Source organism: Drosophila montana, unplaced genomic scaffold (genome assembly GCF_035044405.1).
Source record: "Drosophila montana isolate Dmon_TW-CO22-7 unplaced genomic scaffold, ASM3504440v1 contig_2084_1, whole genome shotgun sequence".
Classification (NCBI taxonomy): domain Eukaryota; kingdom Metazoa; phylum Arthropoda; class Insecta; order Diptera; family Drosophilidae; genus Drosophila; species Drosophila montana.
In genome coordinates, this window is record NW_026996994.1 from 292,124 (window position 1) to 348,851 (window position 56,728).

The 56,728-nt window shown below is 38.2% G+C and overlaps 2 protein-coding genes across 4 annotated transcripts; both read left to right on the plus strand.

Annotated features, from left to right (window-relative positions):
• Positions 1-12,589: 12,589 nt before the first annotated feature.
• Positions 12,590-14,178, plus strand: LOC135426863 (zinc finger protein 436). Its single transcript, XM_064680190.1, has 2 exons — positions 12,590-12,800; positions 12,863-14,178. Exon 2 carries the CDS (start codon positions 12,912-12,914, stop codon positions 14,061-14,063), a length of 1,152 nt encoding a protein of 383 aa, XP_064536260.1. The 5' UTR covers positions 12,590-12,800; positions 12,863-12,911; the 3' UTR covers positions 14,064-14,178.
• Positions 14,179-22,390: 8,212 nt separating this feature from the next.
• MAN1 lies at positions 22,391-38,496 on the plus strand. Of its 3 annotated transcripts, none has more exons than XM_064680189.1 (3): positions 22,391-22,520; positions 36,206-36,258; positions 36,496-38,496. In XM_064680189.1, exon 3 carries the CDS (start codon positions 36,502-36,504, stop codon positions 38,425-38,427), a length of 1,926 nt encoding a protein of 641 aa, XP_064536259.1. In that variant the 5' UTR covers positions 22,391-22,520; positions 36,206-36,258; positions 36,496-36,501; the 3' UTR covers positions 38,428-38,496. The 3 variants fall into 3 exon arrangements, with proteins under 3 accessions (XP_064536259.1, XP_064536256.1, XP_064536258.1); XM_064680186.1 differs by having other exon boundaries at positions 22,392-22,520; positions 36,206-36,328; XM_064680188.1 differs by lacking the exon at positions 22,391-22,520 and adding an exon at positions 32,246-32,477 and having other exon boundaries at positions 36,206-36,328.
• Positions 38,497-56,728: the final 18,232 nt, after the last annotated feature.

The following is a 56,728-nucleotide window of genomic DNA, read 5'->3' on the forward strand; positions in this document are numbered from 1 at the left end:
TTCCCAGACCTCATCTCCACCTTCATCCGGCTGCTCCAGGGTCTGTCACTCTCCTTGATTTTGGCTATTTGCAGCACATTGTCTACATCGGCCAACACGATCACCTGCTTTGCCGGTGACAACGGATACTGCCTGTTTTTCACGGGTTCTGTTCATGTTGCAACAGGTGAGTCTTCTCTAGGCCATCCTTTTCGAATTGCAGAAATCCGCGCTTCATGTCGTCCAACTGACTCTTCTGTTCGTCTTCCAGGTCCCACATTTCCGGGTCAGTTACGCCGTTGTCGTCGTCGTCGTCTCGGTAATTGGCCACCTCTGGGTTGGTTACTGTCAGCTTAATGTCTCCGGACACTTTGGGAACTTGCTGAATGGAACGAGCAATTCTGGAGCGAAAGCTCGCCAGAATTCGATATCCAGGTATAGTTCTTGCTTCAGGACGGGGCAGGTATTTTACAAATAAAACGACGCGGCCTAAATTAAACGCTTGGCATCTGCCGCTGTCCTTACCATTGAAGCGTATGGCTACGATGTCCATCCCAATTCCTCCTCTAATTATCGGAATACTTGTCTCAGCAAACTGCCAGACGCTCCAGTGTGCAACAGCCTCTTAAGATTTTTCCTCTAGTTATCTCCATAACCTTATTCGTATCCTTATCGTTATCCTTATTGTTAGCCTTGGTCATTATCTTAATATTCTTGCCTTCTATTTGCTTTGACAGGTACTTCTCTCCTGCCTCTTCCAAACGCGCCTGTCCCACCATCATCACTCCCTCTGGAGTTTCCCGGACAGTTTTCTCACTGTGTGCGTAAAGTCCTCCTAAAGTCCTCCGCACTCTGGACAGGCAGACTCAAGAAACGTGATCGAAATGTCTATAATTCCAGCAGACTAGCCGTGATTGGGTCCTGCCTCTTACAAACACCTCCTCCAGGTTTCTTGGCGAGGTTTTCGCACTATGCGTTGGCATCTCAACCTCATGAACCATCGGCTTCGCTCCTTCTGGATAGTGCGACGGCTACGCATACCCCGATCGGCCTCTGCGACCCATGTTTCGCTCCACATCTCAGCTAACCTCACTTCAGCTCATCTACGGTAAGTGCATCCACCCCATACACATACTTCGCCATGCTCTTCTTCAAGCCCAGCTTTATTATTTTTAGCAGTTCCCGCTCTCTCCCCTCTCCGGTAATCTGCACGGAAGTTGCGATTATTGGGATGCACCAGTTCCTCGCCTGAGTACCTGCCATGAAGACTGGGATGCTAGACGATTACTCTACTCCACGCGCACCTTGCCTCTGCGATTTCGGCAGCACCAGCGCAATGACGCCTGTTCTCGGGTCCGGCACCCATCGCCTCGGTGGCACCGTCACAGTGTTGGGCTTTCTAGCATGGCTCCCTGGCGGCCTGAGCACATCGATGATCCCCTTCATCAACTCCATGTCCGAATGTCGATGTGTCTGATGGGCTAGTGCAATCGCCGCGTTTGCTGCCGAATTGATCACCGAGTTTTCTTTCAGCGTTTTTGGGAACTCTAGGCAGAGGCCTATCTTGTTCCGCGAATTGTTTCTCTAGTTCCACCAGATGGCCCTCCGTCAGGATCTATCACTCCGGTAATCCTCGGAAATTTATCGGCGTTCCCACTAGCTTCATCAGAAAGCCAGTCAGACACCTATTCGTCAGCCATAAGTAACCTCTCCAAATGGAGCCAGTCTAACTTCTACTACTGCCCACAAATCTTAATACCTATCGACAAATTATACTAACAACTGGCAAATAAATAAAAAAATATGCACAACATTAACTCACAAAATATAAAAAAATACAAAAATGGATTTTTAGCAAAACTTTATAAGTACAATCCTGGGGGGAAAGAAAATAAATCCTAACACGGGCCAACTACAATTACCTACGTACAACCTGGGCAGTGAACAAGCACTTAAGCATCTGTCAAATATGATAAACAGTTGCAAACGCATCACCAAAATGCGAACGCGTCGTACTGCCATCAACCACGATAAGAAAAGTCCCCATGCTGATGGATGCTACGGCGAGGTCTGCCCCCATCGCGCTACACGCTGCGCGAATACTCCCTACTCCTGCCACATACGACATCAGATGAGTTAATCTAAAGCCAAGAGAAAACTTTTATGTAACCGCATGTATGGTTTATTTTTTATTCGAATTCAACGCCGAATTCAACGAAGCCTTGTGCTTCTTCTTACTGGGCGCTGTATTTTTAATTTTTTGCTAAGCATAATAAATTTTAAAGTTGCCTATTAATGATTTGAGACTGTTAATTTTGTTTAGTTATAACTTTTTTTGCGTACAACACGCCCTCCGTTGACCGCTTCCAAAGTTAAGCTCCTCGCTCGCTGATCATCTTCCCAGCAATGTAATCAGTGCCGAATTCCGGAACACGTATACCGATAACATTACCGAATAACCATTGAGCATTGAGCATTGAGCATTGAGCATTGAGTAATAAAGAGACAGAGGAGGCTTTTGGATCAAAAGCTCTTTTTCGAAACACTTCATGAGAGATAGCAAGGTTGCAAACACAATTGAGTATAACTCATTGACAAATTGCAAGCACAACACCAGGCTGTCTACAGCCACTTCTGCCGTTGCCCAAAAATCAAAGACAACTTCAGAACATTTCCCATATGAACCAACAACAACCATAATCAAAACAAACGACTCGACAATGAAAAAAGCACACCCCAAATTCTGTCCCTGCTATCCCTTTTTGGTTTGAAGCTACAGCCTATGATCTAAGCTTCTACACTCTTCTAACTCATTGTTGTGGTTTCTAAGCACTGCCATTGAGTAATAAAGAGACAGAGGAGGCTTTTGGATCAAAAGCTCTTTTTCGAAACACTTCATGAGAGATAGCAAGGTTGCAAACACAATTGAGTATAACTCATTGACAAATTGCAAGCACAACACCAGGCTGTCTACAGCCACTTCTGCCGTTGCCCAAAAATCAAAGACAACTTCAGAACATTTCCCATATGAACCAACAACAACCATAATCAAAACAAACGACTCGACAATGAAAAAAGCACACCCCAAATTCTGTCCCTGCTATCCCTTTTTGGTTTGAAGCTACAGCCTATGATCTAAGCTTCTACACTCTTCTAACTCATTGTTGTGGTTTCTAAGCACTGCTATGCCTTTAATTCGCAAAGTCATGTATTCTTCTTCTCCACTCGCTTTCAACTTGCAAGCAGCCCGGCAGATTTTATAATTTTTCATTTTTCGATCAGCAAGGCACCCTTTCTCAAATAGGGTATTTTAACTATTCATAAGCTCTGTACCCAAATACCACTAACCTTCTCATATACACATTGTTATCTAATGTCTGAGAAAAATATAATTTCGTATTTAGTGTGCAACTATTAGTACAATCAATAATAATTGTTTTCTTTAAACATTCTATACCATTTCTATAAATAAGGGTATCAATGCCTCGACACGCCAAATAGTTGTTGGCATGTGTGTCTCATCTCACACACATTGGCAAAAAATATGCATGTATGTGTTTTCCAAGCCAAGGGAAAAAAAGGAATTTGAGAAGATTGCAACATTCTGTTGCGCATGTGACGTCACATGCTAGGGCTTTTTGTATGCGACCGTTGCGTACAATAAAGTAATACATTATTTAATACATCCATTATTATAAAATACCCTATTAATATATTACTTTAATGTACGTAATAAAGATAGAAATATATTCTAAGCATCACAAGATATGAAATTCTTTAAAACGTGACGTCATAGCATATGATGTTGACGCGCCGTATGCGTAACCCTTTGATTTAAATGGCATGGCCTGCTCGCATTCGATTTTTCTACCTACTTGCGACGAGACTCGGCTATGCAACAACAACATTAGAGCCCTAATAGTGTTGTTGTTGTTTCTACGCGCCGCCTTGTTAGAACGAAAGAGAAACCAGCAACAAACACAGTGGCATTATTTGTCCCTTTTCTTTGCACTGAGTTTCCTATGTCCTCATCATCGCGCAGAAACTTTTGATCAAGACGGACGACGATAAAAACAAATGCGCACTGTTGTTGTTTTGCGAGTGATTTGTTGTTGCTTCCTATAGTAAATGAGCTTTATATTTGAGTTGGATTTTGCGTTTGCGGACCATCCCGATCTACCTCTCGGGATTTTCAAAACGGTAAAAAAAGCTCGGAGCAAGCCTTCAGCTCTGTCTCTTTATTACTCAATGAAGCACTGCTATGCCTTTAATTCGCAAAGTCATGTATTCTTCTTCTCCACTCGCTTTCAACTTGCAAGCAGCCCGGCAGATTTTATAATTTTTCATTTTTCGATCAGCAAGGCACCCTTTCTCAAATAGGGTATTTTAACTATTCATAAGCTCTGTACCCAAATACCACTAACCTTCTCATATACACATTGTTATCTAATGTCTGAGAAAAATATAATTTCGTATTTAGTGTGCAACTATTAGTACAATCAATAATAATTGTTTTCTTTAAACATTCTATACCATTTCTATAAATAAGGGTATCAATGCCTCGACACGCCAAATAGTTGTTGGCATGTGTGTCTCATCTCACACACATTGGCAAAAAATATGCATGTATGTGTTTTCCAAGCCAAGGGAAAAAAAGGAATTTGAGAAGATTGCAACATTCTGTTGCGCATGTGACGTCACATGCTAGGGCTTTTTGTATGCGACCGTTGCGTACAATAAAGTAATACATTATTTAATACATCCATTATTATAAAATACCCTATTAATATATTACTTTAATGTACGTAATAAAGATAGAAATATATTCTAAGCATCACAAGATATGAAATTCTTTAAAACGTGACGTCATAGCATATGATGTTGACGCGCCGTATGCGTAACCCTTTGATTTAAATGGCATGGCCTGCTCGCATTCGATTTTTCTACCTACTTGCGCCGAGACTCGGCTATGCAACAACAACATTAGAGCCCTAATAGTGTTGTTGTTGTTTCTACGCGCCGCCTTGTTAGAACGAAAGAGAAACCAGCAACAAACACAGTGGCATTATTTGTCCCTTTTCTTTGCACTGAGTTTCCTATGTCCTCATCATCGCGCAGAAACTTTTGATCAAGACGGACGACGAAAAAAACAAATGCGCATTGTTGTTGTTTTGCGAGTGATTTGTTGTTGCTTCCTATAGTAAATGAGCTTTATTTTTGAGTTGGATTTTGCGTTTGCGGACCATCCCGATCTACCTCTCATGATTTTCAAAACGGTAAAAAAAGCTCGGAGCAAGCCTTCAGCTCTGTCTCTTTATTACTCAATGGGAAACTCCTTTGGCTTACTCTCTTCCATATGATTTGTGCGATAGAACGGCATCGCTGTTTTTTATCTCGCTCCCACTACAGGAAACTGCTTTGGCTTACTCTCTTCCATATGATTTGTGCGATAGAACGGCATCGCTGTTTATTTTTATCTCGCTCGCACTTACTCTCAGTGCTCTCAATGGTCTCTTTATGACCATTGAGTAATAAAGAGACAGAGCTGAAGGCTTGCTCCGAGCTTTTTTTACCGTTTTGAAAATCCCGAGAGGTAGATCGGGATGGTCCGCAAACGCAAAATCCAACTCAAATATAAAGCTCATTTACTATAGGAAGCAACAACAAATCACTCGCAAAACAACAACAGTGCGCATTTGTTTTTATCGTCGTCCGTCTTGATCAAAAGTTTCTGCGCGATGATGAGGACATAGGAAACTCAGTGCAAAGAAAAGGGACAAATAATGCCACTGTGTTTGTTGCTGGTTTCTCTTTCGTTCTAACAAGGCGGCGCGTAGAAACAACAACAACACTATTAGGGCTCTAATGTTGTTGTTGCATAGCCGAGTCTCGTCGCAAGTAGGTAGAAAATCGAATGCGAGCAGGCCATGCCATTTAAATCAAAGGGTTACGCATACGGCGCGTCAACATCATATGCTATGACGTCACGTTTTAAAGAATTTCATATCTTGTGATGCTTAGAATATATTTCTATCTTTATTACGTACATTAAAGTAATATATTAATAGGGTATTTTATAATAATGGATGTATTAAATAATGTATTACTTTATTGTACGCAACGGTCGCATACAAAAAGCCCTAGCATGTGACGTCACATGCGCAACAGAATGTTGCAATCTTCTCAAATTCCTTTTTTTCCCTTGGCTTGGAAAACACATACATGCATATTTTTTGCCAATGTGTGTGAGATGAGACACACATGCCAACAACTATTTGGCGTGTCGAGGCATTGATACCCTTATTTATAGAAATGGTATAGAATGTTTAAAGAAAACAATTATTATTGATTGTACTAATAGTTGCACACTAAATACGAAATTATATTTTTCTCAGACATTAGATAACAATGTGTATATGAGAAGGTTAGTGGTATTTGGGTACAGAGCTTATGAATAGTTAAAATACCCTATTTGAGAAAGGGTGCCTTGCTGATCGAAAAATGAAAAATTATAAAATCTGCCGGGCTGCTTGCAAGTTGAAAGCGAGTGGAGAAGAAGAATACATGACTTTGCGAATTAAAGGCATAGCAGTGCTTCATTGAGTAATAAAGAGACAGAGCTGAAGGCTTGCTCCGAGCTTTTTTTACCGTTTTGAAAATCCCGAGAGGTAGATCGGGATGGTCCGCAAACGCAAAATCCAACTCAAATATAAAGCTCATTTACTATAGGAAGCAACAACAAATCACTCGCAAAACAACAACAGTGCGCATTTGTTTTTATCGTCGTCCGTCTTGATCAAAAGTTTCTGCGCGATGATGAGGACATAGGAAACTCAGTGCAAAGAAAAGGGACAAATAATGCCACTGTGTTTGTTGCTGGTTTCTCTTTCGTTCTAACAAGGCGGCGCGTAGAAACAACAACAACACTATTAGGGCTCTAATGTTGTTGTTGCATAGCCGAGTCTCGTCGCAAGTAGGTAGAAAAATCGAATGCGAGCAGGCCATGCCATTTAAATCAAAGGGTTACGCATACGGCGCGTCAACATCATATGCTATGACGTCACGTTTTAAAGAATTTCATATCTTGTGATGCTTAGAATATATTTCTATCTTTATTACGTACATTAAAGTAATATATTAATAGGGTATTTTATAATAATGGATGTATTAAATAATGTATTACTTTATTGTACGCAACGGTCGCATACAAAAAGCCCTAGCATGTGACGTCACATGCGCAACAGAATGTTGCAATCTTCTCAAATTCCTTTTTTTCCCTTGGCTTGGAAAACACATACATGCATATTTTTTGCCAATGTGTGTGAGATGAGACACACATGCCAACAACTATTTGGCGTGTCGAGGCATTGATACCCTTATTTATAGAAATGGTATAGAATGTTTAAAGAAAACAATTATTATTGATTGTACTAATAGTTGCACACTAAATACGAAATTATATTTTTCTCAGACATTAGATAACAATGTGTATATGAGAAGGTTAGTGGTATTTGGGTACAGAGCTTATGAATAGTTAAAATACCCTATTTGAGAAAGGGTGCCTTGCTGATCGAAAAATGAAAAATTATAAAATCTGCCGGGCTGCTTGCAAGTTGAAAGCGAGTGGAGAAGAAGAATACATGACTTTGCGAATTAAAGGCATAGCAGTGCTTAGAAACCACAACAATGAGTTAGAAGAGTGTAGAAGCTTAGATCATAGGCTGTAGCTTCAAACCAAAAAGGGATAGCAGGGACAGAATTTGGGGTGTGCTTTTTTCATTGTCGAGTCGTTTGTTTTGATTATGGTTGTTGTTGGTTCATATGGGAAATGTTCTGAAGTTGTCTTTGATTTTTGGGCAACGGCAGAAGTGGCTGTAGACAGCCTGGTGTTGTGCTTGCAATTTGTCAATGAGTTATACTCAATTGTGTTTGCAACCTTGCTATCTCTCATGAAGTGTTTCGAAAAAGAGCTTTTGATCCAAAAGCCTCCTCTGTCTCTTTATTACTCAATGAGCTCTGTCTCTTTATTACTCAATGCCAAAAAGGGATAGCAGGGACAGAATTTGGGGTGTGCTTTTTTCATTGTCGAGTCGTTTGTTTTGATTATGGTTGTTGTTGGTTCATATGGGAAATGTTCTGAAGTTGTCTTTGATTTTTGGGCAACGGCAGAAGTGGCTGTAGACAGCCTGGTGTTGTGCTTGCAATTTGTCAATGAGTTATACTCAATTGTGTTTGCAACCTTGCTATCTCTCATGAAGTGTTTCGAAAAAGAGCTTTTGATCCAAAAGCCTCCTCTGTCTCTTTATTACTCAATGACTCAATGCCAAATAACAAACAAATATCGACGCTGCCGATAGTACAAAATGCTCTATAAATATATATATATTTTAACTTATAGTAGTGCAAACAATCGAGTTGAAGATATTGTTGTTGCATGAATACATCCCGGTAGTAAAACGCCTATTTAATTTGGCATTGAATCTACATAAAATATTATGCATATTTCAATTTCCTGAATCCATTAAAAATGGGTAGAAGAGGTAAAATGTATGTATTTGTGCAAATGTGTGTAACAGGCATTCCTTCTGCCTCTCTGCATCTCCGTCCCCATAAAGTATATATATATATATATATATTCTTCACTAGCATCACAGCCCCAGTCGATCTAGCCATGTCCGTCCATCCGTATGTATGAACGCAGGAATATCAGAACCTATAAGAGCTAGAGACTTGATATGTGGAATGTAGGTCCTCCTAGTGCCCGCGCAGTACGAATTTGTTTCTGATGATCGATAACCCCCGTTTCTAAGTAATCGATAAAAATCTATCATCTGTCATGCTTATCATTTTTGTGGCAGTGCATTCAAACCGAATCAAACATTTTTAAAGTGCACTTTATTTGAAAGAAACAGACTTAATATTTTTCATTGAAACTAGAATTACTTAGCATAAATTAAAATTATTGGCAGTTATAATAAATATGCACTTAATTATTGAAGCAGTTAAGGACATTATACAGTAGTTTGCATTATTTTTTCGGCCCGCTCAATGCTGCATAAAATTGTTCAACACTGAATTCAAACAGTGGTTCAGTTCCCGTGGCCACTAGTATTTCGATACAATTTTGCAAAGAAAAACATAAGTTTCGTGGGTCAGGTTAGCATCGATCACATAGTGTCGAATTTTGGAACTTGGTTCCGGAGCCGGAATCACTCACTTTAATGCATATAGTTATGTTCATCAGCACAAAACCAATTGTTTTTTAATACACATTTGCTAAAAACGATATTATATAGGTTTTTCATTTAAAGCTATGGTGTGTTGGTAGGGGGTGACGATATCTATAAAATAAATGATTTTCAATATATATGTTCAAGAAGCTACATGTCAAATGAGCCAACTTTTGCTCTTAAAACCTCTTAAAACCTTAACAGATTTTTGATATCGATTTCCATCGATGGCTGGTACCGGGAGAAGCTATCGATTGCCGGAAACTAACTCGTACTGCGCGGGCACTAGGAGGACCAACGTCTTAATTCTAGCTCCTGTAGATTCTGAGATCCTTGTGTTCATACACACGAACGGACGGACGGAAAGAGAGACTGACATGGCTATCCCAATCGTACATTATTTGAGCTAAAGCAGGTGGCACAAAATCTGGTTATAAGTGTCATTAAAGGCAGTCTATTGCACTTAGGTATTAATGTTTTCGATATACCCTGAACCCAACGAAAATGGATAAAAAGGGTATAATGCATTTATGCAAATGTATGTAAAAGGCAGAAGGAAGCATCTCCGACCCCATAAAGTCTATATGTATATTCTTGATCAGCATCAATAGCCGAATCGATCTAGCCATGTCCGTCTGTCTGTACGTCCGTGCGTCCGTCCGTATGTGTGAACGCAAGGATCTCAAAACCTATAAGAGCTAGACTTGAAATTTAGCTGTAGGTCCTCCTAGTGCCCGCACAGATCGAGTTTGTTTCCGATATTCGATAACGTGTCTGGTTTGCAAGTAATCGATAATAATCGATATCGAAATTCTTTTTTTTTTATTTTAGCAATTTTGGTAAATAATAAGAGCTAGAGTCACCAAACTTGACATGTAGCTTCTAGAATAGTATATATATATAAAGTATCTTTCATTTTATACCTATTGCCACTTCTCCGCTACCTCCACAAAGCTATAAATCAAGTTAATAATCTAACTTGTATAGACCTTTAATTTAAGCCACAATATTTTTATTCAATTAACTTTTTGAGAATACACAAATATTCTATGGCACAATAAGATGTACTGTCGAAAATCGGTTAAGAAACACAATGGTTATTTGGGCACGTGTAACCAGCAGCTAACGCAAATTCCAAGAATTTCTGTATACATGTACACACACATTATCATGCGCTTCTGCTTTGAATTCTATCAACAGCATTGCAATTGCGATTGTTTTTTATTCTGTGCTGCTATTTAAATTTGTTTTTTTCTCACTAAGACTCAATAATTGGAGCGGCTGTTGGGTTCTGCTGCGAGCTCGAGACCTACCAAAGAAATTTTTTTTTTTTGGCTGGTGTGGCTGTTGTGTACAGGCGGCGGCATGTAGTGCGGTTAGTTGCGACTTCGCCAAGAAACGTTTTTTTTTTTAATATATCTTTATTACTACTACAGCAAGCGAGCGAGTAGCGCGAGCTGCATTTGGTGTTGGAAGGAGAGGGTTCAGGGTATCCTCTAGCCGGGAGCTCCAGACTTGAACCTCTTACTTGTTTTATTATAACATTATATTATAAGTGCAGAATATATATATTCGTTGATAGTTGTTAAGTTTAACATATAATAAACACACATAAACATAACTATTTAATAAAAAAGTGGGTTTAAAATCACAAAAACAGCATATTATTAAAGAGGATTTTGCTTATCTCTTCAAAAAACAAAATATGTTTGAACATATATACATATCTCGCTTTTACACTTATTGATCTCGTCATACGACAACAACAAGAACTCTTCGCTTTTTCTTCTTTCGTTGTGCTCTTCGACAGCGTGTATTGCTCAACTAGACTCACAAAACTTAATAAAAGTTTTTGACGAAGTAAAGTGCCTGACGAAGCCAGAAACCGAATCTGCTTCGTGTTTCTTATGATTTTTTTGTGGGCAGATCGCTTTGAAAATATAATATGTGCGACCTCTTATTATAATATACCCAAATTTAGAGATTTATTTCAAGTTATTATCTATAACCACTCAGCATTCAACATATATAGGACTGCCAGAACAAAAAAAAAGGTTGCCACGTTGTTCAAGTTCAATCCTTTTTCATGCGCTCAGAGAGCGAGAGACTAAGAAATGCTACATGTGATAGAACGACATCTCTGATTTGTATTTTGCTCCCACTACAGGAAACTGCATTGGCTCAGTTCTCTCAATGTTCTCTCATTAATGCCTATTAGTATATGTATTGTTTTTTCGGATGTCAATGTATAGTATGTGTGTTTATGTGTATGTATTATTTGAAACAATGGAAGGTTTTGTCATATCGCGACGAAAATATTACATTTTACAATGTTATTGTATGAACAAGTACCTAAGCGTGTGCATAGAACTATTTGGGCCTGCCATGCACGCAAACTTACACACGTTTTTATATGTATTCAAGCATTTAAGCGCTTGTGTTGCCTTTTGGTTGTCTGCCTATCCGATACAAATTTGACAAGATTTGAAGTTATTGGGTTTTTTAATTTCTAACTCGCCAATGTTTTTGAAAAACACTTTTAGAAAGCGAAAACGCTTGACGCGCTCGCCCACCTGCATATGAAGGCCAATTAGATGATCACTGAAATGAAATTTATACAAAAAAAAATATTTAAAATATTGAGTGCTTTAATAAAGATCAGCGGTCATATGAGAATTAAATAATAAAGAAGGAGAAAGAAAACTCCGCCCGGTCATTCTGCAATCCAAATAAAAGCGAAAAATCCTTTCACACAAATTATATACATAGCTCTCTAACTTCCTCAGTCTCTAAGCAAGTAAACGAGGTACACACCCGAGCAAAAATGAAGCGACCACACAGAAGAAGTGGCTGCCTGTTTCAACTGAATGGCTCGTGATCTAACGTTGGCGTTTAACCAAAGCTTTAAGCAAACAATGCTATCGATATTTTTCTAATGATTCTGAATTTGTATGGTTCTGATTTTATTTTTTTACTATCCCTTAAAAAAGGAAAGCAGGTAAATTTAAATATAAATTTCCATACTAATATTTTTTTATTATAGTTTAGAGATTCTAACTGAACCCTAAGATAATATTGGAGCTATTGGGTCTCGTCTAATTCTTTTTTAAAACGCAAGGTGCTCGATCTTTCGTAAACCGAAAGTTTCGTCCGTTTTTCTCAATTTTCTCCGTAAAATAAAAGTAAACTCCTTTTTAATATTACATTAATAATTTATTTATTTTTTACCCCTGTCTAAAAATGAGTGTTGTCAGTGAACAACAGTTACATTAATGCCAAGGATGGAAATTAGAATGATGCATAAGCAGTGTAGATGGGTTATATATCAAACTTGTACGTTTTGTAACAATTTATCGATAAGCTTAATCGCATTCAATTAACTTGTCGGTAGGACATTGTTAAAATAAATTACGAAAGTTAATATATTTTGTTTTTTTGTTATGTACGTCCAGTCCTTTATATGTGTCACTTATAAAAACTAAAATAACGATAATGCATTTGCTATGTGCTGGTGATGAACAATTTTTGTAACAAGAATGGCCGACGCCCACGCCCAAAAAAATAATTTAATGTTCAATAATTGTACCTCTGGTAAATTTTTATCACATATAATTTTATCACTGTATTTTACATATATTTATAATTAATTGCAGATTTTTTAAAAACGCAAAATTCCAATTTTGACGAAATATCGAAAGCGCAATGTCACAAATAATTCCAATTACACCCACACCACAAATGCTGACGACATCAACAATAACACCAGTTGAAACTGCAAAGCCACAACTCACTTTTCCTTCTGTAGTTAACAGTACTCACACAAATGAACTGGCTTCAGCCCCCGATGTTATATTAAGAGCGTCAACTATATTTGGCGAGTTTAAACATAACTCTTCATTGGATCTCGAAAATGTACATAACACGATGGAGACTGAGAACAATTTAATATCAGACACTCTAGAACTTAGCGGTGACTCTAAAATTCGAATAATGCCAACTATAAAGCTGTTGGCTACTCCTCATGCAGCAGATCCCAAACGAAAATTCGTATGTCCGTACGATAACTGCACAAAAAGCTATGGAAAAAGTTCCCACCTTCGCTCCCATCTCACGTGGCATACAGGCATTAAACCCTTTGTGTGCACTGAGCCAAAGTGCGGGAAGGGATTCACTCGTTCTGACGAACTCAATCGTCATCTGCGGACCCATACAGGAGAAAAACCGTTTGAATGCCGCCAGTGCAGTAAAAAGTTTTCTCGAAGCGATCATCTAACCAAGCATTTGGCAACCCACGATAGGCAATTGAAGAGTAGTAACCTAAAACGTTCGATGCCTAATACCAGACTAAAAGCAACGAAAAAAAATGTTTCAGACGCTGACTCGGGCTATCATTTTATGGCTGTACTTGGTGGGGGTGAATCAAGTACAAATCAAAATCAACAATCACAGCCCGCAACAATATCTGCATTTGAGCACACTCCACTAAGAATTAAATTAGAACGGTCAGAACATAGTGACAAATATCAGATATCCCCCTTACCTGAAAACCAATTGACAGCAGGCCTTAGCGACAAATCCGAGGTTAAATATGAGCCTGCAGAGGAAATTGTACGCACACTTTCACAGTTACCGTCACAGGATGGTCCCACTACCTACGGTATGCCGCATTTTGTGCAAGATAGGCCCTTTCGTTGTCGTCAATGTGAGAAAAGATTTAAACGCCAAGATGATCTAAACCGTCATAATCGCACGCACACGGGTGAGAAGCCTTACGCATGTACTCAATGTTGTCGACGATTTGTTCGCAGTGATCACCTGAAAAAACATCAACAGACTCATCTAAAATCCCGATAGCTTCTTAGATAACAATTCATTTTAAATGCAGTAGCATCCGAAGAACATTTAGTTGAATCAGGCCAGTGTTTGGGAGCAAAAAATATAATAAAATGAATTCACAAACTAACTATAATCTACGATTTTTATTTCTTTCCCTTGGTATCAAGAAATTCAGAAGATTTCTAGCGATGCGTACAAAGTGCGGCTTTAATACCGCTTACCACGTTTTTGAATATACAATTAACTCCTAGAATAACATTTATTTTTAACCAGAATGGTTTTCTCAAGACGAATGCATATTGGAATATTTGAGTGCCTGAATTTAGATGTGTTATCAACTTTCAGTAGAAACCAAATTTGCATTTGCAATTTAAGCAAAGTACAGTATTAAGTTTTTAACAAGCTGAATTATATTTATATGTGCAAAGACTGTAAACCAGGCTTAAACCAAACTGGTTCGAACCCGCCTTTTTACGAACTGAACATTGAATAAGTTTCATAAGTCATTACCAAACCTTAAACCAGACCAAACCATATTTTTGTAACACTACGTTGAGCGAAAAAGGTGGGGAGCGTTCGCGACTGCTCGCTCGATTCGCACGCAATGAGCGAAATGCGGTCCCCTTTATGATGCCTATGGCCTTCCACGGTTATTGACCGACATATCCAATACGCATATGTGCATATGGGCAGCAACATGGCATCCAGAAGTCAAATTTGAGTGGCGGTAAAAGAAGGCCGTGCTGTGCGCAAACGAACTTGGTTAAGTTTCCAGCTCCCCAAAAAAATTAAGATTAAAAGAATTAAACTTCCAGAGGTCGAGACACGAAAACATCTAAACATTTAATAATTTTTTAAAAATTTCCAATAAACATATATATGTATGCATATACAAAAAGTGCCGATCAAAAATATAAAAGGACATAAAAATTAAAACTCTTAAATACACAATTAAAACTTAAAGACAACAACTTAAGGAAATATCATGAAAGAAGCCGGAGATCGTGGACAAGCCTGGCGCCCTCAACGTGGATCCCTTTGATGCCAATTGTTTTAATTGGTTCCGGCAATTTGCGTAAATACGATTATATGTTTCTGTCGTCGCAATGGTGTACGACAGGGATATTTCGCTGTGTATTGTAGCCGCATCGGATTCAGGCTCATTGTTCTTAAGCGCATTGACATTTTGGCGCGGTAAGGCATCAGCGACGTGATTTTCTTTGCCTGACTTGTAGAACATTTTTGCGACGGTCTCGTCGAGCGAGACTTCCAGCGCTTAATTTTTGCGTTTGGGTTCGCTTTCGAAACCGCAAACATGAGGAGTTGGTGGTCCGTAAATATGTTGATGTCTCCCACCCCAGTGGGGTAGTGACAAAGCTTTGCCAAGGCCCAAACAATGGCTAGTAACTCACGCTCGTTAGTTGAGTAGTTCAGTTCCCTGTCTTTCAACGTTCTGGAGATCATTGTTATCGGTCGCCCGTTTTGGGAGAGGACTGCCCCAATGCCATAATTTTATGCATCAGTAGTCAAGTCAAAAAGCGTCTTCCGACTCTAAAATGTTACTGATTCTCTCGAACGCGTTGGGTTGAACTTCACTCAGCTGGATGGGAATTTTTTTCGACCTATGCTTACTTATAGAGCCACATTCCTTTTAAGATTTCTGAGAGATAGCAAAGCCACAAAGTCATTTGTGAAACATCTATAGTAGCTGGCGAGTCCCTGAAGTCCTAGTGCCGTTGTTTGTCCCAATGAAACTAAGGTATTCTATGTTTGTTCTACAAAATTCTGACTTTTCTTGTTGCCGCTCTCATGTTGGATTCAATTAGGCTTTTGAGAACCCAGTCAACGTGTTTGACGTGGTCTGCATCGCTTCTCGAAAACACGATTTCATGTTTGTCGTATTCTGGCTCGCCTTCAGTCTCGAGTGCTTTGGTGGCAGAGTCGTTGTACGCCTCCTCGGTTAGACCAGCGCTGGGAGCGATGTGGTCTACCCTTTGCCTCCTTGGGCCGGTCATGCGGTCGGAGGTGCTCGACCTTTAACTGGGGCTCGCGTTAAGCATACCAGATCTGGAAGGCTTTTGGTAATAGGTTGTCTGCCTGTTTTTTAATGTGGATGGGTCTACACCCATTGGCTCAGGCCGGTTACGGGGTTTGGCCTGTGGCAGATCGGACTGACGTTGACACCCCTGCTTTCTTTTGCTGCTGGTTTTGGGGCAGCTGATCAGCGTTGAATGCCTTTTTTTCTAGGTTCCTAGCGAAATTAGCTGCGAATTCGTACCTGTCGTGGTTAGCCTCAACTTCCTGAGCCACCTTTAAGGGAAATCAGGTGGCTGAGTTGCGTTTTAGACCAGATATGAATACCCGCAGTGCATCCTCTCTAAAATTCTGGCAAAGGTCACTCGCCATTGCCTTGTCGTAAGACAGTTTTCCTTATTCGCCGGCAAGGTCAACTTCTTTTCCACCTCGTGGTCGTGGTATTGTAAGATGGTCACATTACCTTGCCAGAGTGTACCCATCTCTTGTTCTATGACGTGGATGAGGTGCCTTTCAATGTATGTAAAGTCGAGCAGGCAATAATTGTCTTAAAGTTTAGGAGTGTATTAAAAAAAGCCAGCACGGCGTCGGCTGGACCCATAATTTTGCTCCGTAGTATCTTTTAAAAGTATTGTAAGCGGCGTGCGCCGCTCGGGAAGACACTTCACTGCATCTAGAGGCTCATTGCACTGGACTTCGTCCGAAATTTCTATGTCTTTATAAACATTGATTTGTGGGATTGCCACTGGTGTGGGCTTTAGTTGACTTTACAACTCACTAGTTTGCTGTGAAAACTCGTCCCTCAGAACGGCTTCTCTCTGGTTTTAAGTTTCTGCTTGAGCCGTCAATGCAGTGGAAACAGCCGCGTCCAAGATTTTCAGATTTTGTTAATGTTAAGTAAGCTTTCGACGGTATCGTCGCCGTTAAGGCTCATAAATAAATCCGAACAAACAAACTCATAGTAAAAATTATTGTTTAATGACAGAGGAACACCCTGGCTGACCGGAAAAACAGTAATGCTTTTTATTTTTAATTTTTGATATTATTTTTCTTCTTTAAAATATTTTTTTCTGAATTAAGAATAACGAAACCAAATAGCAAACGCTAAAACTAAACCCAAGAACTCCGGCTACAAACCGCTGATGTTGATGTGACCAAGAAATCCAGCGTAGGCGCCTCGTGCAGGTGACCCAGTTCTCAGCGGTTGTTTTGCAATGCGCTGTTGCTGACCGCTGGACCCGCTGCCGACCGCTGCACGTGTCGCTGACCGCCGAAAACGCTGCGTGAGCGTTTCTCGACGGTAGCGGGCAGTATGAGGTTAACGTATATATACATCTCTATATATAAAACGGTTTGTCCTGACTGACTGACTGACTGATTGGTGATCAACGCACAACCCAAACCGTAAGAGCTAGGAAGCTGAAATTTTCACTGTAGTTACCTTATGTGATGTAGGTGCACGTTAAGACGGGGTTACGGGAAATTCCACCCGCAACAGTGGTAAATTGGCGGAAAACGGTTGTATGAAAGTTTTTTGTTTACTATCCGATCGGTATTTCACACTTTTTGAAAAATCCATCCCTCCTTGGTGCAAATGGTGGTCGAAGATTTGGTGGATGACGTTTCGTGCTCAAATTTATTTCCAAAGATCTATAAGAAAAATCATTTGAGACGTGTTTCACATTTTTCGCAAAATCTGAACTCCTTCGGTGGAAAATGGATTTCAAAGATTTTTTTGGTGAATTTTAAGTTTTGTCCGATTTGCATAAAAGTTTTTTGATTCCCGTCCGAACAGTTTCAAAATCATTTTCAAAGCTTTTTAAAAACATTGATTTTATAACATACGTGCCACGGGCAAGGCCGGGATATACCCGCTAGTATATATATATTTTTCTCACTGCACTTGCAATATGTATTTAGCGGCCTCTAGTTAATAAACCTTGAGCAAATTTATGGGGGATCTAAAGCTTGCACAAGATATAATTAATTTAAGTAATAAAGGCTTTAAGCGAATTATATTCCCGGTAACCATCCATCCCAAGCTCCGGCCAACAAAACGGAAGATGTCTTCAGGGCTTTCGACCTGAGCGTCAATAGGGCACCAAAAGCTACTCAGTTTTCCAGATTTCAGATTTCAGCGCCCGGTCGTCCTGGCGTAACGAAAGAATATGATGGCGGCCAAACGGCCGCTTTTCGTGTTTTGTCCAGTCGAATTGTTAGTTGTATTTTGAATACGACTGATGACCGAATTTTTTTTTTAATTTTATTTTGTGGGGCTGCGTTTGAACCACAGCAGCCAGACCTTCGGCTGTAAAAAATTTTTTTCAAAGAGACTTATTTCCGGGCCGTACAGGGCTTAATTTAAATCGGTATTGAAATAGTGAAAATGGCGAGCCTTACACAGTCTTGTGATTTTGAAAAAAAGTTTGAGTTCGATCGGACGAAACTTTTTCCCTTACAACCTTTCAACCTTTATCATCCAAGAGGGGCGGATTGAAAAAAAAGGTGAAACACGACTCAAATGAATTCGAAGAGAAATCTTTGAAAATGATTTTAAAGCTGATCAGATTGTTAATAAAAACTTTATTGCAACCGTTTTCCGCCAACTTACCACTGTTACGGGTGGAATTTTCAAACTCGCTGAAACGCATATTCATTGAGTCCTTAGGAAAACTTAAAGCCTATCGAACGAAATATAAAAGTCTTCCCCGAAAAATCTTGGACCCGCAATTATCACCGCAGGACCCTGCATCTTGCAAAAAGTGTCGAGTCCGTCTCAAGTAAATTTCCATAAAGATTGTCGCCAATGAGCTTACACCCGAAACTTCGCTCATTTAATCTTTGACCAGTCCTTATCATCAAGGAGGAGTGCACTTTCCGAAAAGTGTCAAACACATATGGGTCAAATTCTCAGCAAAATCTGTAAAATGATTAAGAAGCTCATCGGATTGTAAACAAAAATCTATCATACAACCGCTTTCTGCCGATTTACCACAATTGCGGGTGGAACTTAGAAAATCGCAGAAACACATATTAATTAAGTTCCTATGTACGGCATTGAAAATAGCTCGAAGCCGATCTGACGAAACCCGCATCATCCAAGAGAGGCGGATGTTACCCTTGGAAATGAAATTGAACCGCACCTACTCTTTGCCCAATTTCCTCCAAGGAGGGATGGTATTTCCGAAAAGGGTGAAAACCCTGTCTAGTGAATTAAAGCAACAATCACAAAAAATTAGTTTGAGGCCCATCGGATGGTACACAAAAAAGTTTCATACAACGGTTTTTCGCAAATTTTCCACACTTGCGGCTGGTATTTTTCTACATGCCTTCTTTGCGTGCAGTTTCATTACATGAGGTATACATATACAGTGAACATTTCTGCTTTCCAGCTCTTAAAGTTTGGGCGATGCGTTGATCTGCAATCAGTTAGTCAATCAGTCAAGACAAACAGTTTTGTATATAGGGATGTTAATAAATGTTCCACTTCTGTTCATTAAATATATTAAACCTTTTTATTGTTATTGTTTATTGCCTTTGATTGTGATCCTTGTCTGTTAATATTGCCATGTTTAGTTATTTAAAAAAGGTTTTCTCTAAAAAAAAAAATGATAAAGATCATAATAATTATTTATTGTTATATTATTAGGGATGCCATGAATTATTTTCACGTAATAAAAGATTGAATGTCCGGCTAATTTTTTGTCGTAAGAGTAGCCGATGATGGCTGAATAAGGCCATTAATAAGGCCAAGATGTTAGAAACGACATAAAGGGTTTTGTGTCAGGAAGGGTGGGTACGCCAGAATCCGAAACCATGAACCTATTTGCACAAAAATAAGTGTATCGATTTTTTGTTTTCAAATTCGTATCATTGTTTTTATTTATTTTATGCTTAAAATCTGTTATTTGTCACTACACATTATTTGTGAAGCAGCGTTGTATCTACAACAGATTGACTGTGCGGACTGCGGGCCAGGAACGGAAAAGAACCCTGAGAACCGATGTGCCAGCAAGCAGTTCCGCTACAATATGATTCACTATTTGAAGAAGCACACGGCTTGAAGTCGTGGTGGATTCTTAAAATAAATAAAACAGTCAATCCAGGTAGACATACAAGTTTCTCTCGGCTTGGGGATCTATAGTCTTTTATAGTACGTTTAGGTAGCCCATAATTGCGCCTGGTTCAGTTAGCACGGCGTCAACCTCGCCATAAACCCTTATGGTATGAAAGGTTTTTAGCTCGTGGCTGCAGTATAACAAGTTCGCAAACTGAGGAAGTGATATATTTGGTAATTTTGTACAGTTTACTTATTATTAATTGTGTCTCATTCTGTGTCTATATTGGATGTGTGTAGGACGTAGAAAACATGAGCTTCGGAGCCAGGTGATTCAGGACGATTCAGATTTGATCCTGCGCCGCTTCTATCAATAGTGGCCAGAAATGCGTTCCTTGTATGCCTGACTCTTAATTGTTCGTCTATTGCCCAGATTTTGCGTTGAGAAATATTGTGTAGTTTATGGTACGAAGTTTTTTATCTTCTTAGTTGACTTTATAAATACCTGCAAAGGAATAATATATACCGAGAGTTATTTTATTATGTTTAGTAGGGTTTCTGTTAAGATCATTAGGAGTTACTCAATTATTAGCATTTGCTGTTATTGGGATTCGTCGATACTATCAGGATTTGTCGGATTTAGTAGGAAAAGTTTGGTTCGTACAAAGACAAAGAGTCGGCACTGCCACCGCACAAATCATACAGGGGGCTTAGCGTTTGGGCGTACATACCACTCCGAAATAAGATTTTTAGTGAGTGGCAGCTAAAAGTGATAACGCTGGCCACCCAACGCATGTTGAAGGCTCTGGCGCGCTTCCGCAGACGCAAGATAACAAGGCGACAAGTCATCGAAGCTTTGAAACGGGAGGAGCCCATAGATCAACGTGTGTAATCCGTGTACAACTCAAGCAACTACTGCTTACCGCGTTCGAGTGAAGCCACCAACGATACAACCAATAAGTACCTTAATTCCAAAGCCAGGACATAATTGCGCCAGAAAGTTGCGGAAGAGCCCTTTCGTTCAAGGCATATTTTGCGTTGGGTTGCATAGTTATAATAATATATGAAATAATTAAAATTAAATAACATAAAAAATTTTGTAAATGATATGACTTTTGTCCATCATTGGTATTTTCGCCTTTGTATTATTGAAGAATTTTTTTTTTTTTTTTTACGAAATACCATGTGGCAAGATAATAACAACATTTGCAACAGCGTGTACATCGGCACAACAAAATCCAAGCTAACAACAAAAAAAACTCAACACAAATCTGACTTCAAATTAAACCATCAAAATAATATACATATTCGATGAGACGACAATTTTACAACAAGAACAACACTATAACAAACGACATATGTACATTAGAAATGTTACACATAATAAACACACCAAACAACAGACGACTAAACTACAAAACAGCCACCGAAAACTGCGCTCACTTATATAGACATCTATTGAATTGTCAAATAGTTTCAATCTCCACGTCAAAGAGCGCAGACGTGTAATACGCGAATGTGTTTTTTAAATTGTTTAAGTAATTGTTTTAATTTTATTTAATGTATCTTTATGTTAATTGTTTTTTGTTTTTGTGTTAGTGCTCTGAAGACGGTTGCCGAAGTGCAACCGAAATATATTGGTTAAATTCAAACAAATTGCATTTTTCATTTTATCTTGGATACAAAAACCCCCTGACCTCGAGCCAGCCAAACATACAATTGCAAAATAAAATATTTATAATGTCCGACCCAATTTTAACATACCCAACAGATACAACAGATGCAAGTAAAATAGACTTTGCTGCCGTTCTCTCGCAAGAACCCAAACTAATTTTTATGCCAGTATAAACCTAAACTAGCATGAGATATATTATTCAGCAGTTGAGATACGATAATTATCAATCATGTGGGCCAACAAATATTTCAGGCCCTATCTATTTGAAATAAAGTATCAGATCCTTAGCGATTGGTCCAATTAAACAATACCGAAAATATTTAATATGAAACTACAACACTGATAAATCAAGATAAATACGGAAACCACATGGCAGATGCTATTGTTATACCTATTAGGACCTACAAATGTCCAAACAGCTTGCGCGTCTATTTTTTCCGAAATCTAAATTATATCGATATCACTTGCAGGAATACCTTATATCTGTGACAATCTAAAATAAATCGTTCTTTATATCGATTAATCGAATTAACCTTCATGCTTACATATCGTAATTCTCCTTATGTCTCTAGTTAAAAGAGCTGCTCATCATCAACACAAAATGCTGTTTTGTAAATGTGTTGATGGGTTAATGTAATAATATATCGGGGCTGCCTACCAAATACGAATACCATTTAATTTTCAGTTGTGTTATAAATATACAAAAAAGGTAAAGAAAGTATGCATTTTTAACAATAATATATTTCTGAATATGTTAAGAGAAATGATTTAAAGACCTTGCCGGGATTATTGGAATCAGATGGCTACAAAAATAACTTGAGTCCCTTATAAAATCGTAATTGTTTCGTTGATTATAGTCCTGAGAAAACTATGTTTGTATACAGTGGCTCACAGTTTGTTTTTAGCAGTTCATGTTTGCGATTTCAGAGATTTAAAGCCACGAAACTATTAGGAGTTAAATAACATGTTGGTACATTATAAGTTCAAGACGCCTAGTTTATTAAGGAACTTCCTATATTGTTAACATATGTAACCTACAAAACAAAAACAATGAAACTTTCAGGTCACAGCTTATTATATGCAGGCAGTTTTTGTTTGGATAAATATATGTACAAGTAATGGTTATATTAAAATATTTAATGTTATGTTAAATGAAAGAGATCCTGCATTAATGCCACCAACTTTTCTATATATATTCTATAACAACGAGAAAGAAAGGCTATCTTCGGCACGCCGAAGATTTAATACACTAGCAGACCCAACCTTTTCATAATGCTCGGAGTGCTTTGCCCGTATCTAAGAAGCACAGGGAAAATAGTTAATAATGAGGGACGCATAGAAACAGACAGATGGACAGGCGGACATGGCTTTATCGACTCGGCTGTTGATACTGATCAAAAATATATATATAACTCCTTCATGCGTTACACATTTCACGTCAAAATTATAAAACCCTCTGCAAGGGTATAATAAGTTCTGGAGATTGGTGACTCCAAGTCCAAGCAGTTATAAATCAACCAATTCTGCACAATACATGTGTGATTGTTGTCCATGACAATTTTTGCAAATTCTATTTTTGTACATGTACATAAGTTCTGAAAATCTACTACATTTCAGCTGTCGCATGCTACCTATCAGTGTTATAGTACAAAGAATTGATGGAAGAAGTATGCACTGCAATCTGTGAACCACACTGCATATTCAATAAGAGTGCTCTAGACGGAAGTACCCAAATGGGGGAACCTTCTAAAAATTTTACGTGGTTTTAAAATAAATAATAGTCAAAATTAACAAAAGGAAAACAAGAGGCTCTAGTCGGGAGTTCCCGACTAGGGGATACACTGAACCAAAGACAATATAAACACTAACATGAGTAACGCCATACAACAAAATGCTACTATGCAGCCTAATTTTTTGAAATTTGAGAACGAAAACGAAATCTGTATCATTGCGCTCTCAAAGCCGAAAGAGCGAAAAGCTAAAAATAGAATGTACTCCCAGCTTCGGCTCTATGAGAGCCGTGCAAGCAATTATGTTTGTATGTATGTTAATATACAAACATAACAGCATATTTGAATGTGTTGTTATTCACTGCTCTGGCTTTCGCTGGCAATGAAATAAGTTTTGTATATATTCACATATAAATGCATGATGTGTATTGAGGTTGGCTCAATAGAAAGTCTGTATGTTTAGGTCGATGCAAATAATTATACAATTTCTTTAAACGGATAAGGCGTCGATCGTAAGTTTAAAACTTTTTCGCTCAATGTACTTCGAAAACGAAGGGACGCTAGGTACGACCGACCAGCTTTGCTGAAGGCAGGATGGCGACTAGCTTCGTTGCTCGTGTCAGCATCAGCAAGCCGCGACTTCGGCATTCGTTCGTAAAAAGGGCATGATGTATTTGTGCAAATGTATGTAACATGCCGAAGGAAGCATCACCGACCCCATAAAGTATATATATTCTTGATCAGCATCATCAGCCGAGTTGATCAAGCCATGTCCATTACATTATACCCTTTGACCCACTTTTAATGGTTTCAGGGTATAACAAGTAAGAGGCACTTGTCGGGGGTTCCCGCTATGCGCTCGTTTGCTCGATAGGACTCGAACTTGTATAACATACTACACGTCTTGCCGCCGAATCTACTCAAGAGCCACAGAAATAATTGAATCTTAATGAGAAAAAATAGATTAAAATAGCAGTACACAAAACAATACAATCGCAATTGCAATGCTGTTGATAAAATTTAATAAAGACGCGCGTGAATGTGTGTGTCCATGTATACAGAATTTTTGCAATTTGCGCTAACTGCCGCAAACACGAGGCCAGCCAAAACACGTTTTCTCTAATAACTTCCGTGTTTCTTAACCGATATCGATAAAATTGCATTAAAACTGGCTTAAATTGGTGGGTAGTATAAATTGGTTTATTTACTTGATTTATAGCTATGAGGTAGTAGCGGGGAGGTGGTGATAGCTATAAAATGAAATATACGTGATGTATGTATACTATTTTAGAAGCTACATGTCAAGTTTGCTAAATTTAGCTCTCATTTTTATTTACCCAGTTTGCTCAAAAAAAGGGATTTCGATATAGATTTTTATCGACTCGGATTGCGCGGGCATCTACGTTCTATTATTATTATATACTTTATGGGGTCGGAGATGCTTCCTTCTGCCTGTTACATACATTTGCACAAATACATTATACCCTTTTTACCCATTTTCAATGGGTTCAGGGTATAAAAAGGGTACACACATTTGCAATTATAATTGCTTAAACAGCCTCATAAAACCGAAGCTGAGAGTACATAATTAGGATTGTGTGGGAGTGCATTCGTTTCGTTCTAAATTTTATGAAAATCAAGCTGCATTGTATCATTGTTTAATGGCACTATTCATCTAAGTATTTATATTGTCTGTGTTTATACCTTTTTGACATGTTTCCAATGGGTTCATAGTTCAGAATAACGCTGCCTATATCATATTTCATTAAGTTTATAATGCTAAATTTGACCCTCGTCTGTATGTTTAAATATATATAAAAAAAAAAAAATTATAAGAGCAGCACCTACGAACAGCACAGCATACAACACAATCTCCATTACAATTCTATTTATAGAATTCTTAAAAGACAAGAATATAAATATTTATGTGTGCACATGTACAGTGGCTCCCAGCTTTAAACGAAAAAGAAGGGCTATCTTCGGCACACCGATGATTTAATACCCTTGCAGATCCAACCTTTTCATAATGCTCAGAGTGCTATGCCCGTATCTAAGAAGCACAGGGAAAATAGTTAATGACGAGTATGGTTAAGATAACTTGAAAAATAAAAGAATTTCTATACAACGACTTAATTTTCGACCGATCGTTCCTATGGCAGCTATAAGATATAGTAGTCCGATGTAAATAAGATTTTGAATAAATGGAGGGAGCATAGTAAAACTAAAAAATGCCAAGTTTGGTCAAGATATCTAAATAAACAAAAACTTTCATACAAGAACCTACTTTTCGATTGATCGTTCCTATGGCAGCTATATGATATAGTGGTCCGATCCAGCTGGCTCCGACGTATGTACTGCGTGCAACAGAAAAATGCACTTCTGCAAAGTTTCATAAAGATAGCTTTAAAACTGAGAGACTAGTTCGCATAGAAACAGACAGACGGACATGGCTATATCGTATCGGCTGTCGATACTGATCAAGAGTATATTTACCTTATGGGGTCGGAGATGTCTCCATCTATGTGTTATACATTTCACGACATAATTATAATGCCCTCTGCAAGGATATAAAAAACTTTAAGAAGCTTAAATAACTAAATTGACACAATATAACAATTAAAAACAAAAAATCAACCAAAAACAATGTCACAACCAATAAGAAGCTTTCAACCAAACAAAATGTTTTAATATGTAGTACGACCACCCTTGTGGACAAAAACCATTTTGAGCCTTTTTGGCATGGATTCCACCAACTTTTGGGTAACCTGTGGCGTAATTTTGGCCAATTTGTTTATGTCTGGCGACTGTGCCGGGGGTTGCAAAACATGCGGACAGTTCCAGATCAACCATGTCTAATCAATACCTGATTTATGTTTTGGGTCATTGTCTTTGTAAAATCTAAAAACATCTCGAATGCCAGGATATTCTGCACTTTCTAGTAAATTAGACTTAAAAATCTAAAGATATTGAGATTTGTCAATATTGTCTTATTAAACTGACGTTTTCCAACGCTGGCTGCCGACATACAGGCTGAAACCATAACGCTCCCACCGTCATGTTTAACTGTAGCCTTCAAATTTTTTGTTTGTAGTTCTGTAGTTGGTTTGCGCCACAAATATTCTGCCATTGAAGTCATGCTCCCTAAGCACACGGGAATAGTTTCTGAGTGATTAGAAAAATAAAAACAAAAACACATACAAACATAATTGCGTGCACGGCCCTCATAGAGCCGAAGCTGAGAGTACATTCTATTTTTAGCTTTACGCTCTTTCGGCTGCGAGAGCGCAATGATACTGATTTCGCTTTCGTTCTCAATCTTCAGAAAAGCAAGCTGCTGAGACAGAAGGTTCTGAAAGTTATCGATACCAAAATGATATCGATAACCGTAAATTGCTGTCGGAAATGTGCAGATTATTCTACTGACTCGTCTTATTTAATCAAAATGATTGGTTTGAGGTATGTTTGATATTAGATGTCAAACGAAATGAAGCCGAAAAGCGGGAGTTTTCGTAAATGGGAACATGTCTGTACATGTAAAATCCAGTGTTATATAGTGTTATTAAAGTCAGCAAGTATGGCTGCGACTGCGACAGTAGCTAAAGTTGTGGCTATAGCTAAGTATATCTATGTAAAGCATTGTAATGCGTGACGCATCCGCAGCGGCAGGGGGAAATCTGCTCGGCAATATGTCATAAGAAAGCACGACACAAAAAGAGAAGTAAAAAATTTTGTTGTATGGCATTACTCATCTTAGTGTTTATATTGTCTTTGGTCCAGCCATCTCACCATTTTTCCTGCGCGAATGGCGCTTTTTAAAATGACTGAGAACAAGTTCACTCTCCCCATTTCGCTAAATACAATTTTCTGCAAGATCTACTATCAAAATTCAAATATATATTCAATACATTCCAAATATGTAATGATCAAAGCAAAGAAAAAGAAACATCTGTCGCATCGTCATATTATCATTGCCCCATTGCAAAGTGTTGGGTTGAAATAAGCTATAAAATTGTTGTGTGGAAATGTATTTTACTGGCAGAAGGAATCTTCTCTGACCACATTAAGTATATTTATTCTTGGTCCGTATGTATTACGATTTCCTAGCAAATCTCTCTCCGGCTCTCTTAAGAGCTAGAGTCCCCCGATCTGCCATTAAGCTTCTATAATAATATATACAGATCAAGTATGTTTCATTTCATAGCTGTAATAAAGCAAATGAATTAATCAATTATAAACCACATTTTTAATGCTGTTGTCCTTTTGCGATAATACACATATATTTTATGGCACAATAAAATCTACTGTATACGAAACATAGAAATTATTAAAAAACTGTCGTTATATTGACAAGTAACACATGCTCACAATTAGAATTACAAATGCGATTGTTTCGTATGCTGTTTTCTGTGTATGTACTACTTCTATAGTTTAGTTAGTTTTCATTGAAATTTAATTCATGGTACGGCTGTGAGGTATGTTAACTTTAAGTCTCTTGCTATCCTAATGTCGCGCTCATACAAAAAGACATGATAAAATCGATCCAGCTCGTCGTTATGATCAAGATAAATATATTTTTTGGGTCGGAAATGCCTCCATCCTGTTATATACGTTTACATATATTCAATGACCCGTTTTTTACCCATTTGCAATGTGAACAGGGTATACCTAAACAATGAAAATGTATGGGGCCGGAGATGTCTCTATATATGCATTACACATCTCAAAATTATAATATTCTCTACAAGAGTATAAACAAATCACCAAACTAAAGAGCACACAAAATTCCAATAAAAAAATGTCTGAATATATATGAAATGGACCCAATACTGAGATCATTTTGTATTTGCAATAACAATATTAGCGTAATCATTCCCTAAACTATAATTGATTAATTTATTTATGGTTGACAAAAACGAGTGTCGTCCTTATTATTTATGACATCAAATTATGCAAATTAAATGCTAATGCTATGGTCAGTGAGTTTCCGAAAGTATCCTGAAAGCAACGATTTTATTAGGGGAAGAAAAAGTTCCGTGGAGAAAAGTGATAAAACGGTTGTTATTTTTGCAAAACACGCGAAAAGAATTGTGCGTAGCGTAATCTGTTGTGCGCGTCGGTAGGAAGAATGGGCGATAATTTCAGCTAGGTCTAGACGGAGAATTAAAGACGGGCAAGCAAGTATAGACATAGAGGAAGCAATATTAAAAGGGTACAAATTATTTTTAGGACAGACAGACGAGTAAGTAGATTGAAAAAAATTAGCAAAGAGGTTAGCGGCGTCAGAATCATTACTAAATTTTTCCATCCCGAGAGAAAAAGAAGATGGCAATCTTGGAGGTTTAGGCTTCAACTTTACAATATTATGGAATTGTCTCGGGTATTGTTCAAATTGGCTTTTGCAACGAGTAAGATAATACTCATAGCACTGAGAATTCAGAAAAAATAAATTCGACTTGGCTATGGAATATTTAGCCAAGTCAATATTAAACTTTTTAAAATATTTACGCTTAATATTTTTTTATGGTTTGATATTCGGGAGTAAAGTAAGGTGTCTTTAAAAAAGCAATTGAAGGGATTGAGTTGGGAATACAATATTCTAAAAGGGAATTCAGGGTGTTATAAATCAAATTAAGAGAAAAATTCATATAAACCAAGTCAAGACCAGTCGGTTGCATGAATACGTTCAGTAAGCAAGGAATAGTTTTCTTAGCGAAAGCAACGGCGGGGTTTATTGGTAGCTGATGAATGAGAAAAAAGATGATTGCAATTGAAAAGAAAGTTCTTTGCGAAAGCAACGGCGGGGTTTATTGGTAGCTGATGTATGAGAAATAAGATGATTGCAATTGAAAAGAAAGTCATGCTGTGCTGAGAGTACTAGATCGTTTTCGTCAGTAAATAATGACCAAGAGATGTTCGGTTCGCACATGGGTAGAAACTTCTTAAATACAAGTAATATGTTTCACATAAACTTGAATATCAGTAGGAGGAGGAACATAGGAGGTTGTGATATAAATATCGCGTGATGGTAAAGTCAGCGTCAGTAGGCGTAGTAAAACAGAAAGGTTTTGACTGGAGAGTGGTCTTTAACGGCAATTAATACCCCACCACCTCAAGTCGGCCAATCATTTCTATTGACATTGACATTGTTCGAAAGAACTTCAAAATTAGGTATGGTTGAATTTAACCATGTTTCTGAAAATGCGATTATATCCGAATCGAAGGAAGTAAAATGATTTTTAAGCTTAGAAATGAGACCTCTGATATTATAATAAATAATAGAAACTAGGTCGGAAGACGGAGTTCGATTTTTGTAGAAGTAACAATAGGACCTTGTACCGAAAGGACGGGAGGGGTGACAGGGAAAGGCTGGTTTCGCTTAAACTCGTGAACAATCATGTGAGGAGGCCAAAATTTAGGATCACATTTGATTGGGAGCGCATTATGTGAAACATTAATTTAAATGATGCTATTTCACGGTGTGTGGAGAAATTAAATTTAGTAACAGACACGCTAGCAGAAGATTTGCTAGCAATATAGGCAGCAAGGCCAGCAGGCAAGTGGTATCAGACGAAAGCTAGGACACAGTTAAAATAGGAGCTGATGGGGCGTGATAGATTGGTCTAGATTGTTCGTAGGTCTACTTTTGCGGCCAGAGGCTGACGGTGGTCAATCAGCTACGTTGACTGGGACAGGTTAAAAAGGTCATAGACAAGTGAAACTCTAAAGATGTTCCTTGGGAATGTAGGTACTTGTTAAGTACACAAAAGCCACACGAATGAATGCCGAAGCTGATAGAGCAACGAAGTCAGTCACCGACTGTCTTCAGCATAGTTGGCCAATGTCAATGTTTTGTTTTCAAAAAAAACAAAAAAAAACAAAACAAGTAAGAGGTTCTAGTCGGGAGCTCCCAACTAGGGGATACCCTGAACCCACTTCTTCCAACAGGCGATAGCTAAATGAAAGATACTTGATATATATATACTATTCTTGAAGCTACATGTCAAGTTTGGTGATTCTAGCTCTTATTATTTGGAAACGGGACAAGTTATCGAATATCGGAAACAAACTCGATCTGCGCGGGGATTAGGAGGACCTACAGCTAAAATTTCAAGTTTCTAGCTCTTATAGGTTCTGAGATCCTTGCGTTCATACGGACGGACGGACAGATAGACAGACGGACATGGCTAGATCGACTCGGCTATTGATGCTGATCAAGAATATATATACTTTATGGGGTCGGAGATGCTTCCTTCTGCCTGTTACATACATTTGCACAAATACATTGGTTCGGGGTATAAATAGATATCAAAATTTTAAAAATGCATAAATGCTTCCATCCACATAGAAAAGTGTGTAAGTGTGTGTGCTTGGCAGGCTCAAAAAGTTATCATGCACTTATGCCAACGTTCAGATACCCTTACCATTACAGCAATCATGGAAAATAGCAATTGTGCACATGAACAGGCCAACCCCTTTTATAATATCACACGACTGCTCCTTGGAAAGAGTGTGAGTGTGTACAAGTAGCAAGTCGCAAAAATTGAACATTTTCAATTTTTAGTCTTTTCTTAGAATTATTCGACAATACGACTTAGTTTTTTTTTAAGCAAAATAGGTCCCCACAGCAAACAAAAAAAAATTAGAATATAAAATATAAATATTTCATTTGTGTCATTTACGATTTTTTAAATTAAAATAAACCAGATTCTTCTCATTATGCCTGACTGGACGAAGAAATACAAGATAGAGCATTTGAATATATGTGCCTTTTGCTACCACAGGCACAAAGGGCACACAATTGCGCACATCCAAACAAATATATTCATGTTTGTAGATCTAGGAGTTTTTTGAGATGCTATGCAGGAGGAAATAGATGCACACAAGTGCGCAAAGCAATGAGTGAGAGCGAGGCAAACTCTGCACATGCATACACACATATGTTTTTGGGCTGTAAGGATTTAAAACTAACATACATATATTAACAAAAGGCATCAGCCGCAGCGACGTCGTGCGCTGAGCGAGATGCGGCTTCATACTGAACGTTCGGCTTCCGAGGCCGGCGTTCGGCTGCCACTCTCATCAGTCTTACTCTATCTGGGCACACTAAAGTGTGTAAAATTGTATGATAGCATTGTACAAATGTATGTATGCAACAGGCAGAGAGAAACGTTAACGACCCCATAAAGTGCATACTCTTGCTCGCGAAAAATATAAAATAAGGAAACTATAACCCTATCGGTTCTCTTATTCACACACAGATCAGGATTTTTTCAAATCATTGATATCTTGCCCAACATGCGTGCCTATGTTTTTGGTAATAGAGGGTTTGAATGTGTAACGGTTGGGTTTAGGATATCTCATAGTTAAGCAGTCCAAATCGGAGTTCTCCTGATTTTTTTTCTTTTGGAAATAGCTTCTAACTTTATTAAGAACGTTAGCTCTTATTATATGGATTGAAGATATTTAAAAGGTGCACAATAAACAATTTTTAAAAATAGTAGTACCCACATGCCGATATTATTTGGACCTTTAACTTTAACAAAGTCGCCGGAGATGCGGTTTCAAGGTCTGGGGCATTGCGTCTTGGAAAAATCGTAGGCGGATTCAGACACTCCAAAACTTGGCCTTACGCCGAATGACTGGAGCTTACTGGTACTTCAGAAATTCTACCTTGCACAAAGACCTCAAAATGGCGACCATAGACAGCCAAGTCGGAGCATTAGCCAACCGGTACAACGATCGCTTGCAGCGACACTCTAATCGGGTAGCAAGAGACCTCGTTGGGAGGTGTGTAGTCAGGAGGCTCATGAGAAGATCCTCCAACTACGACAGAGGAGACGCCCCAGAGTTTCCCGACTACTGAAGTGACGATGCAGCCTTATTCAAAAATTCCTCTTTTGGTCCCGTTGTCTACGAGAAACCTGAGGACCCAAAATGTATGTATTTAATTCAGATTGTACAATAAACATAGAAGTTATTCAACATTAAATTTCCAAAAAAGTGGCTCAGGTAGGAAAAGCAGCACTGCTGCGATAGCAGAGTTGTTGTTAATTTGTTTTTAATTATTAAATATTTTAGGAGTTAAAGGAGAAATATGAAATTTAATAGCTATTATTTTCTCCGTCTTTATATTTGAGGTATATATGAATACATTTCATTGTTTCAAAATAAGTTGTTTGATGGATTTGTTTGATAAAAAAATATGTATTTAAGGAATTCAATGCTTGGTTCTAAAAACCAAAATATTATATTAACTGAAATGTACAAGGTATTTTTTAGTTAAACACACTCGACGACAGCGTTCTTGCTTTAATTAAAAGGTAATCGCTGACTTTTGGGGAACAAATTATAAATATCCATGTTGAGTTATGAGGGGTATCGAGTTTATTGGCGTGCGTCCCGTTCGGTGTCGCGTTAGTACTGCTGTTATTCGATTGAGATCCAACTTTTCTTGGCACAAGGATTTGCTATTCCGATTTGTGTAATGGTTAGTGGTAGATATAATGCTGTGTTTGGCGTTGAAGTTTCAGACTCTGATCCTTGCCGTGCCAACATATCGTCCCTTACGATATAACCGACTGTGATTAGTGCTTTCATGCAGTCGAACATAAATTTCCAGTTTGTTCTGCATTTGGTAGATCGAAACATTCGTGTTTTTTAGTTCCTGTTTAATAAGAAGCTTGCTGCCTTCCGATATTGAGGATATTCGCAGAGTCTGGTAGATGGTTAACTTTCCGAATGCAATCCGGTCCCCACTCGACAGCCCGTCTTAAAGACGTCGGGGTAAAAGGGAAAAGTTAGAATTATCGACTACCAGATTCCGCTGCTATTCTTTCACAAATGGAATATTTCTTGTCTTGTCTTGTAGTCGATGTTCTAGTGTTGGTTGGATAGATATTAAAGGATATTGCACTTATAAGTCTACTATAGAAGTCCATTTTTGCCGATAGTTCTAAAATGAAAGTTACTTGATCTGTATATGCTATTCTAGAAGCTACATGTAAAGTTTGTTTAAAAAATGGGTTTCGATATCCATTTTTATCGATTGATTGGAAACGGGGCAATGAATTGCTTGTTATATTTTTAATGCAGCCCTAAGAAAGGGAACGGCTTCTTTGCAAGTCTCATATTGATAGTGATACGAACTTAAGAGCGCTAATGCAGCCAGGCCTGCTTATTCTGCCTGCGCCACACTTTTGTAAATGTAATGTTAATTAATAACTATGTTTGTTATCCCATCTTCATGAATGATGAATATGTAGGTCATCTTAGGTCTCGCGCGACGGCTCGCGACGTGAGTCTACGTCTAGCTCAGCAATGTAACAATATTTATTTGCATATTTAACAATATTTATTTGCTAGTCGAGTGTCGACTTAAGTTATGATAGCAAAACTGAAACTAATGCTTATCAATTACTATATCATGCGAGGGTTACTTGATAACTTACATACAAAATGAAAAGGTTGTAGCTTTGAGTTTTTTTAATTACGGGAGGAACGGGCGAGGTATCCAAAAAGTAAAATATGTCTTACATGCGTGTAGTAAATGAAAGCTTAATACCAAATTTTGTGTATGTAGCTCATAAAATTTTTGATTTATAATGAAAAGACTAAGTCTCAAAATAGATTTTAAACGATATTTTGGAAATGGCTCGACATATGGTCAAAAAAATTATAAACTCGATTTTTTATGGCATGGGAGAACATATGTTTGAAATTTACTGTGCATAATATTTTTGTAACGACCTCATATAATATATACATTCTTGGTCAGCAACAATAACCGAATCTATCACTCTCTGTGCGTCCGTCTGTTGTCCGTATGTATGCATGAACACAATCTCAGAACCTGTTAGAGCTAGAGACTTGAATTTTACAACGATAGTGCTCCTAGTGCCCGCGTAGTATGAATTTGAGTGCAATAATATCTACTAATTTTTTAGATCAGTTAAGAAACACAGAAGTTATAAAAGCAAACATGTGGTTAGAGGCTAGAGCACGCTTGTTGTTCCCTAACTAAGAAATTAAATATTAAATAAAGGTTTGTTTATAAAAATACATTTTATTGATTTTTTTGTATTATATTAAATTTATTTCGAATTATGAATTACAAAGTTGTCGCTTAAATTAAGTGGGGGTCATAACTTAATATGATCTTCGAGTCGACTTGAAATAGTTTAAATTTTAAAAAATATTTCAATATTCCCCAACTCTGGTATTTTATTTTATTAGTTTCTTCTTATAGATCTCCCATATATTTGCATATTAATTTTTATACCCTGAACCCATTAAAAATGGGTAAAACGGGTATAATGTATTTGTGGAAATGTATGTAACAGGCAGAAGGAAGCATCTCCGACCCCATAAAGTATATATATTCTTGATCAGCTTCAATAGCCGAGTCGATTTAGCCATGTCCGTCTGTCCGTATGTATTAACGCAAGGATCTCAGAACCTATAAGAGCTAGAAACTTGAAATTTTAGCTGTATGTCCTTCTTGTGTCCGCACAGATCGATGATCTTTCCGATATTCGATAACTTGCCCCGTTTCCAAGTAATCAAAAAAAATTGATATGAAGACCCTGTTTTTGAGCAATTTAGGTAAATAATAAGACCTAGAGTCACCAAACTTGACATATAGCCTCTAGAATAGTATATATATATGAAGTATCTTTCGTTTTATAGCTATCACCACCTCGCCGCTACTACCTCATAGCTAAAAATCAAGTAAATAAGCCAATTTATGCTGCCCACTTATATAAGCCACAATTTAAATGCAATTGAGTTTTTGAGAATACACAAATATTCTATAGCACAATAAGATCTACTGTTGAAAAAGACATCAAGAGGTTAAGAAACACAAAAGTAATTAAAGAAATCGTGCTTTGGCTGGTCACGTGTTTTCCGCAGTTAGCGCAAATTGCACGAATTTCTGTATACATGTACACGGCGGCGGCAAGTAGTTCGGTCTGTAGCGAGTTCGAACCCTACCGAGGAAACTATTTTTTTTGGCTGGTGCGGCTGTTGAGTAGAGGCGGCTGCATTGGTGTTCGAATAAGAGGGTTAAAGGTATACCCTAGTCGGGAGCTCCCGACTAGCACCTTTTAGTTGTTTAAAGATGTTCAGATGAAAAAGTATATTTGGTTCGGTTTACTTAACTGTTCAAAATTATCATAAGCGTCGTATAAATCTATTTCGCTCAATGTAGCTTTGCTAAAGGCATTTAGAAATGTTGCGCTGCGTTGCATTTTTCAGTGTTTATATTGTCTTTGGAATGAGGCTTTGGCAACTAGTTCATTCAGTCACGCCACTGAGTTCGATACATGCTAGTACAATTTTTTTTTAATTTCTCTTTGTAAAAATGATATTTATATCTGTATACTGATTACCGGTAAAGAAAGCTATGTTTTATGATTTTTGCTTAAGATGTTTCAGAACCTGTAGACTTATGGGGTTAAACTTAAAATTAAATTTGGCAAAAGCGATAGATCGCTCCCGCCGCGCCAATATTTGAGTACAGGGTTCAGATAGTCAGTTCCTGATTTCTCCAACAATATACAAGCCTTAATTTCTTTATGACAAAAAACTTTCGATATTTATTACACAATCGTATGTACTTTTTATGCTTAATATTTTACTATTTTCTCCCAATTTATATTTTCAGTTGTGTTTTTTTAATTGACGCGGATCTTCACGATCGTAATTTTTCTGAACACAGTGAGTCAAGCATTTCCGCCAAGAGAGTTCTTTCTTGACTTGTTGTCACTAAGTCTATTTAATAACAAAGGTAACAGACCAACTAAACGTTAGTCTTACAAAAAATATGTAATTTAAACTGCGACTTTTTCAAACAACAGACTATATTATTTTACAATTTTTTTATATATTAAATGTGCGTTATAAAAATAAAATTTTCACATATGACAAATAACAAATGTTATTAATTTTTTTAAGGAAAAAATGTCAGCAGAAAATATTGACCGTTTGAGCGATATTGAGATACAGAGAATATTAATGCAAATTGGACTTCCAAATACTCCAGTTACTGAAACGACAAGGCCTATACTAATAAAGAAAATATTAAAAAATATAAAAAAAGAAAAACTCAAGAGTGGAAAAATCACAAATTATGTACTTCATTTTAATGACAAGCATCCACGTCCTACAATTCCTATACAAGAAAGTTTGAATGTCTTAGAAAATGATCTTGAAAATAAGATTAATGTTCGCCGCAATATTTCATCACTCCATAAATGCCATGCAGATAAAAATACAGAAAAAAATGTCGGATTAACGGTTTATGCGCCACGACTCCTTTTAGAATCTGATTATGAAAATGAAAATGAACTGCATTCCTTAAACGTTCCTAGTAAATATCGTAAACCGCCTGTATACTCGACAGATAAGTCGGCCGGATATCTTAAGGTATATGGAAAATCTAATAATTGTGATGGAGGTGTTGTTAACAGACTACTAAGTTTTCGCGATGCTTCAATTAAAAAAAAAATAACGTTCAAAGATGGATACCCTGTGCATGCTTCAAAATCACTTATGAGAAATGGTTTTATACAAAAATTGTTTGCTTTTAACGCCAAATCGTTTCTTAAAACACCCGATGTTAGCCAAAATATAATCCCAACAGTTCTTATTGCTTCATTATTACTTTTCTTAATAATGATTTCAATTTTATACACCGCAAGAAAATTTGACTCTAGCCCTATTTCCCAAAAAGACATAAAATATACCAGGTGTACTGAAAATGATAACAATCTACAAGTTTCTTCTCAAAAAATTAAGTGTATCAACGAAGATTTATTAAATAAGGCGATGTACATAAGTAATGAGCTTTTTAAGTGTTTAAATGAAAGAGCAAGACTACACCATTGTATAAGCGAAGATCATTCTGCAATGCTAGACATGCGTGAGTTTAGAACAGCTTTAAGCAGGAACAGTGATATACATAACCGAAACCTGCAAAATAAACTGTTGGCTATGGAGTACCTTATCGCGCAGAACCCACAGTGGATGATAAATACAATTGTTTCAACTTATAACTCTTCAGAAAAAACTATCTTGTTCGAGCTTATTGAACCAAATTTACCATTCAAGTGTCTTATTTACAAAAAAATTACACGATTCTTTACGGTTCTTGGGTTACTTATTGTTATTATATCAGGTTGCTTCATAATTTATTTCGTATCTGTTGTGTATCGTATGAAACAGAAAGAAAGTCTATTAATAACTGAACAGTTTATTAAAGATATAATCAACGAATTAATGTATCGATGTTCCCATGCAGAAAATTCGGAGATATTAATTAATCAATTACAAGATAAATTTGTGCCAGTTCAGAGCCGACATAAACTGTTACATTCTTGGAATAAGGCTCTACAGATGTTAGAAGGAAATGATAACCGTGTGATATTTGGTATGATTATACGAAATGGAGAACAACTACGTACTATAACATTGAATAAAAACATTGTCATAAGGGACTTTGGCACATCAAAAAAATGGCAAAGCTCTGCGTTTGATAACTCGAATAAAATACTTAATCCGCCTACATCTTGCTTAAAAATAAGACACATGTTTGATGCCACTGAAATAAAAGAACATAATTTAAGGCAGTCGATCATAGAATCAATATTTGAAAAAGTAGGTCCAAGTTGCAACATTTGTGATATCCAACTAGATACCCAGTCATGCTGTGTGTATATACGATGTGCAAGTGAAGCAGACGCTGGAATAGTTCACAACGAAATAAATGGGTGGTGGTTTGATAAGCGGCTTATATCAATTAAGTTTCTGCGACTTGAACGCTATTTAAATCGTTTTCCAAAATCCCTGTCGAATTCATCATATTTAAAATCTTCTAATGTTAACTAAATCATACGTTGTAAAACTTCATTAGAAACTAAGGGAAATAAATAAAATTATGAAATTAATTTATAAAAATTTGTGTTTCTTACATATAACTGATGGACTGTTGAAATGAGAAATGAGCTGTTGTTAGGGTCTACAGATATCAGATATCGCAAGGATCAACGGTACTACCATGTTCCAGTTCTCGTTCACCATGATAGGAGGCTAATCAGTTTAGCCGCTTGTCAGACGGGATAGATTTTCGTCATCAGTTCGGTAGATTGTGTTGCCAGCCCCACCTTCTCCGTCTTGTGCTTCCACTCCGAGATGGAAAGTTACTGAAGTTGCTGCTATAAATTTAAGCATATTCGAGGACTATACTAATTCAACAAGCTGTTGTGTTAGGTATTTCGTCGATTGCCTGCTGTTATCAAATTGTCAAAGATCTGCCATGGATTCTGGCTGCGTAACGCATTCGCTAACTATTTAGCTCGTGAATTACACATACTGTTGTGAACTAAACGTACCTCTACAACTTAATCATTAAACATTAATTATGTAATACACATATTGAGCCGGTGGATGATTATCATTGCACCTTATAAGAAAAAAATCCATATCCTGTAGCTTAAAGCCGGCACTACTGTTAAATACGACATTATGAGTTGAAAGTCGTAGATTGGCTACAGAGCGATATTGTGAGAAGATGCACGACTAATTTTATAAGGTAAGTTGTCATTGTTGAATGCAAGGGATGATGCCAACTGAAAGTGTGTCGACTTCCGCCAATAAAACTCTTTTGTGCTAAGAGACTGGTTTACACTACCACTGATCGACGATGTATTTGAGAAATTGATAAATCATTTTTTCCACGTCCTCTAGAAGAGACGAGCCGAAAACTGACAGCAAGAGATGGACTATGAGTTTACATCCGGATTTACCAATTCGCCAGCAGCCATTATAAGATTTAGAAACAGAATTTCAAGACCTAGTATCATATTTCATGAACATTTTTATATTTGAAATCATAATTTATTAGCAGACAGCAGTTAAATGAATCCATAAGATGGTCCGGAAAATAATTGTAGGTCGGAGCCGAAAGGTGTCAATGTTATAAAGTTGAGCATATCTGAGTACTATATTAAGTCGGTAAGTTGTTGTATGTCCAGGTATTTAGTGACTTGTGTGCCGTTGTCAAATTGTCAAAGAACGCCGTGCTGAGCGCATTCACCAACTATTTGTTCCGTGACCTAGCTGTACTGTTGTAAACTGAACCTATTTAATCTAATCACTGAAAATAAATTATATAATAAACATATATAATATATCGGTTAGGAAACAGAAGTTATTAAAAAAGCTAACCCAAAACGCAAGAATTAATTTAATCATGTGCACATATGCATATATCATATGCTTGTCTTTAAATGTCAATTGCGATTGTATTGTATGCTGTGCTGTGTGTATTTCGGTTCAGTTTTTCTTTCAAAAAAAACTATTTTTTGATACGGTCGGTTAAAGATCGTTGTAGGCTTCACACTGGAAGGTGGAAAATATTTGTTTAAAATTTATTTTTAAGAAACCTAGGAAGTAAATATTCGGACCCTTGTCAGGCACTCACTGTCTGTATAAATTTGATCAATTGTCATTGCTCTTTTTAAAGTATCATAACAGAATTGGTGTACAACTTATTAAATAAATTCAAATAAAAGCTTAGCTTATAATTTGTACAAGGCCGAAACAATAGAAACGAAAAAAAGAATAATTTGCAAAACAATGTATGTGTTATCGCTAGTGTAAAGCTCGATATACATATTAAATATACATATTAATATACATATTAACATGCGTATTGTTTTGGCAAGCATAGCAAAGTCCGAACGAGTGCTAGTCAGTTTTCCGATTGTCTTAAAATCTTTTAAATTCTCATATACAAATTTGTTCAGGCTGCTGAATTTGTATTAGGGATTTTGCTCAGAACCAGCAACTGCACATGAACAAACAGGCAATCTGCGTTGCCGACGCTCCACTAAGACCAAGCATCATCGTTAAGTAAGCAAAACTAAGCATTTTCACTAGCACCTATGGCTCGATTGTCCAGCAAGAATTCCATAATTAAACCGCCCGAAAGGTAAAATAAATACAATACGAAAATGTTTATGTAACTTACACATAAACTGTCATGTAAATTAATTGACTATAAATTAATTGTAATTAATTTATTTTACAATTGATTATTAAATTGTAAAATAAATTGACCTACTGATCAAAATTGTTATTCAAGACGATTTATATTACGAATGCAGGCCAAATTCCTTGCCAATTTGCTGGGTAGCGAAAACGGGAGTGAGAATGCATGTCAAACGCAGCAAAGTAGACAACAAGGTCAAATAACAAGTGAGATCGTTATTTTTCGCGCTCTCTTTTGGCGCTATGCTAGGCCTTTCAACAGATGTGCTGCGCTGCCTTGTTAAGCGCTTAGGTGTTTCTCTCTGCTCTTCAGTACAGACTGACTACATTTAGTCTATTTTAGCTGTTTTCAATTGCTAGCGAAAGAAGTGTCGCAACCACATCCTCTCGAACTGTTTAGTTTGGAATTTGATACAACGCACATAAAAACCGTGATGCCCTCTTGAGTGGGCGGTGAGAGGCAAGGGGAAAGGAATGTAACTCTATCCGCTTCATGGTGGTTTAGTGGGGGGTATCGACTCTGCGATACCCTCGCTGGGAGATACGGTAATTCCTCCCCCCTGGAGTGAATTGACGGCCACATCGAAGGTATGGCCTGATCGGAGATTGTTGCTGCGTCCTTTGTGGAGTAAATGATTTGCTTCCTTCGGATATAGTTGGCTATTGCTGTTATGACGCTAATTAGTAATATCATCGAGTATATTGGTACCAGATGTGACTTGGACTCTTCTTTTATTTGCCAGATTAATTTTTTATGTTGGATGTTTTAAAATTGGTGTTTTTGACTGATCTCCTCTTTCGTAGTATTGATCTTGATTCCTTCGGTTTGGGGAATGCTGATCTCTTTTCTATCCTCCATTGTAATTATCGAGTCATCATAGCGATCGTTGTTCATGTTGACTGTGCAATTTGCATATTTGATGATAAGTGATCCTTGTATGGATCTTTTATCTCCGCAAACTGATTCGATATTGGTTGTTGGTGCGTTGAATATAAATATCACACCTTTCTCCAGTTCAAAGATTTATTGGTGTCTGCCCAACTACTTGTGTTTTGTTTAAAATATTACTTATTCATATTTAGTTTGTTACAATTTCCTCCATTTCTGAGGCTTCACAAATATTTAGTTTGTGTATCTCGTGACACGGTTTGTTAATTTCTCTTATGCTGTTCTTATTATATATTACAATTTGGGTGTTATTATGAACTGTGTTTCGTTTATGGGTAATGTTATGATGCGGTACATTTGAAATTCTTCATTGCTTAATATAGGTATCTTTATTAGGAATATTATAGTTTGGTCTTGTTGGGTTGTTTCTAAAGTTAATAGTCTGTACAATAGTCTGTTCTACTGATGATTTTTTTCTATTTTCTCAACTTCTTCGTTAGTTAAAATAAATTTAGGGAGAACTTTTAATTTGGAGAGTAAGATACTTTTTGCGATATTGTTTAAATGGTTGTATAATATGTCTATATTGAAACTTATTCTATACATATATTGTATTAGTGCAATTTGCTTACTTTCTAGGTTTAAGCCTTTGTATATTAAATTTTGGTATTTAAAAAAATTGTTTATGGTTTCTTGTTCTTTGTTAATATGTGTTGAGATATTTGTAAATCTTATTAATATCTCTGTTTTAAATTCTTCTTGTATTTTTTTATTGTTTGTATAATTATTATTCTCCTTTAGTTTCTTAATGTCTCTGTCTATTCTTATGTTGTCTTCGGCATCCATGTTCCCCGTCATGGTTTTAATGACGGTGCCTAATCCGTTAATTATACCTCTTCGATGTCTTTTGATATAAGGCTATAAGGCTTTTAACTCTATTTTCTTGTTGATTTAATTTTTCTTTAAGAACGTTTTTTAATTCGTTTTTTTCTTTTTCATCGTCAATCTTTTAGGTATATAACGTGTGATATAGCTTTAAAGGAGTTTACTGTTATTTTCGGTCCTAGGTTGATCTTTGCAATAGGTCCGGTAATTGAATGAAATTCAACATGTCCTCCAGTGACCGTGGTTAATCTGTAAAGTTCGGTGATTCATTATTCTTTTGTGTATTCTCTTCTTTTTATACCCCTTAGTTTAGACTTGTGTATTTGTTGGTTTCTAATAGTGGTGACATCGTCAATGCCTCTATGATTGGACGAAATGTGTTGTTTACGGATTTTGGCTTCTTGAGTGTCTGCTGCTATCAGGTTTATTATTCGTGCATCTAACAACTTTATAAATGTTGCTCGCGTAACTTTTCTGTGCATAAATTGCACATGTCTTATTCGGTTTTAGTATGTTTTTAAGTATTTCTGTCATATTTTCTTCGTTAAATTCAGGTTCGGTAATACTTCGTCTAATTTTTTTCTTAAAGGGCATTGTCGTGAGAATTTTGGAATTTTTTTCTATTAAAAATATTAATTGGATATTGTGGTCGGTTATCGGGTTTTCCCATATATAAATGTGATCATCTAGTTCTTCTAAGTTGGAATGTATTGTGTCTCCTATGTTAGCAACTATCGATTCGTGATCGTTAAAATGAGCTTTTATTTGAATTCTACTTAACGCGTCTGCCACTACGCCTGTGATCATTTTTTTAGATAACTTCAAAATCGTGGAGCTGGAGTTTCCAACGAACCAACTTTGAATTGGGTTCTTTAAAACTCACGAGCCAAGTTACTAGTCGATGTTCTGTAATAATGTTGAATTTATTACCATAAAGGTAGGGTCTATAGTATTTAGTCGATCAATTTATTGCTAGCATCTCGTTTTCTACTGTTGAGTAATTTTGTTTTATCTCGGACAAGGTTCTGCTAGCGAAGGACACTGGTGTGTCCTTTCCTAATGTGTCCTGTGAAAGGACTGCTCCTATCGCTACATTGCTGGCGTCAGTAGATAGAATAAATTGTTTTGAAAAATTAATGTATTGGAGGATTGGGTTATTGCATAATAATGTTTTGCCAAGCTCGAAAGTATCTATGTAATCTTTTTTTATACTTACTTGTTTTTTGCATTTTAGTTTAGCAGTAAGGGGTTTTTTAATTTTTGAGAAGTACGTAATGAATTTTCTGTAATTACCCAATAGTCCTAAAAAGAATTTTATTTCTTGTTTTGTTTTGGAAAGGGGGAATTTCTTGATTGTGTCAATCTTTTTAGGGTTTGGATTTATACCCTCACTAGTCACAATGTGTCCTGAGTACTCTATTTCTTTTTTTAAAAATTCAGAATTGTCCAGTTGTAGTTTTAATGTGCTCCTGGAGTGATGTTGAGAATATAATTATGTCGTCTAGGTACACTAGACAAAAGTTCCCTATTACGTCTTGTAAGAATTGTCCATAATTGTGTGGAATGTCGCAATCAATCTCCATTTTTTTCTCTTGGGAGGCGACTTGTTTTTTTGGTATCAATCAGACTGGAGCACTTCAAGGTGAATGGCTATTTCTTATAATGTCTTGGTCTAATAATTTATTTATTTGTCTTTTGAGCTCTTTCGAAGTGTCCTAAATGGTTTTGTGTAGATTGTCTGTCGTCGGGATGTCGTGTTTTATAAGGCTGGTAAATGTCAGTTATTCCTAGTCGTTGTAAAATAGAGATGGCTATTTATTGCAGGTGGGGCTAAGGTGGTTTACTCGTATGTTGAGGTGGCTTGTTCTGTGCGTTTCTCTTTTTTGGGTATTAAGGTCTATTGTATATAGTGTATGTTCGTTTTGAACCGTTTTGATTTGAACTGGTCTTTTAAACTTGATTCTATTTTTTTCTTGGGTAATCATAGGGTCAAGGAAGGAACTTGATGCTCCTGTATCTACTACAAATTTTAGCGGTCTGCCAAATGGAGAATCTATTTTAATGTATGGAAGTGTCGATCAATCATTTCCGGTCTATTACAATTACTGTTCCATTTATTATTTGGTCGTTGCTGATTCCTGTTTTGTTGATGAACGATTGGGTTCACTGGGTCTGCTGTCGATGCATTATCGGCGGCAGCGGTCATAAACTATTGCTCTTAATTAGGGTATCTTTATCACCCTTGTTACTTATAATCTAACAATATATTTCTTAGCGTAGGTCGATCTTAGAATCTTAAGCGACCACATGTGCGATATCTATTTTTATGCTGCTGGCTGCAGTTTAACAATATGGTATAAGATATATTTTGAGACTCGGTGTTAAGTTTTCATGAGTGAACATTCTGCGGTGGGCCGGCAAAGGTGATGGCCTGCAGTTTTATAATATGGTGTGAGATATATTTTAACCGAGGGTCAAATTGAGACTCGGTGTCAAGTGTTCATGTGGGAACATTCTGCGGAGGGCCGACAAAGGTGATGGCCTTCAGTTTTTTAGTTACAGTTATTTTTCTTATCAGATATACAATAATAATTACGACTAAAATGAATACAATCTTTAGAGGGTCGAATCCATCTCAAAGTTATACACTAAATAGTCTGAACTTAACTGTATCATTATAATCTGTCCATCTCTTTGTACTGGTACTGATATAAATTTAAAATAGCTGAGAAGTTTGCCTACAGTGCCTAAACAGTGGTATTATATTTTGGCATTTGTGATGAGTTTATTCTGTATAAATATTCCCTTTGCCTTTAGCAGTGTGTAACTCTCCTTAATTTCTGTATTTGAATTTTGATGTCTACCTCCGACTCTTAATATCCCATTTTGATCTAAAAATGGGTTTAGTCCTAGTATCTTACTCTTGTTTCAATTTCTTTTTTCTGACGTAAGCAATTTATTTCTGTGATAAATTTGTCATCTCTATCTTTATTTATCAGCCATCATTTTTGCATGAATAAATTTTCCTACAACTGTAACTGGGAATAGCCAACCTAATGGATCATAAATCTTTGTAACCGTGTATAATACTTGTTTTTTGTTTATGTTTTCTGGGCCCTCACAATTGACCTTAAATTTGAATTCGTCTTTCAAAGGTTCCCACTGTAATCCCAATGCTTCTTTTTTCCACTTACTTTTTTGTTGTAGGGCATACAAATAATCTTCTTTACAATTTGTCCAAAACTATTTTTTCATTCTTTGAATCAGTTTCCACCTATCTAAGTTGTCTATTACTCTTTTTAGATGATATTTTACTGACTTGACTCCGGCCTCCCAAATCCCTCCGAAGTGAGGTCCTCCCGGCGGGATAAAATGCCACTGGATTTTTTAATTTTCTTCAATAACTATTACTTTATTTTCCCCAGTATTTTCTACATGTTCTTTTTTGTCGTGTTAATAAGCGGGCACTCTTTGGTAACTGTTCTTGTGGAACTTCCATCCTGTAATTTTATCTTCACTACCCTGACTTTATTGTCATTTCCTGTATCATATACCACCCTTGTGTATGCTTTCTCTGATGTATACGTGAATCCATGCAGCTGTATTTCAAGCTTCATACTAGTCTGTAACCATCTTTGGATTCTTATTTCTTTTAATAATGTTAAGTTTATGTCGCCTTTTAGCTCTCACATCTTGATCTAGCTTCCTTGACGCACCTACGAAATTAGTTTCATTTTTGTTGGTCTTGACGTTATTTCCTCAGTACACATACTCTCTTAAGAAATTTCTATAACTTTCTCTAAGCTGTGTATTTCTTCTGATTTTATTATCTGAGTTTGAAAAGCCATGCCATCTCTTGTAGTCTTGATTCTCCTAACTCTTTTTCATCTTTAATCGGAATAGTTTCTGTATACTTTCCATCTAATTCTTTTGTTGTTTCAATAACAATTTTCTCGCGGTGGTAGGTAGCGAATTGAATCTGGGATGCGCATAGATGCAAGCACATCTTGAGGCTGGTGTGGGGGTGGTTCGAAGTCGATGCCATTGTTACCGCTATTTCTTTTGTAGTAGTCTTAGGTCTAGGTATGGTTTTTCGGGCAGTTACTTTTGTTATATCGGACAAATTAGCACTTATTCTTGTTCTACTTCTTTTTAAAGTTTGTTTTACTTGTCTTAATTTAGACATTAATATTTGTGGTTTTGTTATGTGTTTGTTCCTATGATAGTTTCAATATAGTTGTGTATATGTCTTATGTTTAAGCTTAAATTATTATTATATTGTATTATATGTTTACTTGTAAAACTTATTGTAAGGTGTATTATTTCTAGGGTATCTGTGTTTTTGTGGTTTGTGGTTATCTTATATTTAGGATGAATCGCTGTGTGGTGCATTTTTGTGTCTCACAATATTCTGTAATAAGCGATATAATAGTAATTAGTTTCTTTTATAGTTTTAACTTTTTTTTGTACTATTATTTTTGCATTTTTCCAATAGTACTTATAACCACCCCATTTTGTGTTCACTCTAATTTGGTTCGACTGCAGATAAGTTGAATGCGACGTATGGTTCTTGCTCGATGCAATTCCCACATTCAGTGCGATTCAACACACTCTTTAGTCTGTGGCCAAATAAGAGATCATATTATTAACATTGTTGATATTGCCTTTCAAACTAGCTTTACAACGGGGTTCGATCCCGTCCTTAATTCTTAGTACATGCCTTCATTTGTGTAGATGCGTTTGACTTTTTTTTGTTACATTTTTTGTTGGTGTTCTAGTAGCACCAACTGAAGTGACTATATTTTCTTCATAATCCAATGCTTGCGAATGTAAATTAAGACAAACGGTGCAGTCTTCCGATGCATTGGCATCGCCAACACGAATGCAGTTGATTTGGTCCTCTTCAGTTGATGATGATGTGCAAAACCAGACCTGAAGAGAAATACCAAGTACCATGTCGCAGGTATAAAAACAATAAGTGCAATAGCGTTTAGATCGGCAGAACAAAATTTAAACTAAAAACAAGGATAAATCAACAAAAATCGTTAAACTCCTTGGACCATCGCCTGAAGGAACCCAGAATACTGCTGGTCTTATTGGCGACGAGCGAAGGAGAGTCCAATTTTAGTTTATGATCAACAATGACATCTAGTTCATTAATTTCATTGCTGCAACTTTTGAAACGTATGAGCGGTAGCTGCCGACTGTGTAAAAAGCATGTGAGAATAGCAATGCTCTTTTATTACCTGTCGTCTCTCGTCGTGGTCTTATGTATGTTAGACTTAATGAGAAAAAAATATAACATCTTGGAGAGCTTGCATAAGCTCTCTCAGCTGCAGAAAGTATGTTTATCAGTACAGCTAGCTAGAGAGCACGAAGCTGCCAATACAAACTATCGTAATTAAATATCTATTAAAGTATTAACACTGAGTTTATTTTATAGTTTTGCATTATTACCAGTTGTCTCGATCCACAAATCTGGAGGTGGTCGACGATCACAGTGAAGCTTTGACGATCCTGCATTTCAGTAACTGATCAACAAAGTTCTCTAACCGGGTCGACACCCAGGCTACCACTAGTTCCGTTGCCTAAAAAATGCTATGTGAGTGACCCTGCTTGCCTTGGCTAAAAACATCATATTAGACACAAGCCATGATTCTGAGACTCCTGTGATTGAAGAGACTCAGTGAAGATATGTTTCAGCGAAGAGATGGTCTGTACTGAGTTGTGCCGAAATAATCATTTCTGAGTCCACTGGGGATCTCGATATCATTTTTCGGAGTCTTACGGCATCACTGATACCTTCTGTTACAGAGCATAAGAGCCGCCAGGCGGTTTCATTTGCTTGCCGTTAAACTATCTTATGTGCCACAAGACTGCATTTGAATGCGCGGTAATTAATAAGTTAATAACAAAAAACTTCGCTCATCACACCCGTTGAATGCTTTCAGCATGCAGGAAAAAGGTGGTGCCCCCACTCGTTTGCGATTTTGTCTCGAGGCATTTGGTCCTCCTTGTTGCCCTTATTCAGAATGACAAGAATGAATGTTTTGCTTGGATAGTGCCCGAGAGAGTGAGGTGGACTGCCAGTTGCGTAGATCCCTTGAGTAGATAGTTTTCCACGAACTGCTCCGCTCGCGAATGGACAGGGACCCGCTGGCTTGCCGTGTTTTATCCATGTCGAGATCGGATCACAGGTCTCCGTATATTTTTAAGTAATTAGCTGTCCCTTCCATTTTTCTTGAATGTCACATAATTTATTGTTAGTGTTAATTTTGGTTCCCACGAGTAGCATGGAAGGGGAATATCGGCCACTTCATAGACCGAGTGCCACGCGAGACCATTTTTAAGCTCAAGGTCGGTATCCAGAGCTCGCAAATTGACGACTGAGCATCTTCAGCATAATGCTGTTTTATTTTCACACGTTCTGCTTTGAGCGCATTGTGGTTACATGCTTTTTCACTTATAGCTCCAACAGACTGACGTCTTGTTCTGTATGAATTGTCAATTTCATTAGACAATACCCTGATGAAACGTATCGAAACTCTGGTTTAACATGATTTAACTACTAGTCCAGCCCAAATCCGCGGAGTCTTTCCTAGACAGTATGGTCTATAGATAGAGGTCTAACATACGCTAACCACTACGAGTCTCTGCGGGACTGTACCAGCGTCCAGCAGGTGCCAACTAACCCTACTTTACCCCCTTTTCTAGCCTTGCGTCACGGTAAATAACAAGTTTTTTTTGTAAATAAGAGCCGAGTAGACAGAAATCTGTACCGCAGCTTACATCACTACCTTACAAGTGGCGCCCGAGATGGGTCGTTAAGGCGTGCAGGATACTCAGGACAATAGTGGCAAAACCAGTTACCAACAGTTAGACAAGGACGGTTTTATTTTTGTGCTGAGTGCTGACGACCAATGCACACATGCAGTGTGCGACCCGGAGTGGACGGCATACGTTACGGTGAATGTGGCTGGTATCGAAGCGCACAGTGGGACGAGACTCATTTGCGCGCGCCGAAAGGCTGGGAAATTAACGGCTGCTGCGCAATTAGTAAAGAGTGAAAATGAAAGACAGAAAAAACACAGTGGACAGCGTGGAAGGATGGTACACTACCAAGGTGATAGTACAGTGAGCGCGTGGCGAGGCGGTTACGGACCCCAAAAATCGTGCAGTGGGTTGAACTTAGTGCAAGGTTGGTACCAAGCTCGAAAGCCTGGCTACTCGGGGAATCATTAGTGACAAAATAAGAACGAAAGTTGCAGTGGCTTAGAAGAAAAAGGTGAAAAAACTAAGAAACAAGATAATAAGCAAACCATTTAATAAAATAAAATTGTCATAATACTCTAGAAATAAAAAGAGCCGATCATCATCGAAGAGAGAATATAGGAACACAAGTAGCCAGAGATATGAGGAACGACATTGGTGAGTGCAAAAATCCCGTGGTTAGATCCGACAACGGAGTAAAAAGAGCAAGAGTCGCTCGTTCGTGAGTCAACGCAGAGTGAACAGGGCTGGGTCGAAGATATGCGACGGCCATTAGCAAGTTTGGTTTCCGGGGGCCCGCATCCAACCGGTGGGCTGAATTAGAGGCTAGAAACGCACGAGCCCGGGACCCAAGACCCAGCCCGAGCTTCCCGAATGGAAAAGGCGCTGTAAGCCCGAATCGGGTTCGAAAGCGCTAAACGGGAAATCTAGAAATCCCGCGTGTGAGTGTCCGCTACATGCTCGAAGTTCCGGATATCCCAATTTATAAAGTACGCGGTGCGGGGGATAATTGTAACAAAGCGAGGAATCCCGTTCTGGCGAGGATGAAGGCATGTGAATTGATGGGTAGGCCGATCTTATTTCTTTATTGGAGGCCATGGAGAAACGAGCGATCTCGTACAACATCGAATTGGACCGATTAGCAAGCGCGATGAGAGAGGTCAAAGCTTTTTGATGGTTCATGACAAGCAGGTTGTGCGACGTGACGTGCGTCGCGATCAAAGACGGTTTTCTGAAGTTCTTCCTGCCGCTACGCTTTCTCTAAGGGCTGGAGGGCAACCCTCGAGCACTGCGACAGCGAGACGGCGAGGATTTTAAAGTTTATGTGGTAGACGTATGAGCGTTGATGCACATGCCCTTTATGACCCAGAGAAGTAAGTATGTAGTATGAAAACGGAGTCCCGGAAAACAAATTGTATGTGCGGCGGGAAGAATAGAACACGACGCGTATTAGCCGTCAGAGCCTACAGTACTCGTGACCTTCACGGTGTATGGACAAGAAACATATCTAGGATGGTGGTGCCCGCAAGGCGGTCAAGGGAAACAGGCAACGATGCCACCCAGATCAACGGTGCCCAGAATTAGCGAATACACTGCAAATCGAGGGATAAGAATTGATTTGTCGCAACGGTAAGTATCGGCGAGAGCGCGATCTCAAAGACAATCTACCTGGGGAGATTCAGGGCCCGCGTGTGAATCGGCACTTAGGAGTGCGAAGCTGATAAGAGAGACCGTATCCCACGGGCAGAGGAATATTTTTCGAGCCCCATCAGTCGCATTAGAAGACGAAAAGCCGTGAAGAAGAACCCAGCTGCGGGAGCTCGCACCGAAACTAGCGAGATTGATGGGTCTGGAGAGGGGAGTCAAGTCAGCGGAGACATCTGGCCAGCAGACCTGCTAGCAAAACTGGAAACGCTTCCGGGAAAGGAGTCGGCACTATGCGTATATCATATGGGCAGCCATCGAATCGCGATGGAGGACAACTAACCTTGGAAGCAGAGGTACTAGCTAGGAACCCGGGAACCGGAAGGCAACGAGATATTAAAATAAGGGTAGATAAAGAATATTAACAGATGTGTGAAAAGAACACGAGAGGAAGTAGACGGCAAGGCGTTGGTACTAATGAGGTAAGAGGGAGAAATTCAAGGGTGGCGCTGCATCGGGGCCATTAGGAGAACAATAGCAATAAAAATATTGAGATTGAACGCAGCTAAGCCATTTTTCATTCTCATCTCTCAGTAAGAGAGGCCCGATAAGACTAATTTTCCCTTATTTCAGTCGCTAGTCGCCGACATCCCTTCTCTATTAACCTGAACTGAACCGTACGTGGAGCCTGTCCCGTGGATACGTTGTACCAACCTTAGCAAACGTTATCCGAGGCAACGGCCTGGAACGCGAGGTTATTAGTAATACGGCCTAAATCTGTGGAATGTTTTCCAGATTGTATGATCTGCAGATGGAAGTTAAACTTACTCCTTTGTCGGACTTTAAAAATAATTATGAAATCGACGAAAAGAAACTAAAAACTCCGGCATTAAAACCTTTCAACTCCGGTTTCTACCCTGAATCTTGTTAAAATGGGTGAAAAACTCCTCTTTCTTATACCCTAAACTTATTTAAAACGGGTAAAAACGGGTATAATGTTTTGGCGAAAATTATATAAAATAAGGCAGAATGAAGGATCTCTGATCCCATAAAGTCTTAAAACCAATACGAGCTAGAGAAATTTATATTATAGATTGAATTTAAATAGAACGAAATTTAGAACTCGCGCATTACGAATTTGTTTCCGATAATCGATAATTTGCCCACGTTTTCAAGCCATAAATAACGATCGATATAGAAATTCGGCTTTTGAGAAAATTTCGTGGGTTTTAAAAAGTATATACTTATATATAAAGTGCTTTTTATTTTATAGCTATCGCCATCCCTCTTGGGCATTCCCATAACTATAAAGCATATAAATTAATTAATTGGAAATACTCTTCAATACTCCAATACTCTATCTCAGAATAAGATAAGAAACACAGAACGTATTTAAGAAAACGTGTACGGCAGCGAGCGAAAATTACAAGAATTTCTGTATAAATGTACCACATATCTCTAATAAATTATATTAGCAGCGTTGCGATTGTATTGTATTCTGTGCTGTGGGTATGTGCTGAATTTTTAATTTGTTTTTTTCCTCCTGGAGTGAGTTGTTGGTATGTCTGTTAAGTGGAGGCGGACTGTTACGGTTTTGTGTCCTTTTAAGGGACAATTTTTTCAAAATTTATATTTATTATTGCTTAAGCAAAACAGATTTTAGAGCGAGCTAAGTTTGGAGTTGGTAGAAGAGTATTCAGGATATCCCATATTTGGAACCTCCTGACTAGAGCCTTTTACTTGTTTCATTTGGACATAACATGACATGTGAGGTAAACACATATAGGCCACGCTTCGTCAGATTCGGAGGTCTAAATTCTCCAGACTCAAGTCATGATGAAACTTCGAACTGCGCATATACCAAATACCATTAATAGGTAGCCGTAGTGCTATATTCGGCAATGTCTGATCCTGTTTGAGGCCCGACATAGATTTGCCAGATTCCATATTTAATGTTCAACCTGCGACCCCAACTGTCAAGGAGGTGGAGGTACTTCTGTAAGCCACCAGCTGCCCCATACTCGCATAGCGCCGAGTAGAAGAAGCAGATAACATCTGCGAATGATGCAAGAAGCGATTTGTGCCTGAGTCTGGTGATTGCGCCTTTTCCATGTAAAGGGCCGTGTACTGCAAAGAGTCCACATCTCGTGACTTGCCGTTGCCAAATACCCTTCAGCCACCCCCTGCAATTTAGCAGCATTCTGCTCCGATCACACACGGGCCCATTTCATTTGTTATCCCTGTGGGCACAATTTCAGTTCCCCTATGAGTGAAATCGGTACGAGAAAAACCAATCGTTTCATCCTAGTCATAGTCATACAGAGACAGAGATAGTCATTACAGCGGCTGCTGGAAGGCTCGTCGTCCCGAATATCGGCTGTTTTAGAGAACAGCTGATAGTGCTCCCACCGTCACACCTGTAGTGCCTAAGGGTCTAGTGGGTGTTCGACCAGCTACCCCTTCATTTCTAATCCTTAATACATGCAAAAATTCAAGGCCCAAGCATAACGCTGGAATAATTTAAGTTTGCCCATTAGAAGGATGTATCATCCTTTAAAATATATGTTCCACCTGAACTATTTACAAATATCTGTTGTAAAGATTTTTGACCGGAACATATAATAATTTAAAAATACAAGGCCAAAAAGATAAATCGGACTCCTATTATATTAGCACCTCTATCTAGAGACGCCTCATCTTTAGTTGCTGTGTCAAAAAACTAAATTCTTCTTTTGAGCTTGCCTATCAGTTCGTTAGAGGTCTTAAATCTAAACTTGTTAGCCAGTTCTTACATTCTTGGCTTCAATTTTCATATTATCGCTTTCACTGAACATCTCAGATTCCTAAATTTTACTTCCAAATACACCACTTATAGATGTGATCGAGGTTCCCGCATCGAAAGAGGAGTACTTATAGCTGTTGAGTCTGCTCTTTCGTCGGAACTTATTGAACTTTCCATCACGGTGATCAATTTGGTGATTTTAAGAGTTGTATTTGGAAGATTCTGTGTCTTTATTTCATATTCCTATATGTCCCCCAAAATGCTCATTTACCAAGCGCATCTTACACTATTAAATTTATCTCCTCCCTACTTTCTTATAAGGAACTCTTGGTCGTTCTTGGCGACTTTAATCTCCCAGATGATGATTCCTGAAGGACATTTTCATCCAACTCTGGATATGATCATTGATCTACCAGCCTGAGTGCCTATCAAGGAATCGGAATTAGCTGATCATGTCCGTTGTTTTCGTAAGTCTGATTTCCATAAGCTAAATGATCTTTTTTTCCAAGTCGATTGGTCCTCACTGTACGGTTCTGCAGAAATAGATGTTGGCATTCAATTATTTCATGATACTGGTTTTTCCTGTTAAGCAGTTGCCAGATAAATCTTTTATCGCCTCCAATTTTCACATAAAACGTAAGACTATTTTGCCTTCTTCGGTTAAGTTTGCAGATGAGAGCGCGAATACTGATCCAGGCATTGCCCGTCTGTTCGCAACTTTTTTTCAAACTACCTACTCCTCCTCTAGGTATAATAAAAGTCAGCTTCTGAAAGTTAGCTTCTCAACGAACTAATCACTAGGAAGTCGGTATACTTACCGGACCCTGATGGTGCTCCCGCTTGTGTGCTAAGTTATTGTTTTGTAGCACTATGTAAGCCTATGTTGTCAAAAAGGAACACCCTGTCGAAAGTTTCCCACCATCCCCAGAAGAACTTTGCCACGCGTTGCACTGCATCATCTGGAACATCCAACAGCGCTAAATTATGGAAGAATTGCAATTGCTAAGGAAACATAGAGACTTAAAAAGCTATTTGAAATTTCTCAGCCCTTTCATAGATGACTCTGCTGGATTCGAGTTTATCAAGGTTCGCGGCAGACCCAAGCATGCTGATATCCCCTCTCGACAAAGGCACCCCCAACTCGTGCGCAGGAAATCGCAATTTGTCCACAACTATGTTCGTCATCTACACTTACGCAATTACCATGCAGGACCAAAGGTATTAGTCAGACTGCTGCGGCTTCAATTCTGGATTGTAAATGGAAGAGCATTGTACGATCTTGTGTGCACTATGATATCGTCCAGATCTGCTTCGTCAAGTCTTCGGTTCCCTGGTAAGAAGTCACACAAAATCATATGTCGCCATATTTGTCTGCATGACCGTAAAGGCAGTTCACATCGAAATTGTGCCAGATCTTTCATCGAACAAGTTTTTGGAATCGTTGAAACGCATGGTTGATCATCGTGGGCCATCTATTGTGACAACGCCATAAATTTTGTCGGAGCATCCAACAAGCTATTCGAGTTGAAGAAGTTCATGTTAAACTTTATTACTCAATAATAAAATGAATGACTTTTCATTTTATTCTACCTAGGGTCCCACACTTTGGTGGTCTTTGGGAGGCCGCTGTCAAGAGCGCAAAGGGTCTGCTTGTGCGTGGCCTCGCCAAAACCAAGTCCACCTTTGAGGAGGTGAACACCGCAGTTGTTGATATAGAAGTAGTGCTCAACTCTCGCCCGCTGTCACCGCTATCATCTGATCCCAACAACTTTCGTCCTCTCACTGCCTGATACTTTTTGAATGGAGATGCACCGCGCGCTTTGCTTGCGCATGGATTTACCACCAACAATATCGCCAACTTAGATCATTACGATCAGATCACGGCTGTCAAACAGAATTTTTGCGCCGGTGGTCTGCGGAATATGTGAACGAGCTTAGAGCTAGGACAAAGTGGACTTCGGCTTGAGTCCTTTGAGTCCGTTGTGAGTGGCAAGGAAGACCGTTTTCGTGCCGCACACATTCTCACTACCTCCGCACTTTTGCCCGGACCAGTCTCTTGAAAGAGTGTTCTTTCAAGGCGGCCGGGATGTTCAGTCATATACCTCATGTATATACCATAACTGACCGTATTTCCTTCTGTGTCAAAACAAGAATCTCCTAGACCAGAGACAATGGCTGAGGACTTGTGCTTCTTTAACTGAAGCTGTTGAGCAAGGCGAGACGTTATAAGGTGAAGCTGAGAGCCGGAATCCAAAAGGGCACGACAAGGTATCAAAGTGCCGGAGCGATTTTTAACAAACACCATAGCAGTAGCCAAGAGGACAACATCACTATTGAAATGCTGGGCAACAAGAGAGGTGGAGGTAGTCGACGACTTAGCGAAAGAGGCGTGGGCAGTTGACAAAGAATCAGCAGGCGCAGTCAGCTGACCAGACGGAAACGAAAAAGAATTATTTAAATGCAGCAGGGAATGATGCTTCGCCCCGCAGGTTCGACAGCATCCAGAGCTGCATGATCGCAATTGATGGCCTTTCTTTAGGCAATTCAAGCACAATGCAAGTCGTTTTGCCTCCCTAAGCCGTAATACAGGGGACAAGTTTCCAAATCGGGAACAATTATATATGCCATGACCAGGACTATCACAAAAAACGCAGACAGGGGCGTCGTAATTGCTCTAGCTTTTCCCACCTGATGGCTAGGGGCACAACTTTCCATAGCAAAATTTACGGTTTCCATTGTTCGGATTCTCTGCTCCAGAAACGTAGCCATATGCTCCCACGATGGTATTAATTTGAAGAACGTCGAATCCTCTAGCCTTCCTTCCCCATTGGCTTGTGATGTTGGGTCCAGCTTTTGTAGGATAATCTGCACAATAATGCATCCAGCGATCTGTTCGGTGTTGCCCATGCTCTTTAATGCGCGAATGTATGCGTTGAATTGGTCGGACAACTCCCTTAGCGCTACGGCCGATCCACCTGCCACCCTCTTGAGCCCCAATATCTCTAGTAGGTGGGCCTGAAAAACCAAACGTCTATTATTAAACCTTTTTTCCAATAAATTAAGTGCTATGGTGCTATAATTATCGTTTGTTATTTCCAATGATCGAATTGCGTCCAGCGCTGAATCCTTCAGGCACGATCGAAGATGCTGCAGCTTTTCGATATCTG

What these genes read in the sequence shown, in the direction of transcription:
- LOC135426863 (XM_064680190.1), top strand. Translation starts at nt 12,912, where the DNA reads ATGTCACAAATAATTCCAATTACACCCACACCACAAATGCTGACGACA.
- MAN1 (XM_064680189.1), top strand. Translation starts at nt 36,502, where the DNA reads ATGTCAGCAGAAAATATTGACCGTTTGAGCGATATTGAGATACAGAGA.